This window comes from Carlito syrichta, unplaced genomic scaffold (genome assembly GCF_000164805.1).
Source record: "Carlito syrichta isolate Samal-C Ts95f unplaced genomic scaffold, Tarsius_syrichta-2.0.1 Scaffold309778, whole genome shotgun sequence".
Taxonomy (NCBI): Eukaryota; Metazoa; Chordata; class Mammalia; order Primates; family Tarsiidae; genus Carlito; species Carlito syrichta.
The window spans coordinates 289868-344668 of NW_007253874.1; the positions used below are offsets into that span (position 1 = coordinate 289868).

At 46.6% G+C, this 54801-nt stretch overlaps 1 protein-coding gene across 1 annotated transcript; it reads left to right on the top strand.

Annotated features, from left to right (window-relative positions):
* The first annotated feature begins 3568 nt into the window (after nucleotides 1-3568).
* On the top strand, nucleotides 3569-45361 carry LEXM (lymphocyte expansion molecule). The gene is made up of 11 exons (XM_008067812.2): nucleotides 3569-3646; nucleotides 4039-4469; nucleotides 5178-5265; nucleotides 5683-5847; nucleotides 6040-6162; nucleotides 10120-10257; nucleotides 10405-10548; nucleotides 12419-12580; nucleotides 13671-13796; nucleotides 15840-15973; nucleotides 45289-45361. Exons 1-11 carry the CDS (start codon nucleotides 3569-3571, stop codon nucleotides 45359-45361), a joined length of 1662 nt encoding a protein of 553 aa, XP_008066003.2.
* The last annotated feature ends 9440 nt before the right edge of the window (nucleotides 45362-54801 follow it).

Below are 54801 nucleotides of genomic sequence, written 5' to 3' on the forward strand. Positions count from 1 at the left end.
GCGGGACGCGAGGGGCAGCGCGCAGAGGACCAGGGCGCGGCCGCCTCCGGTCCCGGGGCGCCTTCCGCCGGTGGGTGGACCCGGGGAGCGTCCTGTGGGTGCTTCCGCTTTCGCTGCTCAGCGGCTTTCAGATACTGACATTGCCCAGCCAGGTGTGCCAGAAAAACAGGTGCGTTGCCAAATACGGGGCGCGTCGGCCCGGTGCCAGGCCAGAGGCATGTTTTTACTCCCTGCTCAGCAGAAGAGGATACTGAGGCTCCGAGGAGGGCACAGACTTGTCCAGGTCACAGAACCGGGGCGTGCCCAAGTAGACCTGGAACCTCAGTTTGCTGAAGGTCAGGCAGGTCCTTTCTGCATGGGTGCTGCTGGGCCCTCTCTGTGTGAGCTAAGAGTCGGGACTGGCCCTGCCAGCTGTGGAAGCCACCCTCACTCCTGTCGCTGTCCCACCCTCTCCGTAGTCCCTCAGTGCCTTCCTCTGACTGGAGCTTATCACCCTCTCCTCACTTCCTTTGGTCATTATTTATTCAGCTTTCCACTTGAGATTTCTCTGCATCCTCTCTGCTCAGCACTGGGCCTCTGTGGAAGGACTATGGGCTCTATGTGCTGGTTCCAAGCCTGTGTCTCCAACTCTAATAAAGTGTGATCTGCCACACTTTGTACTTTGCTCCTCTGTGGCATGAGGATGACATTCCCTCTCCCAGGGGCAGGGAAGATACCACAGGTAAACCTGATAAATGTCAGCTCCAATTCTCCCATCTCATCCTGCACTCCACCTGTGACCCGCATTCTTGGTCTGGCCAGTGTTCCAGGACTGGAATGGTCCCCTAACCTCTGGCCTGGAGGCTGGGTGCGTGCTCCCTGCGGCAGGGCTGCAAGTCCTCCCATGCTTGGGCTTTGTGATGGGTCTGGATTTGGCAGTGCCTCCGGCTCCTCGTTCCACCTGGGCCTGGGCTCCTGCTGTTCCTCTGGCTCCCTCCTGTCGAAAAAAAGACCGAAGATTTTCACAGGAGGAAGTATACAGCCAATGAGTAAACTTGGAAAAAGATATTTGACTTCAGCAAATAAAAAAATGTAAATTAAAACAATATTCTGGTACCATTTTTCACCTGTCAATTTTTGAATATAACATTTCATAATTTTGAATAAAATTTGTTACAATAAATTGCTGGTGATTGCAAGATGAAGTTGTTCTCGCATCTGCTTGAGAATATCAGGGATGGATTCCCGGGGTGTTTGGCTTCTTAAAAAACGATTGCGGCAACACACACTTAACAAAAAATTTGCCAATTTAGCCATTTTCAAGCGTACGGTTCAGTGGCATCGAGTACATTTCCATTGTGCAGCCAGCCCCACCTTCTATCGCCAGATCTTTTTCATCTCCCTACGCTGAAGCTCTGAACCCATGAAACTCAGTTCCCCATGCCCCTCCTGCCCCAGCCCCTGGCAACCACCATTCTTCTCTGCGTCTCTGTGAATCTACTCTAGGCCCCTCACGTAAGTGGACTCACACGCTATTGGATCTTTTGTGTCTGGCTTATTCCACTTAGCACACTGTTTTCAAGGTTCATCCATGTTGTAGCATGTGTCAGAACTTCCCCCCCTTTTCCTGACTGAATGATATCCCATTGTATGGATAGGCCACATCTTGTTTATCCGTTTATCTGTCGATGTGCACATGTGTTGCCTCTACCGTTTGGCTGTCGTGAAGCAATATGAGTGTACAAATATGTTTGAGTTCCTTTCATTCCTCTGGGTATATACCCAGAAGTGGAATTGCTGGGTCATGTGGTGATTCTATGTTTAATTCATTGAGAAACCACCATTCATTCACTTTCCACAGCAGCTAGATCGTTTTTCCCACCAGCAACGCACAGGTTTCTAATTTCTCTACATCTTTGCTAACAAGTGTTATTTTCTTTTTTCCTTCTTTCTTTCTTTTCCCTTCTTCTGCTCCCCTCCCCATAATAGCCATTGTAATGGATGGGTTTGGTTTTGAACTGACTCTGAAATGAATAGAGTTGGGGGGGTGAATAGCTTGGTGGGATGGGGGGGTATATCAGCAACAGGAAAGGAGTCAAGAAGCCAGAGGTTCGCCAGTGCAGAGTAGCCCCATGTGCCTGGAGCTGACAGGGTGTGGGGGCAGAGATGGCAGGAGATAAGGGCTGGAGGCAGCAGCCCCATCGCAGAGGCCTGAATCCAGGATGAGAAGCTTGACTTGATGCCATTGACATGACAGATGGCTCTCGAGTCTGGATGGGTTAGAAACTCTTGCAACCAGGGAGCACTCAAGCACTGTTTGCGTCCCAAATTTGCTGTGTGACCCTACGTCTCACTGGATGTGACCAGGGGGAGTTATTCTGCCTGTCCGAGCCTTCGTTGCCTCTTGTGTACACTGAGGGCAGAAGGGGGTGCAGTAGTACCTACAAGAGGGAATGAGTGAGTTGTTATGATAAGCAGCCGTGATGGGGAAGATTTGGGCTGACCGGGGCAGGCAGCCTTGCTGCAGAGCCGACTTATTCGGCCTATTCTGGCCTGCCTGGCAGCCAGGACACCCAGCCCAATGGACCTTGGCTTTTATCCTCTGCTCACACCTCCATAAGTCCCAGAGCCAAGGGACTCAGGCCAGAAGAGAAGCAGCAATGCAGCAGTAGACAGGTCTGGACCACCCTAAGAAGTCCTGAACAGGCCCAGGGTTGGTCGAAGGGTTGCCCAGGTGCACAGGCCTCAATAGTGTACACATCCATACCTCACTGACACCTCAGAACAGTTCCTCCGGGAAGCTACAAAGTCCATGTCACAGATGAGGAGACTGTAGCTTGGCGAGGGTAACTTGCCCAGGGCGACCAGTTAGGAAGTGACAGAGCCAGGAGACTCGGACTCTGAAGATTTATGTGTTACTGGAAAGTTGGACTAGATTGATGTATTCATTCACTTGTCATTCAACAGGTATTTCCTGAGCATTTACTATGTGCCAGGTACACAGTCTCTATCCTCAGGCCTCTGGGTGGTCTCAAGGGCTGGGAATGACCCCTTATTGAGCTCCTGTTGTGTGCCAAGAGTGTTACCTAAATCAGCTCATTAATCCTCACAACAGTCTGGGGAGACAGAGATTAGTTTCATTTTACAGGTAAGAAACTGAGACTCAGAGAGGAAGTGACTTGCTTGAGGTCTTACTGCTGGAAAGGGGCTGAGTCCATTCTTAGAATGACCCAGGCTGTCTGTTCTATGCATGTTCCCGAGGCCCTATACCTCTGACCATCAGCTCAGTCGTGCAGTGTGGACACTCTGCCAGCTGTGGCCACGTGCCCGGTAGGCCTGAAGCCCGAGTCCAGCTTTTGGCTGTACTGGAGGCCACACTTCTTATTTAAACACCATCTTGGAAAGTCAGAAGGGCAGCAGGTGGACCCTGGAAGGGAACCCCTGTGCCTACGGTCCAGTTTCACCATGGGCTGGATGCGGGGGCTCGAGGACATCCTGCCTCTCTCTGGCTTCGATCTTGTCCCCGTGGAACGAGGCGTGGCTCTCTGCCTCGTCTTTGCCTGAGGCCCTTGGGAGGATCACAGCCATCATGGGGAATATTAGACAATCTCATAGCATGTCCATGGGGCACTGGTGGGAAGTGAGAGCTGACCGTGCCCCGTTGGGGGTACTTACCCTCCATTCCTTTCTTCACCTGGCAAGTCGTCCGCATGCTTCAATGTCAGGTTTGGAATTCTCTTCTTCAGGAAGCCTCCCCTTGACCTAGCGACCCTCGGGCTGGGTCCGAGGACTCCTTCACAGACCTGGCCACACTGGGTGGCCAGTTTCCCCTACTCTTCTCAGGGCAGGGACCCCATCTGGGTCCCAAGCACTCTGCACAGTGTCTGCCCGGAGTGGGTGTCAGGGTGTCTGGGGGACTCCTGTCGGTGCTTGCAGCCTTACCCTGTCTTCTATGCTCTGGCGCTCCTCGGCCCTCCCCCGTTCTCTTCCTCCCCTCTCCACAGTGGAGAAGGAGCTGGACGCCCTTCGCCCGAGTCATGCCCTCTCTGTGGGCCTCAGTTTCCCAATCAGCCACAAGGCGAACATTACGAGGAACTTTCCGAGCCTGGGCTCTCCCAGGGCGCTGGGTTGAAGCAAGACATTGGCAACAGTTCCTCAACAGATGACTCTAAACTCTGCCAAATGGCATCCATATTAAACACCAAGATGGGCCGTTTAATCAGCAGGGACCTGGGAAGGCTCTGCGGCGAGTTAGCATTGAAAACGTGCGCCGAGGAGGGAGGAAGTCAGGGGAGGCCGCGGCACGCCTGGCCACGTGGGCGAGGGCGCGGCCCCCGGCTTCCGGCGAATCACAAGGCCCGGGTTGCCGTGGCAGCGGCGGGGGCAGGCGACAGGGTGGAAGCCAGGCTCCCGCAGGACCTCGCGCCTGGCGCCGGCGCCATGTCCATCAAGTGGTTCACCGGGGCGCCCTTCGGGGTGCAGAGCCACAGGTGGGGCCCGTCTGCATCCACCGCCCAGGGCGACCCCTGCGCCCCCAGCCAGTCTGGGGAGAGAGGGTCCGCCTGCCTACCCGGAGCCTGGGGGCAGAGGCGGGAGCCATCGGAGGGGCCAGGCGGGGAGGGGGGCTGGGCTTTCTCTTCCCTCTCACACTCCCGACTCTTCCATGCTCAGAGTTCTTCTACCATCCGTCGTAAGTTCTTTAAAACCACTTCAAGAGCACCTAACACGTGCCAGGTTGAGAGAGGCCACATGGCCTGGCCGGTAGTAGGTCACTCAGCTAAAAAGTCTGGGTAGGATTTCAGCCCAGGTGTGTCTCTTCCATTCATTCATTCCGTCTCTCTCACTAAATGCCAGGCACAGCAAAACCTTGTACTCATGGAGTTGGCACTCTTGTGGAGGAGGGGCGGTGGATGGACAATACACAAACAAACCAAAAATATACATCATGTTGGGTAGTGATAAAGAGCAATGGAGAAAAATGAAGCTGAGAGAGGGAGCTGGAGAGTGGGTGGGGTGAGTAGGGGCGGGGGCAGCCCTGGAATCTTCAAAGTCACCGCCACCTGGCTGCTTTTCCTTCATGGCCTGCTCCAAAGTCGCCTGTCCTGGGAAGCCAACCCCCACATGCCCCAGAACTGCCAGAGCGGGCAGGAATCGGGTGCCAGGCATTGGGCTCTCACGGGACCTCCATCCCTCCCTAGGTTTGACGTCTCCGCCGTTTATCCAAACCAGAAGAAGTCCAGCACCTTCACGGAGGCCCCATACTCTCAGCGCCATTCTGTGCAGCTGGTGAGTTTGCGGCAGCTTCCCTGCCTCCTCCCACGTGTCTGGCCACTGCCCTCTGAGTTGCCTACCACGGGGGATGGGCTGAGCTGGGCAGGCCCCAGGCACAGAGCTTTCCCAGAGCTGAGGCTTCCAGTGTGTTTGATAAATGCAGGACTGTAGGCTCCCAGCTCCTGCACCGACTGGCTGCAGACTCTGAGCAAGCTATTAAACCCCCCCGAAGCTTGAGGGGGCAGTGACGGAGGATGTCATGATTGCACCTTGAGTGCTGAGCCAGCTGGTACCAACCTCGGTGCTGGGGGTAAGGGCCACAGAGGGGCATTGCCACCCCTCCCGGGTCAGGGTGGCAACTTGGCGAGGACCTGCTCTGTGGGTGGCCTGGGTGGGTGTGGATGGCACAGCTCTGACTGTGCTCCGACTCAGTCCCATATAGGGCCTGGGACCTACAGCTCCAGCGAGTCCTGTTTCAGCAAGAAGAAGCTGAAGAAGGAGATGGGCACAGGCTGGGCCAAGGCCCAGGAGGCCACCCGGCTGACCCAGCTGCCGCACTTCCAGTACCAGGCCATCATGAAAGAGAAGCGACTGCAGGTGAGGCCCACGCCTCTCCCACCTGTGCCAGGACTTCCTGTCTGTTGTGGCTGCTCCGGTGTGGCTTTAGCATCCTCCCAGGGCCGGATAGAGCCCATTCGTGAAGGCACAACACCATCCCCTGGGGCTTCTCCCTGAGTGAACGTTCCCAGGTTTAAAATTGTCTTCTTCTGCTCTCTCCTCTTGGCACAGGAGCAAAAGCTGGGGCCCGGCTGCTACAACTTCAAAGACTTCTTAGAGCAGCTGCAGAAGAAGCCATGTAGCACCCGGGGGATGCTCAGCTCTGGGGAGATTCGCTTCCGAGGACTCATTGGGGTAGGTGTTCTCAGTGTGGAGTAGTGTCCCTTGCCCCCTCGCCTTCTGTCTGCAGACCACGCTGCCCAGGTAATGCCGGAAACACCCTTCCTGGTACCTGTCTCCTCCCCAGGCATGACCAAGTCCTCCACTGGGGCCCCACAGCCTCTCAGCTGTCCAGTGTCACAGTCTTGAGCCCTTGGAACATCCACAGTCACTGTGATCCTACTGCTTTTCCTTTGTGGCCGACTCCAAAGTCACCTCCCCTGAGAAACCAGTGCCTCCATTCCCCCAAACGACCCCAGGCCTTGGGATTCCAGCAGTGACAAAGACAAGGTCCTTGCTCTCATGAAGCAGGTGTCCTAGTGATAGAAACAATAGTCAAAAGAAGGAAATACATATATAATCGAGGTTATGAGCCTTCTAATAATCTGTGGTAGAACCTTCCAGGCAGTGGGAACAGCAAAGCCCTGAGGTGGGAACACGCTGGTCTAGCCAGACCAGCAGGCAGGAGGACAGTGTGGCTGGAGGGGTCTGGGCGAGGGCGATAGGCGAGGGGGTGGAGGAATGAACGGCTGGGTCATGAGGACCTTGCAGCCAGGCCAGGTGCCAGGCATTGGGCTCTCACGGGACCTCCATCCCTCCCTAGGTTTGACTCAGGGACGGGTCTGGTTCATCTCTGGGTCCTGAGCAAAGAGTCTGGCATATTTTAGGTGCTCAGCAAATTCATTCACCTATTAATATATATCTGTCTATCCAGCCAGCCTAGAATAACAAGCACCTACCAAGTGGCATGTGCTGTCCTGGGCCTTGGGGACCCAGCAGTGACAAAGACAAGGTCCTTGTTCTGAAGTGGCAGATGTCCTAGTGGTGGAAACAATAGTAAAAAGAAGGAACCACACATATGATCAGGACTGTGAGCACAAATGAAACGGAAAGGGATAGACAGGGGTGGCAGTGCGATTTATGAGAGTCGTCAGGGGAGGCCTCTGGGAGGAGGTGACATATAGGCAAAGCCTGCAGGTTGCGAGCAGTGGAACCTGGCGGTATCTGGTGGAGCATTCTAGGCGATGGGAACAGCAAAGGCTAAGGCCCTGAGGTGGGGACACACTTGTTGAGTTGGACCAGCAGGCAGGAGGCTAGTGTGGCCGGAGGGGCCTCAGAGGCGAGAAGCAGAGGAGTGAACCACCGGGTCATGAGGACCTTGCGGCCAAGGTGGAGCCTTCAAGGTCCTTCCTGTTGCGGTTGAAGGACAGTGAAGGGCATGACAGGGGCAGGCCCTGATCATCATTTTTAGAGGAGCGCCCTGCTTGTGAGTGTTCAGGGTTGAGAAGTGGCATCCAGGCAGGAGGTGACGGTGGTGAGAGGTGGGCTGGAAGTATTATGAGCATCCCACGTGGGGAAGACGGAGGGAGGCTCAGCTCAGTAAGGGTCGCCTTACTAAGTGGAGCCAGGAGTCTCCCTTCCTAAGGGAGCCAGGCTGCCGCTTGCCGAGTGCCCCTCCTCCCCTTGGCCTTGAACTCTCTGCACTCTGTTGTCCTGCTCCCAGCTCCTCAACTGCGCCGCCCTCTTTCAACTGGGGCTTTTTTCCTGCTGTTCCCTCTGCTGGGAATGCCCTTCCATGCTCGCTCACTCGGGCACTCCTCCTTATCCCGCAGCTCTCAGCTTCCAGAAGCCTTCCTGATCCCCACCAGGTGACAGCTTCCTTCCCAGGAGTCCCTACTGTGGCTGCATGTGTAGTGGACAGCAGTCCCCGAGGGTGGATGCAGCTGCTGGTTCATTTACTGCTGCACCCTGAGGTCCTTGCAGAGCTGGGGCACAGGCATGTGACGGGTCTTTGTGGACTGAATAGGTGTGTGCGCCCTACTAAGTACCAGGTGCTCCAGAACATTCTCTCTCGTTCTTTGCAGCCACTTCAGATGAGGCCCTGGAGGTGCCACTGCTCAGTTGGCAGTGGGCAGGCTGGGATCCCAACACAGGCGTGTCCCACCCCAAAGCCAGGGCCTTTCTCCCATGCCTTGCCACCGTGAAACCTTCTATGAGGCTGGAGACCCCGCCTGACACATCCAGGGACAAGCAGACGCACCTTCGGGTGCAGAAGCTGCAACTGTAACTTAGGGAGAGGAGAAGCCCAGAGGCATCTAAAAATGAGCCATTACCTCCAAATCCTAAGTGATAATAGGGGACGCTTAGCATGTTCTAGTTGATTGAATCTTCACAACAGCCCTATGAAGTAGCCACCATCATTATGTCCATTCTAGAGAGTACAGGGGTTTAGTAACCAACTGCCCCTTGTCACAGAGCTACCAAGTGGCAGAGGGAGGATTTGGGTCCCAGGTGTCCAGCATTCACCACCGCCCTTCACGGTGGACTTGGCTTCTTTAGTGCTAGGGCTTTGTCCCTTGACTCTCTGGGGAGGGCAGGGTCAATGTGGGATCTCAGCCCAGCTGACAGCAGAGGGATTGCAGGAAGAAGTCTGACACTGTCGGTCTCCTTCCTGCCTTTACTTCTTCTACCTGGGGGACCTTCCGCCTTCCCCACGAGGTCTTTGGGGGTCCTTCTCCTTCTTCAAAGTTCAGTTAGAAAACAGTTTTACCAGGGATGATTCCTTCATTCTCACGGTCTCCCCGCCCCCACAATTATTCCTGCTTGAGTCCCCAAAGCTCTGATGACATAATATTCTAGATAAAATCATGAGCTTTCACATCAGACTGGGGTGGTACTAAGCCTCAGAACCTGAAGATTTTAAGAAGAAACGAGGTTACGTTGACTGAGTGCCCAGCACTAGGCTTGGCACCAGCCACGGGCTCCAGAAGCAGGGTCTCTGTCACCCCTTGTTAGAGCCCTCATTTCTCTCTCCCAGGACCTGTGCTCACTGCACCACTCGAGTGCCTGCCACAGTGCCTGGCAAACAGTTGAGGCTCAGAATGGTCATGGGTTTTAGAGTTGGAACCCTTGTGCTGCCCCTTGCTGGTGGTGGGACCTTAGACACCAGTTTGCCTCTCTGAGACTCAGTTTCCCCATCTGTTAATTGTGGATGGTGCTGACTTGATCTCAGTGGGTTACTGCCAGGAACAAGATGCTAAGGCTTGTGGTGTCCCTAACACACAGCACAGGGACCCAGAAAACCTTGGGGGTTTTCTCCAGAACATACCCAGGAGCCTTGGAAATTGCTGCATCGTCCTGTTCCTCTGGGGCAAACAGATCTGCCCACAGTGGCCTGACTTCCCAGCAGAGATCCCTGCTTTCTCCACCCACGCTGCTGCCCCCGGGTCCGGTTTCACGGCGGGAGGTGGGCATGGCTGAGCCATCTGTGGAGCGGCAGCGACCTCGCGTGGCCAAGAGGTGCGGAGCAGCAACAGAGTCCTGCTGTGGACCACGAGGTTCAGGAGGCCTGCGGTCGCTCAGCTAGGAAGCAGCAGAGTCAGGATCTGAACCCAGGACTGCAGGTCCTTCCATGTGGCAGTCCTGGTCACAGCACAGCGAGAAAGCCCTTCCCGAGATGCAGGGCTGAGACGCAAGGGTGGAAAGGGTGGATCTGCCAAGGTCGCCGAAGCAGGCAGCTGTCTGACAGGGGAAGGAAGGCTTCATTCCCAGGAGGAATGGTGTTTGAGCTGGCTTTGCAGGATTGGTAGAATTTTCCAGGGCAAAGAGGGCAAGAGGGGCACTCCAGATTATGGCTTGAGCAAGCAAGGGAAGGAGGTTGGCAGGATGGCATGTGCTTGGGGAGCCCCAGAGAGCCACGCTGGCCAAAGGTGACATGCAGGGAGGAAACAGCAAGATGTAACATGGACAGTCCAGTGGGGCTCTGCTGTAGAGGCTGAACTTGAAGGCGAAGGTGTGAGCTGTGGTGGAGCCTCACGGGTGGCAGCGTTGTGTGTTGGTGGGGTGGGTCATACCCGGGCACATTCCCGTGCCTGGGATAGCACAGGGAGTGGGGCTGATGGCCTTTACGCCCCACCTCACCCTGCCCCACAGAACTACTATCCGGGCCCTGGAAATTATGGGGAGAAGGGCAACCCGTACACGAAGTCAGAGAAGAATGCCTGGAACCGGGCCCACTCCGAGGGCCTCATGTGCAGAATGACCAACAAGCCACCCCCACGGGCTCATCAGGTATCCCCCCATCCCTGGCCAGGCTTGCCCGCTTTCCCGTCCTGGAGGGAGACTCCCAGGGCAGATGGGGAAACCGAGACCCGAGAGAGCGATGGACCTGCTTCAGCGGCTCTCCCTACGGGCCTTGTCCCCTCTGCTGTGCTCTAGGGGAGTGGTCTGGGGCCTGGCACGTACTCCTTCAAAAGTGGCATCGAAACCTACCTGGCACGATCCATCGGCACTCGCGGCCCCTATGACATTTTTTCTGGTGACCGAAGCAAGCCTCTGCCTTACGGACACTACTCGGTGCAGGTGGGTAGGCAGGGGGGTTGTGGGTGTGCACAGGCGAGCAGGATGCAGCCCCAGGAGCAGCGCCCTATGTGCCAGGTGCTACCGAGGCTCTTCCCCCCCACCTCACCCTCACTACCAGGGCCTCATGCAGCTCCCTGTATTAGATGCGGAAACTGAGGCTGGCCACGTGGCTGGTAAGGAGCAGGGCTGGGATTTGAACCCAGGGACATCCATCTGACTTCACTGCCAGTTCTTTCCTCTGTACCGGCATGCCCTGCCCAGGGGGTGCAGATGGCCTACCATGCCAAGGCTAGGCAGGGTCATATGGCCCCCGCAACCTCAATGGCACAAGGCTGGGTGTCCTACTGTTTGGGAAACAATTGACGGTCGTCATAGACCTGGCTGGGCTAGTGTCTGTTAACAAGGCTGAGAACTGGAGGGCTGGGAGGGGAAACTGAGGCAGAATTTCAGCTGGGCAGTCTCCTTTCCTGCCTCCAGCAAGTTCCTGTCATGTGATCTCATAGCACGCTGAGCTTTGCTTCCTTCATGCTCATAACAATTGGAATTAAGTAAGCATTTGTCTAATTACCTGTTTGTTTTGGCCCCACTATGCATTCACTCAGTGTGTGCGATTAGGCCAGGTAGCCAGGTACAGGGAAACAAGCCCTTATGGAACTTCATTCTAATGGGAAGAGAAACACAATTGTGATGCGTGCTATGGCAAAAGCCTCTGGAGAGCGGAGAGCAGGGAGGGTGGTGATTAGTGTGGAAAGATTTGGGGACCAGTGGGTGGGCGGCCACTAAACCCTCCCACCTGGCTGTTCCCTGGGACCTCCCAGACCTCCCCATGACCAACTACTAAAGCAGCCTTGCCGCACAGCGTGGGCCTCGGGACCAGCACCCAGGCCACACTGTTCGTTTTTGTTTGTTTCATGACTTTTTTTTTTTTGAGTTGGAGTCTCACTCTGTCGCCCAGACTGGAGTGCAGTGGCCGCTCCCAGCCACTGCAACCTCGACCTGCTGGGCTCCGGTGATCCTTCCGCCTCAGCCTTCCAAGTAGCTGGAATTACAGGCATGTGCTACCACGCCCGGCTGATTTCATAGACTTTTTTTAAAAAAAAGCAGTTTCGGGTTCACAGCAAAATTGAGTGGAAAGTACAGAGAGTTCCCATAGACTCCCCCAACACACACAGTCTGCCCTGTGATCAGCATCCCACCCCAGACCGGCCCATTTGTTACAGGGAGTGAACCTACATCACACTCCATCCTCACCCCAAGTTTATGGTGTACACTGGGGCTCACTCTTTTTTTTTTCTGAGTTGGAGTTTCACTCTGTGGCCCAGGCTGGAGCGCAGTGGCACAGTTGGGCTCAGGTGATCCTTCTGCCTAGGCCTCCTGAGTATAGCCAGGACTGCAGGTGTATACCACCACACCTGGCCTTTGTAAAGATATCTCACTGTGTTACCTGGGCTGGTTTTGAACTCCCAGGCACAAGCAAACCTCCCGCCTTGGCTTCCCAAAGGACTGCAACTACAGGCATATGCCACCGCACCCAACCAGATTTAACTATTTGAAATACTACTCACGATTAAAACATTGCCTGACTCAATAAACGGCCAAAAAATGAATGAAAGAAGGAGGAAACGGATGGAGACAAGCTGGGCTGGAGGGTGTGGCACGTGGGGGTTGCCACAGACTAACCCCGCCCCTGGCCTGTGGGTGGGGGAAGGCCGTCTGTTTCCACCGCCCAGGTCTGGCCTGGATGTCTGCACAGCGGTGAGTGACACCACCTTGTTGTTGGTACTCGCTTTTCTCCAGCTGCAGAGAAGGGTTGAGAAAGGGACCTCTTGGTTTTCCTGACAGAAGAGATCTCTCTTTTTCTTTTTCTCAGAAAAAAAAGCCCAGGGAACTGATGAATTTCAAGAGTTTTGTGGAAGAACTCAACTCACATCACAATAAGAAGCACGGGGTTTTTTCGAAAGTTCCCCGCAACCCCAGAGTCCCCACGGAGCGGATTTACTGGGCCACCCTTAGCCAGTGCCCCCGAACACTGGTCAGCATGCTCTCCTGGCCTCTATCTCTCTCTGTCTCTCTCGGAGGGTGGCTCTCCCGCGGGGGCTATGGGCGGGAGTGGGGGTGGCCATTTTAAGGGGAGAAGCTGTCTTTGGGATACCGACCCAGTTTCCAATTCTGGCCTTGCACTGTGGGTTGCTTTGGGTGAGACCCTCTCAGGACCTTGGTTTATACTCCTGTCCTCATTATGAAGATGGCGAGGTGATCATGAGAATCAGGTGAGGCTCTGTGCTCAGAGCCTCCAGTGTGGTACCTGGCACCCAGGAAGTGCCAGCCAGTGCTGACCTCTATCCTGCATCCCCCCGCCCCCAGGGCCCTGGAGAGCGGGTAGGGGAAACTAGAGCAGGGCAGGCCCCTTCTGGGCCCTTCTCTCTCCTGCACTCACTCCCCTCACAAGACGCAGCCATCTCTAGTGTAGGACAGTCAAGTTCTTGGGTTTTGTGTGCTTGGCCAGGGTGTCCACCCTCAGAGGGTCTGGCCCCCTGCTCCATCCAGGGAGGTAGGTAGTGGGCTGTGCCCCCTGTCAAGGCAGTCCTCTGGGAGGGGGAGCCACCAGCAGGGTCTGGAGGGACACAAGGCCCTCCAAGCAGGGTCTACCCCAGGGGGCATGGGTGGGAGTGGTGTCTGGGAAAGAAGACTACCAACATCTCCTGAGTGCCTGCTGGATACTGTCCAGCCCCCCTGAGGGAGGAGTTATCATTTGCATCCCACAAAAGGAAACCAAAGCCCAGATCTGGGAAGGGATTTGCCCAGGCTCCCCTCAGCAAAGGCAGAAGGGGCTAGGACTGAACTCACCTCATCTGGCTCTGAGGCTTCCGCTCCCCACACTGGGATCTAGACCATCTCTCTGGCCCCTGCCAGACCATGAAGACCCTTGAGCACCTGAAAACAGGCATCAGGCTGGTGGGCGGGGGCTAGAGGGCGGGGGCATGGGTCATGAGGGCCCCTTTGCTGCGAGGTGGCTGGGTACCTCCCCTCTGGCCCAGCTGCCAGGAGCCCTCACCTGCCCTAGCCCCAGGCTGACCACACCAGGGTCTCTCCAGGTTTCGGCCTTGTTTCCTCACCCCTAGGCCACTTCTGGCCCAAGCTTGTGGCTTCCACAAGAGAAGGAATGCAAGCACATCAACCAGCCCCCGTTCCTGCTGTCTTCCAAGCGCTCAGGCACGAAGGCCTGTCAGATGGTTATGGGAAGCTGGGTGAGTGGTTCGGGGGTGGTGGGCAGGGAGCGCTCTCCTGCTCTACAGACACCCCCGCTGCTGTCTTATTATTCCAAGGCATTGGTTCTCAAACTCCAGCGGGTGTTAGCATCACCCGGAGGGCTTGTTAAGACAGGAGCTCTTGGCCCCATGCCAGAGCTTCTGAGACTCTGGGGCGGGACTGGGGAGTCTGCGTTTCTAACAGGTTCTCAGATCACGCAGGTGGTGCAGTTCCAGGGACCACTCTCTGAGAACCAGGGAGCCAAGAGGCGTCACACCGCAGCCACCCTGTTCTCTCGTTTTCCCAGAGAAACACCCCCTTTCTTTCTCTCTTTGTGTTTGTCTTGGGGCCTCAGGGACAGCTGGCCCATTTCTCTTCCCCGACTAATCCCGTCTGGGTCCTTCCTCTCCCGTTCACTTCCCAGAGGCAGCCATCTTCCCAGAGGCAGCCATCTCCCATGGGTGATGTAATCTTCGGTTTGTGGTCTCGTGAAACAGTCAGGTTTCCGTGTGTTGGTTGGGTGCAGGCCTCTTGAATTTACACAACCTTCGGTGCTGATCTCACTCTGCTTGTCACTCCACCTGCCCTCGGGTTATAACGGCACCATTTGCACTTAAAATAGTCTAATAGTCATGCCGAAAGTGAACAGCTCCCGGATCCTAAGTGAACAGCTCCCGGAATTGTCACAAAATGGCCTCACCCACGTGCCCACCCCCCAGAGCATTTAAAAGCTCATTCATAGGAGCCCCTGGTCATCCCCGCCCTCATCAGGTAGCCCCTGTTCTAACTTGCAGTAGCTCAGGCTGGTTTTGCCTGCTTTTTTAGGTTTCCTCCTGGTGTCCCTGGGTATGTCTTGCTAGTAGCTTACCTGCCTTCCCATTGTGCTGCCCCTGCCACCCATCCCCCATCCCAGACTGGGGTGTTTCTTCCTCTGGGGAGCGTGCCAGCCACCCCATCTTCATACCATTGCCCCCCGCACCCCACCAGGTGATGGCAAGGTCCTCAGTGTGCTCACTGATTCTTGTGGGGACCAGCTGGTCAGTCCCCCACATCTTTCCCTTTCTCCCCTCTAGCCTGCACCCCTGCAGGGGAGAACGTCTTCACTCAGGCATCCCAAGTATTAATAAAAAGTTGAGGCTAGAGCCAAATGACCATTCTGCTGTGACAGGGCCATCCACTCCCAAGTGGGAAGGGCTGATGTGAGTCGGGGTTCCAGTGCCTCAACTGGCCCTGCCCCTCAGGGCGGGAAGCCCCTGGGTGTATACTCGCCCCCCAGTCTGGGAGACTCATGAAACAGACTTCTCCCTCGCGGGAGGCAAGTTCTGTTTAATACGAGACTAGTTTCTGGGTCCTAACATGCCCTCATCTCACCTCTTGGCATTGTTTCTCTGCAGATGGCTGCATTCCAGTCCTGCCTTTATTCTGCCCTGGGTCACCCTGGGCTGGCTACTTTTCCTTTCTGAACCTCTGTTGGCACTTCTGGTGTCTGCGACCCAGATAACTGGGTGGGATACTGTGTTCCTTTTCAAGGGCTGCCCTAAAAGCAACTTCAGACTAATGGCTTAAAGCAACCTAAATGGGATCTCACACAGATCTGGAGGCTAGGGGTTTGAAAGCAAGGGGTCTGAGGTTTCTGCTCCCTCTGCAACCGGCCAGGGAGCTTCCTTCCTTGCCTCTTTGCAGCTCCCGGTGGAAGCAGCCGTCCTTGGCATTCTTTGATTTGTAGATGCATGACCCTAATCTCTGTGTCCATTGTGGGGCTGTCTTCTTTGTGTGTCTCTTACCGGACACCAGTCATATTGGATTAAGGGCCCACCTTACAGCAGTATCACCTCGTCTTAACTCTAATCATATCTACAACAACCCTAATTCCAAATAAGGTCACATTCTGAGGCACTGGGGTTAGGACATCAGCATATCTTTTGAGGGGACACAATTCATCTCATAACAGATGGAGTAAGGATTCTGGGGGGAGGGGAGGAGGCCAAGATCAAGTCTCCCAGATGGGCTTGCTAATGTCCCACCATGCTCTCCCTGTGCAGAACCCGGTCGGGGTGGGCCGCTACCTCAACACCTGGCTGATGGAGACCAAGGACAGACGGCAGCGATATCGGTCCCTGTTCCTGGATGGGTCCAAACGCTACCTCTCGGACCTGACCCGCGACATGCTCATGCAGTGAGTGCAACTGGCGGGGGCGAGGACAGGGAAGTGCTTCCTCTGGGGATGGGCTGGGGGTTTCCCCTGCTTGGCTCCCATGGGAACACAGCGGCTCCCCCAAATGCCACCCAGACAGCAGAGGTAGTGGAGAGAGGTTCAGGTTCAGAAGTTGGCTCTCTCACTCACTGGCTGTGTGAAGTGGGGCGTGCTGCTTAACCTCTCTGAGTCTTAGTTCCTTCAGCTGTCAAAAGAGCAGACGGCTGAGAAGACCCAGATGAAATGGCCCGTTTAAAAGCTCTTCTTGCTGACCGGGCTTGGTGGCTCAACCTGTAATTCCAGCACTTTGGGAGGCCGAGGCTAGTGGATTGCCTGAGTCCGCGGGTTTGAGACCAGCCCGGGCAACTTGGTGAGACCTCGTCTCTACAATAAATCAAAAATTAGCCGGGCGTGGTGGCGCGTGCCTGTAGTTCCGGCTAATTGGAAGGCTGAGGCGGAAGGATTGCCAGAGCCCAGCAGGATGAGGCTGTGGTGGCTGGGAGCGTGCCACTGCACTCCAGTCTGGGCGATAGAGTGAGACTCCAACTCAAAAAAAAAAGCTCTTGCTAAGGAAAAGGTACTCAATTGACACTAAATCCTCTACCCCCAACCCACATGGGTTGGGCTCTGCCCTAAGTGTCTTCACCACATGGGATCTCAGTTTCTCAGTGTTCATACTGGGATTGGTAAAACTCATTGCAGAAAGTTGTGAGGCCGGAGAAGGAAAAGGTGCACGAAAATACTGTGGAAAATTATAAAACAGCTGTGAGGGTTAGCTGCTGGCCTATTTTATTGACCTGAGAGGCCATCCGTTGCGACATACTCTCAATTTCAGAAATGTTAAAATGTGAATAAACATGCACTTTGGAACTGAGCATTTTGTTTTTTGGAGATTATGGTGAGGGCATGAAGACCAGATTCTGGGGACCCGATGACTCAGGGAAAACCAGCTTTTAAATGTCATTTTTATAAAATGTTTTATTTTTATCCAGATAGTCCTGTGTCTTCCTTCTCCTTAATTTACTTGCAGCTGGGCTCGGTGGCTCAGCCTGTAATCCCACGCCTTTGGGAGGCCAAGGCGAGTGGATTGCCTGAGCCCGCGGGTTCGAGACCTGCCTCGGCAGTGAGACCTCATCTCTACAATAAATCAAAAAATCAGCCGGGCGTGGTAGCGCATGCCTGTAATTCCAGCTACTTGGAAGGCTGAGGCGGAAGGATCGCCGGAGCACAGCAGGTCGAGGCTGCGGTGGCCGGGAGCGGCCACTGCACTCCAGTCTGGGCGACAGAGTGAGACTCCAATTCAAAACAAAAACAAAAACAAAAAAAACTTACTTGCTTGCTTGGTGGATTCCCAAAAAAGGGCAACAGATAGGTGAGGTTTCCAGTTGACTCATGCCTGAAAATCTTTTTTTTTTTTTTCCTCTTGCACGTCTGATCAATGGTTTGGTTGAAAAGAGATTCTAGGTCGGCAACCGTTTTCCCTCGGCATTGTGAAGGTCTTGATCCCCAGGCTCCGAGCTTCAAGCGTCTGAGACTGTTCTGGTTTTCTGTCCTGTGTACGTGCACTGCAGTTTCCTTCCTGGAAGCTCTCAGGACCTTTCTCTTTGTTCCTGGGGTTCTGGGGGGTCTTGGTGTGGGTCTCTTGTTATCCGTTGCACTGGGTGTGTCCTGGGTTCCTTCCATCTGCAGCCTCGATGCCTTCTATTCTAGGAAAATCTTTGGAGTTTTTGTCCTTAACGATTTCCTCTCCTCTGCGTTCTCCCCTCTCCCTTTCAAGAATCTCTTTCAGATGAATGGTAGATTTCCCGGTTTGGTACTCTAGTTTTCTTACTTTTTTTTTCTTTCTTATTTTCCATTTCTATCTTTTCTGTTCTACTTTCTGGTATAATGTTCTTGTCCTGATCTACCCTACTATTGTCTTTTAAGATTTTGGCTATCGTATTTTTTAGTTTCTAAGAGCTCTTTTGTGTTGTGAATTGCCCTGTTTTGTTTTGTTTTTTTCTTGCTGTAACAACCGGCTCTGTGTCATGTATGCAGTATGTTCTTTTATCTAGGACTATCAATTACAGTCTTCCTTAAGGTCTTTTGCCCCTGTATTGCTTCCAGTTTTTCCAAGTTTCTTTTATTCTTTCACTTGTTTGTTAATTTTTAGTTTTACTTTTTTTTTGAGTTTGGCGTCTCACTCTGTCGCCCAGACTGGAGTGCAGTGGCCGCTCCTGGCCACCACAGCCTCGACCTACTGGGCTCCGACGATCCTTCCGCCTCAGCCTTCCGAGTGGCTGGAACTACAGGTGTGCGCTACCACACCTGGCTGATTTTTTGATTTCTTGTAGAGATGAGGTCTCGCCAAGTTGCCCAGGCGGGTCTCGAACCCGCGGGCTTAGGCAATTCACTCACCTCAGCCTCCCAAAGCGCAGGATTACAAGCTGAGCCACCGAGCCCAGCTTAGTTTTACTTTTAAACAGGAAAGCTATTTTTAGTTTTAAAGAGGAAAGCCGTAAAAAATGCTGTGAATCTGGGTGGGACCTGCCAGTCGGTGGCTTTGCTAGGAGTGATCAGCTGGGGATCTGGTCTTTCCCTTGGGAGACCCTCCAATGCCAGTGTCCCCAGGTGTTTTCTCTGGGACCATTCAGCTTCTCTAGAAAAATGGCCAGTTGCAATGACTCATGCCTGAAATTCCAGCACTTTGGGAGACTAAGGAGGATTGCTTGAAGCCAGGAGTTCAAGACCAGCCTGGGCAACATAGTGAGACCCTGTCTCTACAACAAATAAAATAAAAAGAATCCTTCATCCTGGGTGGGTTAAATGTGGTTGCTGGTGATTAGGGAAAGGAGACTGGGCTGTCTTATTCAGTCTATGCACTTCCTCCTACTCCCTGTCTACTCACTGTGGGGTCTGTTGCTCTGCGTTCCACCGTGCCCCCCCCCATCTGGACGTCTCCACAAACCAACCCTCCAGTCTCCTGCCGGCTGGGCGAGGAGTCGGTGGGAGGTTGTGTCTGGCTCTCCCTCTTGTTTTCAGCCATCGGTCTTGTGCTATTCCTGGGCCTTGCTGAAGTTCTTTGGCAGAGGTTGGCAAGGTTCTCTTGGCTTCCCCTGCTGCAAGCAGTTTGCTGTTCTGCCTTCTCAGCTCTGCTAATGGCTCCTTGTACTGTTTGTGTCCCTAAAACATGCTAACATCCCTTGTCCCCTGATTCCTCTGCTCCCTTTCTTCCTTGTATCTATTTTTTATTGACATATAATGATTATACATATTTATGGGGCATATGCTATATTTTGATGCCTGCATACAATGTTTAATGATCAAGTCAGGGTGTTTAGGATATCCATCGCCTCAAACATGTATCATTTATTTGTGCTGGGAACATTTTCAAATCTTCTAGCTATTTTGAAATATGCAATAAATTATTGTTAACTATAGTCTTCCTACTATGCTATCAAACACTAGAACCTTTTCTTACTCTCTGTGTGTTTATACCCATGAACCAACCTCTCTTCATCTTACCCCCTCCCCTCTTCCCAGCCTCTAGATAACCATTATTCTATTCTACCTCCATGGGATCAACTTTTTTTGCTCCCACATGTTAGTGAGAACGTGCGATAGTTGTCTTTCTGTGCCTGGCTTAATTCACTTAACATAGTAACCTCCAGTTCCATCCATGTTGCTGCAGATGACAGGATTTCATTCTTTTTTTGTGGCTGGATAGTTTTCCATTGTGTATGTGTATTATATTATATCAGTTCATCCATTGATAGACACTTAGGTTGATTTCCTGTTTCATGTCTGGGTTATTGTAAATAGTGCTGCAATAAACATGGAGGGGCAGGTAATCCTTTGATATACTGATTTCCTTTCCTTTGGATAAATATCTATTAGTGGAATTGTTGGAGCATAGGGTAGTTCTATTTTTACTTAAAAAAGAAATTTCCATACTCTTTTCCATAATGGCTTACCAATTTACATTCTTACCAACAGTATAAATGTTCCCTTTTCTCCACATCCTGGCCAGCATACTTTTTTTTTGTCTTTTTGATAATAGCCATCCTAACTGGACTGAGATGATATCACATTGGAGCTTTGATTTGCACTTTCCTGATGATTAGTGATGTTGAACATTTTTTCATCTGCTTATTGAGCATCTGTGTGTCTTATTTTGAGAAATGTTAACTCATGTCCTTTGCCCACTTTTTTTTTTGAGTTGAGTCTCACTCTGTCACCTAGACTGGAGTGCAGTGGCCGCTCCCGGCCACAGCAGCCTCGACCTGCTGGGCTCCGGCGATCCTTCTGCCTCATCCTTCCAAGTAGCCAGAATTACAGGCATGAGCTACCACGCCCGGCTGATTTTTTGGTTTATTGTAGAGATGAGGTCACGCTGCCCAGGCAGGTCTCGAACCCGCAGGCTCAGGCAATCCACTCACCTCAGCCTCCCAAAGGCGCAGGATTACAGGCTGAGCCACCGAGCCTAGCTCTTTGCCCACTTTTTAATGAGATTACTTGTTTCTTTGCTGTTGAGTTAATTTCCTTGAATGTTGTGGATATTAGTTCCTTGTCTGAGCAATAGTTTACAAATATTTTCTCCTATTCTACAGGCTGTCTCTTTACTCTGTTGATTGTTTCTTTTGCTGTGCTGAAGCTTTTTAGTATAATAGTCCCAATTGTCTATTTTTGTTTTTGTTGACTGTGCTTTTGAAGTATTAATCATAAAATCTCAGACCAATATCCTCAAGAATTTCCCCTGTATGTTTGTCTAGTAGTTTTATAATTTTGGGTTTTACGTTTAAGACTTTAATCTATCTTGAGTTGATTTTGTATATGGTAAGAGAGAGGAGTCTAGTTTAAGTCTTCTGCATATGAATATACAGCGCCATTTTCCCAGCACCATTTTTTGAAGAGACTGCCCTTTCCTCAATTTATGTTTTTGGCACCTGTGTCAGAAATCAGTAGGATGCAAATCTGTACATTTATTTCTGGGTTCTCTATTCTGTTCCTTTGGTCTATGTGTCTATTTTTATACCAATAATATGCTGTTTTGGCTATAGCTTTGTAGTATATTTTAAAGTCAGGTAATGTGATGTCTCCAGCTTTGTTCTTTTTGATCACTATTGCTTTGGCTCTTCAGAGTCTTTTGTGGTTCCATACAAAGTTTAGGATTGTTTTTTCTATTCTTGTAAAGAATGTCCTTGGTATTTTGATAGAGATTGCATTGAATTTGTAAATTGCCTTGGATACTATAGTCATTTTAGCAATATCAACTCTTCCTATATCTGGACATTGGATGTCTTTTCATTTGTTTGTGTCCTCTTTAATTTCTTTCATCAGTGTTTTGTAGCTTTCATTGTAGAGGTCTTTCACCTCCTTGGTTAAATTTATTTCTAGATATAATTTTTTGTAGTTATGGTAAATGGGATTGTTTCTTGATTTTTTTCCAGCTAGTTTGTTATAGGTATATAGAAATGCTACTGATTTTTGTAAGTCAATTTTTATTCTGCAACTTTACTGAATTCATTCATCAGTTCTCAGAGTTTTTTGGTGGAGTCTTCAGGTTTTCTATATATAAAATCATGTTGTCTGCAAAGAGGAATAATTTTTCCAATTTGGATGCCTCTTATTTCTTTTTCTTGCCTGATTTCTTACTTGAACTTCCAGTACTATGTTGAATGAGACCAATGAAAGTGGACATTTTGTCTTGTTTAATTCTTAGAAGTAAGGATTTCAGCTTTTCCCCATTCAGTATGTTGTTAGCTGTAGATTTGCCGTATGTGGCCTCTATTATGTTGAGATATGTTCCTTCTTTTATTATTCCTTCCCTCTATTATGTTGAGATATGTGCCTAATTTATTGAGTTTTTATTATGAAGCAATGTTGAATTTTATCAAATGTTTTTGTTCATCTATTGAGATGATCATGTGGTCTTTGTCCTCCATTCTGTTGATGTGATGTTTCATGTTTATTGATTTGCATATGTTGAACCATCCTTACATCCCTGGGATAAATCTAACTTGATCATGTTGTATTATCTTTTTGAGGTGTTGCTGGATTTAGTTTGCTTGTATTTTAAGTATTTTGCGTCTATGCTCATCACGGATATTGACCTTCAGTTTTCTTTTTGTTGTTGTTGTTGTGTCCTTGTCTGGTTTTAATATCAGGATAATTCTGGCCTCATAGAATGAGTTAAGAAGAATTCCCTCCTCTTTAATATTTTGGAACAGCTTGAGAAGAATTGGTGTTAGTTTTTCTTCGAAAGTTTGGTAGGATCCAGCAGTAAAGCCATCTGGTCCTGGGCTTTTCTTTGTTGGGAGACATTTTGCTACAGATTTAATCTTATTACTCATTATTGGTCTGTTCAGATTTTCTATTTTTGTCTTCTACTTTTGACAGTTTAACTAGAATATGTCTTGGAGAAGACATATTTTGGTCATATCTATTTGGAGTTCTCTGAGTTTCCTGTATCTGAATGCCTATATCTCTTACAAGACTTGGGAAGTTTTCAGCTATTATTTCATAAATAGGTTTTCTTTCTTCTTTGTTTTTAGAGTCTTTCCCTGTCACACAGGCTGAAGTAAAGTGTCACAATCATAGCTCACTGCAGCCTCAAACTCCTGGGCTCAAGGGGATCCTTTTACCTCAACCTCCTGAGTATTTAGGACTACAGATGCATGCCACCAAGCCCAGCTAATTTAAATTGTTTTTGAGAGAGAGAGATGAGGTCTTACTGTGTCACTCAGGATGGTCTCAAACTCCTAGCTTCAAGTGATCTTCCTACCTTGGCCTCCCAAAGTGCTGGGATTATAGGTGTGAGCCACCGCACCCAGCCTAAATAGATTTTCTATACCTTTGCCTGTCTCTTCTCTTCCTGGAATTCCCCAAATTAAAATATCTTTTGCTTTATGATGTTCCATATGTCATGTAGGGTATGTCATGTAGGCTTTATCCATTTTTTCTTTCTTTTTTAAATTTATTTTTGTCTGAGTTATTTCAAAAGACCTGTTTTCAAGTTCAGAAACTCTTCTGCTTGACCTAGTGTATTGTTGAAGCTCTTGATTGTATTTTCATTTCATCTGTTGAATTATTCAGTTCCAAGATTTCTGGTTTTTGTTTTGTTTTTAAATAATATCTATCTCTTTGTGGAATCTCATTCAGACTATGAATTGTTTCTCTGATTTCTTTGTATTGTTTATTTGTATTATCTTGTATCTCACTCAGTGTCTTTAATATCATTATTTTGAATTTTTCTCAGGCATTTCTTAGGTTTCCTTTTCTTGGGGATCTGTAACTAGAGAATTATGGTGTACTTTTGGAGGTGTTGTGTTTCCTTGCTTTTTCATGTTTTTTGTGTCGTTACACTGATTTGTGTGCATCTGCTGCAACAGTCAATTCTTTCAACTTTATGGCAGGCTTTTGTAGGGAATGACTTTTTTCTGTAGTTGTATTTATAGTGTTGGTTGAGTAGGATGCTTTGACTTTGCTTCTGGGTGAATTCAGTAGTGTAGCCTCTGTATGATTTATTTGGCTATAACTGGTGTCAGTGATGTCTTGGAGTTTCTTAGTGGCTTTATCCCTTTTTTTGTTGTTAGTGGAGGCGATGTCAAGACTTTGTTGGGGATGGGGACACAAGCCCTGAGTCAGTTCCTGGGCACCAGTGATGAGTGACAGTGGCAGTGAGCTGGGTGTGTCATTCCTTGAGCCCCTAGTCAGCATTCATGGGTGCTGGTGGAAGTGGGTCTGAGTGGGATGGTCCTCATGCTTCCATGTGGCATGTTTGGGTGCTGGTGTTGGCAGTGCTTGGCCCCTGGGTGGTGTATGTGGTATCAGTGGTGGCAGTAGTGGCAGTGGGCTAATCCTCCAGCCCCTGAGTGTTGTATGTGGGCACCACTGGTGGCAGGGGTGGGCAAGAGGAACTGGTCCCCAGCCTGGCTACAGGGCAGGCATATCTTCAAGCCCTCCTGTGGTGCACATAGGTGCTGGCAGTAGCAGGTAGACTGGCTGGATTCCCAACCCTTGGTGGCAGGTTTGGGCACCAGGAGTTTGGGTGGGTGCATTCGGATGGCGTGCAGGTAAGCTGGTTGTCAGGCTCCCCGAAGCCACAGGCAGGTGCATGACAGCTCCACCACTGGAGGAGGCGGGATTGGTATCAGTGACAGCAGTTCCAGGTGGGAAGCACATGTTTGGGTTTGCTTTGTCCTGACAATAGCTTACCTAGGGCAATGCGCTGCCTGCTTGTCAGGGTGTAGGCCACTGCCTGGGATAGGGTGCTGGGAACCTGGCTGTCCTGCCGGGCCCAGCCAGCACTGTGACAATTCAGCACTCTGAATGGACATGAGGGGTGTCTGTAGGGCTCCGGGGATGTGGAGACATGGGGCCGTAGGGCCCCAGGTCAGGATGTGGTCTGGTGGGGACTAGGCTTTCAAAATGGCGCCGGGTGCAGCTGCTTGGGCCTCAGGGGGTGTGTGGGACCCAGTGCAGACTCCTTCTCTGGAATGATGTCACTGCATGGACTCCAGGCAGCTTCCTTTGCGTTTCAGGGTCCGCAAGGCCTGAAGTCTTCCCTGTGGGTAGGATTGCAAGAGTCTGCGGGGGGAATGTGGACCACCAAGGGCCTCTTGCTTTCTTTTTCCCCACATTGGGAAGTTCTTCCTGGCTCCGAGATGACCCTGGCCAGGCCAGCTGCTCACTTCCTTCTCCTCCTGTGCCTCAAAGCTTCCCTGTTGAATTCTAGTGTTCTCTCTTAGATGCTCTGTTTAACGTGTGGTTATCTGCTCGCTGTTTTGTCCTTCTTTATGGAAGAGGCATGTGCTAGGCACCTCTAGTCATCCATTTTGAAGCCCCCTCCTTGTTTGTCTATTTTTTTGAGTCAGGGTCTCACTTTGCCACTCAGGCTGGAGTGCTGTGGCATGATCACAGCTTGCTGCAGCCTTGGCCTCCTGGGCTCAGGCAATCCTTCCGCCTCAGCCTTCCAAATAGCTGAGAATACAGGTGCATGCCAACACACCTGGCTCATTTATATATATATTTTTGGAGTTGGAGTCTCACTCTGTCACCCAGGCTGGAGTGCAGCCACCCCAGTGTCGACCCGCTGGACTCTGGCAATCCTTCTGCTTCAGCCTTCTAAGTGGCCAGAACTATAGGCATGCACTGCCATGCCCGGCTAATTTTTTATTTATTGTAGAGACAAGGTCTCACCAAGTTGCCTGGTCCTGAACCCGTGGGCTCAGGCAATCCACTTGCCTTGACCTCCCAAAGTGCTGGGATTACAGGCTGAGCCACTAAGCCTGGCCCCATTTTTAAATTTTGTATAGAGACGAAGTCTCACTGTATTGCCTAGGCTGGTCTTGAACTCCTGGGCTCAAGCAGTCTTCCTGTCTCGGCTTCCCAAAGTGCTGGGATTACAGGCATGAGTCACTGCACCCAGCCTTGTTTGTCTATTTTTTAAAAAAATGTCTTTATACTTTTAGTGGACTACAGATGGAAGTAGAGACAAATACATGTATTTATTGGTCTTGTTTAATGGCGAATCATATGTAATACTTTTTGGGTGCAAAAGCATTTTCTTCCCCTTTCCAGCCAAGGTGGTTAGCCTTATTTTATGGGTGTTGAACCAGGACCAGAGAGGGTAGCAACTTGCCCAAAGTCACACAGCTGGTGAGTGACAGAACTGGCACAAGAATCCAGTCCTTCCCTTTCCAGAGCTGTGTCCTTTCCACATGCCAACACTCATGTGAGGAGTGGGGGGTGCTAGGAAAAGCGCCATGTCTGATTCCTGCAGGACCACTCCTTCCAGCTACCCTCTCAGCAAAGCCTTGCCTGAGATATGCTGTTGGCTTTGTGAAGGGCTCTAGGGAAGGGAAGGATGCCCCATCCCCAGTGGGCCCTCCCTCTCGTGTCAGTATTCTTCACCATGGTTAACACATCCAACACTCAGGTCTGTGAGAATGAGAGGATTTCCCTTGTGACCTGGCTTGGAATTCTATGTATGCCATTTAGCTGTGGGACCTGGGCAACTTGGAAAAGACTTTCCTCATCTGAAAAATGAGGGTAAATGAATAACCACGTCAGAGTCTGTTATGAGGACTAGGTGAGATGATGCATGTGAATGTTCTCTGCCCCGCGGATGCTGTTTTGTAGGTACATTGCAGATGCTAGCTTTCTCTTCACTTAGCAGCTGCTTGTGCTTTTTCAGAATTCTGTTTAACTTATTTATATGAGGAACGTGTTCTTTGCAGAGGATTAAAATGCACATCATCTAGAAGAGAAATTACAATGACTTCAATCACCCTCTGTTTCCAAAGACCCAAGAAAAATCCTCTAGTAAGATTGCGGGAGTCCAGCTCCTGCCGGGTTCAGGGTAGCCCAAAGGTGGAGATGGCGTCGGTGACTATGAGAATGAGAGAAAGAGGGAAAGAGAGAGAGAGAGATAGAGAGAGAGAAGAGAGAGAGAGAGAGAGAGAGAGAAAGAGAGAGAGAGAGAGAGAGAGAGACTTGGACAACTGCTTAGATTTGAGCAGAAGACCTTTATTGAGTGTCAACAGTGGGCTTTTATACTCATATGTCTTTCACATGAACACAAAACCAGGTGTGTGAGGGGCGTTCCCCACCCACCAAAGTTCTTTCAGGTATGAGGAAGAAAATCCCATAAGAGAATCCATGAGAATCCTTTTCATCCTAAGCTAACTTATACTAATACCAAGTTAAACAATTCTATAGAAACTTAAGTACTTACTTACAACCTAAAGTGGTCCATCCCGAAATATTTGGAATGTGGCCCAGTCCAAAGTTTACAGTGGGCTACCTGCAGGTAACTAGTCGCATTATTTCAACAAAATGGCTGTCTTTTAAAACTATATTCTACAATTTACGCCTTATTCAACTTCAATAAATCCTAAGATCACGACCCAGAAGCCTGTGACCAATACTAGGGCTCTTAGATGTGACCCAAGTTTGAATTATATGTTGTGTGAAAGCCAGAACTGCAGTTTGTGGAAGAATGGGAACAATGAACTTCTAAAGTTAGCTTGTGTTCATCCTGGTCTCAGAGTTTTTATGTTTTGAGCTCATAGGAGCTTAATCTGGTTAGTGCTGAGTAGAAAGGGGGAGGAAATGGGGTCAATAGCTCCCGAACGCATCCTAGTGGTCTCGGGGTCAACGGCCCTTCCTGATCCCTAATGCTCAGTGGGTTGCATGGCCGGCTCCCAACATCTCCCCCTTTTTAATTTTTTTAGCACGAAACCATGAAACTCCCTGTAGAGCTGACTCTTCTTTAGCACTCTGAAGATGATTGGGAGTAAACACAGCAATAAAAGAATCACTGCTCCGCAAATGCCCACATTGATGAGTATAGACATTAAAGGTTTTTGGTTAGCAAATGATGAGCTAATCAATTCAGTGGAATCTCTTGATGTAACTTAGTAAGGTCTATTCTCAGGTCTGAATAGTTCCAAATTCCAAGTTCCTTTGTCTCAAGTATGGACAGATTTAAACTCAGAGTGACATTAGAGAGCAATTTTATTTTTAAAGGTCACAAGTTCTTGTCCTACTGCTAAACTGCTTCCTTCAAAGCATTAACCTTACTTTCTAACCTCTGGTCTATGATTTTCTGAGTAGCCATGGCAAAAGAAACATTTTTAGACAGCCGATCAGCAAACGTAGCTGTATGAACTTTCTTAGATAATGCTATAACTGAAACTGTTACAGAAGTAGCTATTAAAGCTATAATTCCAAAAATCTTTTCTGTCTTTCTGAAAGGGAATTAACCTCATACAGTGTTTGTAAACCATATTCATCGTATCAGCGAGATGACAATTGTACTGGAACCATTAAGTAAGGAATAACAAATCCCTTATAAGAAGCATCAGTTAAACAATTAGTTAATACACTTGTTTATAAGACAAATTATAAACATCATTTTGATGTTTTATGGTCAATGTTAACACTGAAGGTACCCATTCATTAATATGCCATCTAGCAGATAAGGTCATAGATCAAAGCCCCAGTCACTAATAGTTTTTCACGGGGTAAAAAATAGTCCACTTTAGAGTCATAAATATAGTCTCTCCATATTGGATATCCGGAATCTCATTAAATGATCAGTCAGTCCTTCTCAGTGTTGTTAAAAACAAATGGGAGGTGAACAAGAGCTTCCTTCATAAGAAAAATTATTGTTTATAGCATGTTTAGTTTGAGCATCAGGACCCCCCATTAACTGGGGAGAGTCAGTAAACACATTGATAACTTCATTATCCCAAGTAACTTGCTGAAATTTTGGAGGATTTGGCATATAAGTCCCATAAGTTTTGTTAACATCAGTTAATGCATAAGCTGGGTTGGCTTGAGACATTATAAGAGCTATCATGGCCAAAAATAAAGTTACTGGACTAATAGGAACATGTTGTGAGGTTACCATATCTCCTGCTTCTTCTGCCAGGAATTCTATTTGCTCCCATGTTGGTAATTGGGAATGACGGACTCTGAAGATGTTGTTGTCTTGAATGGGATAATCTGAGATGAAAGTTTTTGTTCTGCAATGAAAGCTCTCTCATCTGGTGTGTCAGTGTTTCTCCTTCCTCTGGCTGGCAGCATGAATGGTGCAATTCTTGTTCAGCTGAGTGTTGCAAATTCTGTTCAGCATGTAATGATGCTTCCCTATGCAAAGAAAACAGCCCCTCTTCTTTAGTGGTTGGTAGGCATTGCTCCACATCTATTCCTTTGAGTTGACAGGATCTATGCCACGGTCTCAGCCTTTGGGTTAGCGGGGGCATTTCGTATAAATCAATCAGGAATCCAAACAGGAGTTGACTCATCCTGTGGGAATATGCAAGCATAACCTCTCCCACTGGTTAATAATATATCAGGCTCTCTCCATTGGCCTGTGAGAAGATCCTTCCATAGGTTTAACATTTCCTTTTGTGTTCCAGTGTCTAGCCATAGCTGAATTGCCTGAAGAATACAAATTTAAATGGTTTATAACAATTAAAGCATAATTTAAAACATGATGAGGAAAACTATACTTAAACTCCCCTTCTTGTAATTTATGTATTTGATTTTTTAGTTTGATGGGCTCTTTTAACTATGGCTTGACCCTGTGGGTTATAAAGAATTTTTGTAGAATGAGAACAAAACTGTTGAAAAGATTTTGATGTATATGTAGGATCGTTGTCAGTCTTAAGTTGTTTTGTCATACCTAGTTGTGAGAAACAAAAAAATAAATGTTGTACCATGTCCTTGTAAGCTTTTCCAGTTCTTGTTGAGGCCAAAATAACATGAGAAAACGTATCCACAGTAACATGTACATAAGAGATATATGAGTTATATCCATTTGTCATAACACATTAGGTTTTAATCCTCGTGAATTAATTTTTGTTGGAACATTAACAAAAATAGGACATGTTGGACAATTCTTAATAATCTGTCTTGTTTTTCTAGGTATCTGAAATTTATAACGTAAAGCAGTGGCATTTTGATGATGAATATTATGAGACAGTTAAGTTTGAGTAACTGCCTCTGTCTCCAAAGTTGCATAAATGGCAGGTTTAGTTAAATTGTCAGCCAACCAATTGATTACCCTCATGCAGAGGTCCCAGAAGGCTAGAATGAGATCTGACATGGCCAACGAAAAATTGCTGTTTTTTTTTTTTTTTTAACACAAATCAATTGTTGTAGTTGTATAAGCAATTCCAAAATTGTGGTTTTACTAACAGGAATAGTTGCTGTCTCAATATGAGGAAACAGTCCTTGAACATAACGAGAATCAGTATATAAGTTAAATCTCTTGTCTTTTAGAGCAGTAAAGGCATATAAGATGACTCTTAATTTTGTTTTTTGTGATGAAGTCTCTGAAGTATTTAAAACATGAGGTTTGTCATTAATTACTGCCACTGCTTTACCATAGAAGAACCATTAGTAAAAACCAATACTGCTCTCTCGAGGGGAACTAAGGAACATGTATGAGGAATAATTATAGAATTACATTTCACAAACTGCAACAATGGATTTCTAGGTAAATGAAACAAAATTTGTCTTCTAAAATCAACTAAAGCCACTTAGCAATTATCATTAGTTTGTAACAAGGTTTGAAACTGAGTTTTTTCATATGGGATGATGATATTATCCACATCTTTTTCAAACAATTTCACACTTTTCTGACTTTCTTTGATTATTAGCAAAGCTATTAAGTATGGACAAGATGTTAAAACTTTTTTAGAGGTAACGGGTAAATGTAGCCACTCCATAGCTCTTTCCTGCCACAAGCACCCTGTTGGGGTATGAAAAGTAGCCAACACAATTTTCATGGCAAATCATAATTTACTCTTTTTACCCTTTGGGACTTAATGGCCTTTTTCATGAGAGTTAAGGCCTGTTTTGTCTCGGGTATTAAGACTCTTTTAGAAGTGGGGGAGGGATCTCCCTGCAGTATATTGAAAAGAGGCTTTAAATCTGCAGTAGTAATATGTAAATAAGGTCTCCAAGCTAAGTAAAGGGCGAGAGTATAGGCAAAAATTATTAAGCAAATGATGATGAAAAAAGTTACTGCCCCAAAAAACAATGTTGGAAAAGTGAAAGTTTTGTAAATTGTATGTATTCATTTAAATTATCTATAGTTGTACTTTAACAAAGTTTGAAGAAAGAAAAATTGAAAACATTAGAGACATGTAGTTAGGTTGTAGCTTAAACTGAGAATTTAAAACAAGTAAACATTGGCAAGAGAAAACAGTTTTTTTTGTTTTTATCATAGGTCTGATATACTTTTACAACAGTTGATATGCTAGAGGGTGAAGCCCAGGTTGTTTAATTTTTGTTGTTGTTGGATAGTAATCTTTGTGTCTGGAAGGAGATTTTAAAGTTTAGCAATTTGGCAGTGCTGTTAGTGAAATTAATTTACTTGGCCTTTAGGCAATTTAGAAGGGGTGGGGTAGGTGTGGTTTCTGGAGCTTGTTTTTTATCTCACCCTAGAGAGACTGAATCAAGAACTTGAAGAGTTTAAGTACCAAAGTTTTTAAAAGCATGTTATAACACAAAATCACAGTAGTTATTGTAAAAGTTATTTATTTAGCTAAAATGATAGTCCAAAGATTTTGAAAAGAAAAAAAAAATCTCGTTTTTTGTAACAAAGACCCCTGGGGAGGAAAAAAAACCCCAAAAACTCATTCTTTTGTAACAAAGACAGTGGGGGAGGGCTAATTGAATTTTGTCTCTTTTTCCCCCACTCTGTTGTTTAAAGAAGAAAATTCTTTTGGAGACTGTTAATTAAGAAGATCATGTTTTGGCCTTCGAGTAGAATATGGGCCTAGCATTAGTGTACTTGATATTAATAAATTTATAGAACCTTTTTTGTAGCCTCGAGTATTTACAGAATTTCTTTCACCTTTTTTTTTATTAACTTTTACCTACCATGTTTGACATATTTATACCATTTTTTGAACCTTTTATTTTTGTTTTATACTTTCCTTAAATAACCAGAACAAAAATGTACCATGTAAAATTCTTTTTTATACAATTATTTCTCTTTTCTTTATTCTTTTTTTTACCAAAAACATACCTCATACCAACAACCTTTTTTATACTTTTTCTAACCTCAGAGCTTTAACCAAAGCAGTAAATTTATATGCAGTGGAAGGATTTAGATAAGGTTTAACGTAGAACTATTAGGGAAATTTAAAACTAAACAAAAGGCACCCAAAAGGCGCAGTGGTGAGGGCAAAGAATAATATGAGTATTAATTTTGTTTAGAAGGTCCCTTTTCAATAATGAAGTTAAACACTTTGGCATAACAAGGAGGGAATGTTGAAATATTTTATCTCCCAGAACACATGGAAGTAACAGCATAGTGAGGGGCCTAGATAAAATGCCATGCCGCCCCCACAACTGAAAGGGGTGAAGGAAGGAGTGGACCGAGAAATTTAAGCAGAGCTGAACATGCGACTTTTGCCAAAGCGGCAGACAAAAATTGAAACGCTTCCTGCTTATGTTTGTCGTCCTGTATTTTTTTCTCCTCCTGTTAAAAACTTTAAAGGCCATGTCCAATAGTTACAGTTGAGGGATTTGTGGGCCCTTTTCTAATTTTTGGAGTTTGCGCCAGTGTTGACAGAGATAAAATACATAGCCAAAAGAACTTGTCCCTCCAGAGAGTTTAAATTAATATTAGTAAACTGCTGCAATGTCTCAGAGAGGTGACTTGGAAACATTGTTGGATTTTCATTTGGTTTTTGCAAAACCTCTTTTACATTGTCACCCTTTTTTAGTTAGTTAACAGGATTCATTTATATGATTTCTTTATTTTTATCTGGGAAGAAGGTTGATATAGTCTCAGTTTAGATATAACTTGAGAGAAATTTATCATAAGAAAACAACAAAAGAATTTTTAGCATCCTTTTGTCCCAGCCACCCCTTTGAGAAGAGAATGGGCTTTCCAAGTACATGTGGGGGTGAGGGGGGGTGAGAAGTCTGGAGGCTGGGGTTAGGTACCATGGCCTTTGGCACCCGCCCCTTTTCTGAGGGTAAAAGAGAAAGACTGAAGGTCAGGGCTAGGCACCATGGCTGTAGACGCCAGCCCTTTCTTCCCAGATAAAGGTAGAGGGAACAGATTACAAGAAACAGGAGTAGTAGGGAAAGCAGGAATTGGAGTTTGTAGGAGGTATAGGAGAGGACAAAGGAGGTGAAAACCTTTTTTATTTTGTTTATGTTTTTAGAAAACCCAGAATTTGCCTTGAACACTTGCAATTTATATTTTAAAGGAGAATATCAAAACAGACAAATAACTAATAAAGTTAACTCTTGGGTTAAATGCCAAAAAAAAACTGTGTTGTGGGATGCAATTTTGAAAGCACTCTTACCATTGGAAAGCATGATCCTCCTGAATTAAGTAAGAGGGCATAGTTTTAATGACTACCCTATTATGTTTTAGTCTTTTAAACTTTAAATGGTGACATATACCCTGGAGGGTTTCGTTGAAATGTAGATTTTGATACAGTGGGTCTGATTCAGTGAACCCAGGCTATGTACAAAGGATCAGAAATGAGACTGTTTCTGACCTTTTAATATTTTTAACAATTTCCCAGGTGATGCCCAAGCTGTTGATCTGTTAAACCACATATTTAATAACAAGGTTCTAATAGATAATGTGATAAGATAATTTATTTTAAGTGAAATGTTTTAAGATAAACTGTCAATTGTATTTTTCCTATGACAATGGCTATAAAGATTTCCCCTATTAATAATTGCTTTAATAAACAACCTTGAAACATCTAACCTTTTAGTCTGCACTATGCAAAATGTGGCTCATGCAGTGATTTCTTGGCAGATGAGGTAAATTATGTTTAAGTTACATTTTTTTAAATTAAAAGTTCCTTTTTTTATGACTCAATTCACTTGTGGGCTTAAAAGTAAAAGAAGCTATGTTTTCTAGTGCTTGCCATATTAGATTTTAGCCATGCCCTAGAGTTATAAAATTGTTTTCTCATCAATTCATCCTCCATGGCACTAACATTACTTATTTTGGCTGAGGATTTAAGGGTATATATTTAAAATAAAATGATAGAACTACAGTCTTTAGACAGCATAAATTCTTCCATGGCAATATTTAGAATCTGTAGGCTTTTATACTCAGTTTGAAAGTTTTTCCACTGATTTTTTTCATGCTCATTAATCCTCTTTGTTCTCAGTTTCCTCCCTGCCTTAATCAATTGATATACTGTAAAAAGTTGTGGATAAGGTAAAATTGTAATTTAAATACACTTAAAATAAGTTTCTATTTAATTTTATAATGAATTATATGTAAAAAAATTTCTTTATGAGTTATTATCTCCAAATACCTGTCAACATATTTTTCAAGTTTTTTCTCATTAATTTAAAGCAGAATACATCTGTATTTTCACTTTATACATAACTCTAAGTATTTCTGTTTTGTTTATTTTTTTATGACAATTATAGACCAGGTTTTAACTGCTGTTGCACCAAATCTTTTGTTGCCTTAGGTTTCTTAGATGGTATAGGCCATTGTTTTACCCAAAACTGGCTTATTGTCCTTAAGAACAATGGCCTATAGGATAAATTTGACCTATCTTACTTTCTTATAATTTTTTTCATTCCCAGGGGATAACATCGCCTGGGAAGGAACAGGGGTTGATGGGGGAGTTTTTTTTTTTTACCTGGTTTCTCTTTTAATTTTGTGGGTAACCAGGGGCACTGTTCTTGCACCAAATGAAAAAACGAGCCAATTGTGCAGAGGAAACTTTAATTCCTCTTTTAGTAAATATATGTATCAGAATACTTATGAACAGCTCTCTTTCTTTAGACTCACTCTGGCCTATGATTCTATCATGGTTCTTCAACTGCTCACCCATTCTAGCTCTGCCTGTCTCTACAGAGGGGTCCATGGCACCCTGGCTGAGGTCCTATCCATCCCGAAAAAGAAAAAGAAAGCTTACCTTGAGGCCCCATGTTGGGCGCCACTTGCGGAAGTCCAGCTCCTGGCGGGTTCAGCATACCCCAAAGGTGGAGACGGCGTTGGCGATTGTAAGAATGAGAGAAAGAGGAAAAGAGAGAGAAAAAGCGGGGGGGGGGGGCTTGGACAACTGCTTAGATTTGAGCAGAAGACCTTTATTGAGTGTCAACAGTGGGCTTTTATACTCATATGTCTTTCATGTGAACACAAAGCCAGGTGTGTGAGGGGCATCCCCCACCCACCAGTTGTTCTTTCAGGTATGAGAAAAAAATCCCATAACAAAATCCATGACTGCCTATAAACCCTTTTCATCCTAAGCTAATTTATACTAATACCAAGTTAAACAATTCTATAGAAACTTAAGTACTTACAACCTAAAGTGGCCCATCCTGAAATATTTGGAATGTGGCCCAGTCCAAAGTTTACAGTGGGCTACCTGCAGGTAACCTAGTCGCATTCTTTCAACAAAATGGCTGTCTTTTAAAACTATATTCTACAATTTACACCTTATTCAACTTCAATAAATCCTAAGATCACAACCCAGAAGCCTGTGACCAATACTAAGGCTCTTAGATGTGACCCGAATTTGAATTATAAGTTGTATAAAAGCCAAAACTGCAGTTTGTGAAAGAATGGGAACAATGAGCTTCTAAAGTTAGCTTGTGTTCATCCTGGTCTCAGAGTTTTTATGTTTTGAGCTTACAGGAGCTTATTCTGATTATAGTACTGGTAGAAAGGGGGAGAAAATGGGGTCAGTAGCTCCCAAATGCATCCTAGTGGTCTCGGGCCCTTCCTGATCCCTAATGCTCAGTGGGCCTCCGTGGCTATCTCCCAATATAAGATGGAGATTTTGGTACAGATGGGGAAAATAGGAGGGCATTTGAGTTCCGAGGGAGGATGGGGGCTTTGAAAGAGAAGGTCAAAAACATTGAATACCTGGAGGTTTCTCAGTGGAGTCAAGAACAAGACCAGGGTGCTTGTATCACTGATGTTATTCAACATTGTTTTGGAGGTTCTAACAAATGCAGTGAACCAGGAAAAATAAGTAAGAAAAGTAAATATTGGTAAAGAAGAGAAAAATCATCACAATTTATAAGGACCTGTGTGCTTGCTAAAAAATACCAAGAGAGTTAATTTTAAAACTGTAAAGCTAAGAAGACAAGTGCAATCAAATGTATAAGCGACTGTTTTCTTCTTCATCTGGTAACACTTATAATTCTTATATTGATGACTCAACGCTTTAATCGAGGAAAAAAATAAGGATCTCATTCTTATTAGCAACACAAATGATAAAATGCATCGGGATAAGCTTAATGAGGTATATTTAAGGCATCAATGAAGAAAAATATACATCTTTACTAACAGATGTTAGGGAATAGAGACAATACCATGTTCATGGATAAGAATACATGATATTGGAAACATATTAAATCTTCCCACTGATGTACATATTTAATGCCAATTTAAATCAAATCCTAAAGATGTTGGTGGGGTGGGACTGGTTAAGTTGATGATGAACTTTGTCTGAAAGAGTAAAATGCATATGAATATTTTAAAAATTAGAATAATCATGAGCCCATTAAAAATATATTGACATATGCATAGAAAACACAATATGAAAGACTAAGCACCAAATTGTTGACCATGATTACCTCTGGAGGGGGGAGAGTTATTAAGTTCTTTCACATTTTACCTTATTTTTTTTAATTTCTGAAATATTTGAATTTTTCAAAATAAATATATATTTTTATAATCAGAAAAAAGTACAAATGGAAAGAGAAGGACAAGAGCTCTTAAGCCAAATGACACAAATTATGAGTTCTCCTCTTCAGCCAATAGTCACCCTTTGTCTTCCAGACCTCAGTTTTCTCATCTTTAAAAAGGGAATAATTTATACCATACAGGGACCTGATGAGACTTATCTAAAGCTTATGAATGCCGCTGATCTGAAGCCAAACAGCAGGTCCCTGTGGGTGTCAGATTGTCAGGCTGGTGCATGATTCTCCCTGGGGTTCAGGTTCACCATTGTCCATGAAGTCCTGACCCAACGTGGGCCTCCTGGCACAGAAGGTAGGTCATGAGGTGTGAAGAAGGATTCCCTTGTACACTCTTTCATTGACTGATTCATTGAAAACCCTGCTGTGTGCATGGTGTGGCTTGGGCACTTCTGAGCTGCTGATTCTTTTCAAGTGACCAGAAATATTCTGTCATTCACTTACTGAAATGCTCATTTTTTAATTTTAATTTCTCAGAGTTTTTCTGTTTTGCTTTCAGAATGTTCCTTTTAATAACAACATACTCTTAGTTCACGAAAGCAATACTTTCTCATCTTTTGAAGATACTGAGATAAATTTGCCTGACATAGTCTCCCTTTGCCCCCCCTTTTTTTCCCTGGATGTTTGTTTTGGCCTCAATTTCCACTTTGAGACATTTTCTCAAATGTCTGGTAATCCTTGGCTGTGCACTCCTACCCAACTGAAAATCCTCCTGAAGACTCTGAGGCACTTATTGATTATGGACCTCACCACAGGGTCATCTGGCTAGGTATTTTCACTGGGGGCACTTCCAATGTCAGTATTGTTAGATCTTTCCTCTTGGCTTTTGTCAGAGCAAGCTTCTCTGTGGGATGTAAGCCCAGCTGCCTGAGCTCTAGAATCTAAGTGGAGGGGAAGAGGCTGCAGTTTTCAATATGTAGTATTTAAACTTTCATTTAATCTCCTGTTTTAAATGTGGTGCTCGTGATGCCTGGTGTCCCTGGTGCCATCCCAAGAGAACCTCTCTGTTTCCAGAAGAATAAATCTCTAATTTTCTACCAGACTGAATGAAGGGCCCTCAACTGACTGCAGACACTGGGGGGAGAAAAACTGACATTATACAGACTTTCAATCAATATCCCTGTTTTTTATTTCACCTTCATCCCACTTCAGAGGTATCTGATGTTGCCAAACGCTCAGACTTTTGAAATGGGGGAATCCTTTTTTTTTTTTGAGTTGGAGTCTCACTCCATCGCCCAGACTGGAGTGCAGTGGCCGCTCCCGGCCACCGCAGCCTCAACCTGCTGGGCTCCGGCGATCCTTCCGCCTCAGCCTTCCGAGTAGCTGGAATTACAGGCATGCGCTACCATGCCCGGCTGATTTTTTGATTTATTGTAGAGATGAGGTCTCACTGCCCAGGTGGGTCTCAAACCCCGGGCTCAGGCAATCCACTCACCTCAGCCTCCCAAAGGCGTGGGATTACAGGCTGAGCCACTGAGCCCAGCTGGAAATTCTTAACTTAATCCTCTACAACTTGGGGTTTCGCTCTCTTGGGTCTGCCAAGCTAGTTACTATTCTTCCATCTGCATTTAAACTTCCAAAATATTTTTTCTTCCTGCTTTTCCTATTCTTTATGTCCTTGCAGGTATATGCTTTAACATTTTGATTCTGTCTACTCTTGTTTTGGTGAGGTTTCAGGAGGGAGAGAGGTTAATGTATTCATTTAATCCATGGCAAGTGTGGTGACATTTCTGTGTTTCAAAGGTAAAATTAAAATCTTGCTAGTACCACATCTAAGAAGACAGCGAACCTGCAACCTAAATCAAAGACAATCACGCATATTTGGGGCTTTGCATCTGAAACATGAATGATAGAAAACAAAGCTTATAGAGTTCTCAAGAAAAAGAATTGGGACCTGTAGTCTTCTGTGTAACCAAATTATTGTTCATGTGCAGAAACCTGAGATATTCATAAATATTTAATATAGATCAAATTGTTTTCTGAAAATATTACTGAATGATATACTCCAGTTCAATAAAAAGCATATTAGCATGGGAAGTGCAAGAAAGAAAAGACATAATATGTAGAGATGTACCTGGCTATCATATTCCAGACAGATGCAGCTAACAGTAAAAAGGAAAAGTGATTGTATAAATACCAAGCAACATAGAATTCAAGGCCAAAATATTAAGTGGGATAAAGATGAGCATTTAGACATGATAAACAATAAAATCCATGAAGAAGTTATAATAACTATGAACCTTTACACACCCGGAACCCTGTACTTTGCAGGAAGACAAACTTCCACAATCATAATGGGAATTCTTACTAGACCTGTCTGAGAATTTGACAGAAATGGGTATATATGTAATTATTTGGAGGATTTAAATTGATGTATTTTACTCCCCATCATTTTCAGATACTCAGGGAACATTTATAAAAATTGATCCTCTAAGAAAATCTCATTAAAGATGTAACTTAGGTCAGGTGTGGTGGCTCATGGCTGTGATTCCAGCACTTTGGGAGGCCCAGGCAGGAGGATCGCTTGAGTTCAAGAATTTGAGATCAACCTAGGCAACATAACGCGACCTTGTCTCTACCAAAAAAAAAAAAAAATCAGGAGGCTGAGGCAGGAGGATTGCTTGAGACCAGGAGGTCGAGGCTGTGGTGAGCTGTGATTGTGCCACTACACTCCAGCCTGGGACAGAGTGAGAACCCGACTCAAAAAAAAAAAAAAAAAGCGTGCAATGAATGTCTATTAAGTGATGAATCAGTGCATTAATTAATGAAATGGGCCCCAGGGCCTGATACCTCCATGAAAGGAACACATGAGAAACTTGTAGTGCGATTCGGCAGTTTATTTTTCCTCTTAATTTTTTTTTACCTGACATTTCATTTTGAAAATTTTCTAACATATAGCAAAGTTGAAAGGACTTTACAGCATACCCAGCACTTAGGTGATATAGATTAAGTATCCCTTATCCGAAATGCTTGGGACCAGCTGTGTTTCGGATTTGGGATTTTTTTGGATTTGGGCCTTGTTACAGATACATAATGAGATAACTTGGGGATGGTACCCAAGTCTACACATGAAATCAATTTATTTCATATATAACTTATACACACAATCTGAAGGTAATCTTATGCAACATTTTAAATAATTTGATGCCTGGAGCAAAATTTTGATTGACATGAGGTCAGACGTGGAATTTTCCACTTGTGGCATCATATTGGTGCCTGGAAATTTCCAGATTTTGGAGTATTTTGGATTTTCAGAGGAGGGGAGGCCAACCAGTTTTACACTTCTTGCTTTGTGATATATCTTTCTCCCTATCTATTCCTCTGCCCATCTATTAATCATTGTTTATTTTTGATAATGTTCAGAGGAAATGGCAGGCATGAGCACATTGCCTTCTAAATACTTCAGTGTGCATACTGTGTTTTCAGTATTTCAAACTTAAAAACCATATTCCTTGTCCAGAAATTTGAAATTGGAATCATAAATGTCTATTCTCTATAATAACACTAATACATTCTTGTATTCTTGGAGTGTGTTTAAAATGGACGTATGCATTCTATGCCGTGAATTTCAAGGGTAGAGATGACACTAAGTGTTTTCCAGTTGAGACAATTGAAGTTGGGAGAGGGAAATGATTTCCCGAAGTCTCTATTCACAAATGGCAATGGTGCATGCATTCCTTAAAAATCAGCTGCGCACCTATTGTGTGCCAGGCTCCTAGACATGGCAGAAGAGAACCAGAACAGCAGTTGGTTCTTCCTGGAAATGGTGCTTACCCCACTCCCTGCAGCTACAAGGAAGCACCAGAGGAGAGGTGAGGGCATATGGGACCCAGGACTTCTCTATGTCCAGAACACTTTCTCCACTTTTTATCCTGAGCTTTCTGAAGGTGAGGGCAGGAGGGAAGGCTCCTTGGACCCAAGAAGGCTGAGGCAGAGCCGGCCTTCACCACAACCCATCTTCCTGCCTTCAACCCACCCACCCTCATCCCATCGCTTTCCTCTCGCCTCCTGGCCACGTGTGCATGTTGCTTGGTGAGAGATCTGGAAGTCTGGACAAGAAGGAAGGACTCGGGAAGCTCAGCACGTGGAGTCCCCCTCTGAATGTCACTGTGCAACACGGAAGTCAGGCGGTTGCCCCTGAGACAGCATGGCGCCGGGGAAAGAGGGCTTAGCTCTGAGGGAAGGCAGCCAGCAGAGGAAGCCATTTTTTTTCCTTTGCTCCCCCCCCCACCCCCGCTTGCCTCCTCCTCTCTCTCTCTCCTTCATCTTTTCATTTTCTTCTATTTTTCCTCCTTTAATTTTTGGTGGGAGTAGAGACTTGAACATAGTTCTGGGCTAATGGTGAAGGGAAAAGGAAAGAGTCTGTGGTGAGGTGAGAACATGCTCCTTGTGCGGGCTGGAGGTGATCACTCCCAGGACAGGGAGAAATACTGGCTTTGGATGGGTGAGGGTTGGGGGAGGAGAGGGGAGCGTTAATGCTCCAGTTACATTTGGTGGATATTTGCTAAGGGCCAGACCTCAGGAGGTCCCAGGCCAATAGGGCAGAGGGTAGGGACTGATTTAGCAAGAAGTACGGGATGTAGAGCTCAGGCAGATGTGTGGGAGTGTGGCGTGCAGAGGGAGAAGCGCCCACGTCCACCTGGAAAGCTGGTGTGGGAGATGGAGGGCATTCCAGGCAGCCAGCATGGGCTTGGGGGCTGCAGGAGCCTGGACTATTGAGGGGCAACTGAGCAGCAGAGATGGGGCACAGGTGGATGAGGAGTGGGGGGATAAGCAGCCTTGTTGTAGGAGTTTGGCATTTTTGCCAACACATCCCTGAAAATCAAGTAGCCCCTGAGCTTTCTTTGAAGTCCAGTTGACCCAGGAGGAAACCTTTGGGAAGGGCCACTTGGACGATGTAACATTAGGGTGGGACTCACCTTTGCCTCATGTCTGAATTACCTGTTGCTCAGGCATGGAGACCTTGAGGGGTATTGAGATACAGTAGACCCTAAAGCACGAGTCTGAATTGGGGAAGGAGACACGTTCTGTCGCGTGCAAGCGTGTGCCATTGATAAGTCGTGTGACCTTCCTGAAGCACCCCTTGCTCCCAGATGGCCTTAGCATTTATGGCCCACGTCGCGGTGAGTAGCCTGAACTCTGCTCTATCCATGTGGTCTTCTTGAGGGCCTCGTTCAGATCAGCCTGGACTTTTCAACATGAAGTGACTTGTGGGGCTCTGACAAGTTCGACAAGTTCGTGGGCTTCAGGACAAGATGCAGATTGAAGTGTCTCCTTTTCTGTCTCCCAGCTGTTTGACCCCGGGCTACTAAGCAAGGCTGTCTTCTCTCAGCTGTAGAATGGGAATAATGGAGCCTGTCTCATAGGTCAGGAACCAAGTAGAAGGAAGACTCGCCATCCTACTCCTTCCCCACAGCCCGGCATCTCTTAGCAGGGTGCTGCTGGTGTTTTTGAGTGGGGTATCTCTTCCTAGTGCCAGACTCTCCTGGTAGTGGTGGGATGTTTTGCCCTCCTGGTGTCTGCCCACTGGCAGAAGATTCGTGGGCAGCCCCAAAACCCTTCTGCACATTTTCATTGTCCCCTAGGGAGGCGAATACCACCCCCAGCTTGGCTGATTCAATTCAAGGTACATTTATTGAGTGCCAACGGTGTGCAAGGAAACATGCTGGGATTGCCCTGAAGGGGGCTGTTGTGTAATGGTGGAAGGAACAGTGGCCTGGGAGGCAGAAAAACAGACCTTCCGCCCCGGCCTCATTTCATCTCTTTCTGCTTTGAGTCTATACCTTACTGGACACCAATGTTTAAGGCCACGGCTGTTTTTCCAGTTTACTGCAGTTGAGGATATAGCATACTGGGGAGGGATAGAGAAAGTAACATGGGAGTTCAGAGGAGGGAAAGATTACATCCAATTTGGAGATTCAAGAAAGGCTGCTCGGAAGAAGTGGCGTTTGAGCTGGCTCTCAAAAACTGGGTAAGAGTTGGGCTAGGAAGAGCAGTAACAGATATTAATGAAAGGTTGACTGTGAGGGAGTGTATATTCAGGGCAACTTGAATCTGTGATCCTGAGAAAAAACACATTAAATAAACAAACATAAAAAGGTTGACTGTGGCCAGGCACTCAGCTATGTATAAACATCATCTCTTAAGGGCCTCAGATAGCCCCATAAGGAATTATTATTTTCTTTATTGTACAGGTGAGGAAGCTGATTAAGTTTCCTAGGGCCACAGTGAGCTGCTGACTGTATCAGTTTGCTATTGCTGCGTAACAAACCACTCCAAAACTCAGTGGCTTCAAATGATAGCCATTTGCTATTGTTCATGACTCTAAGGGTTGGCTGGGAGGTTGGCTGGTCTAGGATGGTCTTGGAGGGAACTACTCAACTCTTCCATGTGGCCTCCCAACCTTCTGCACTGTAGCTCAGGCTTGTTCCCATGGAGGAGGTGGGTTTGAGAGAGGAAATTTGCAAGGTTTTTTGCAGCCTGGGCTCAGAATGCCTCACCATTACATCTGCCACATACTGTTGGCCAAAGCATGTCCCAGATTCAAGGGGTGGGAAACTAGATGCTACCTCTTGATGGAATAACTGCAAATTCATATTGCAAAGGGCACTGATGCAAGAAGGCATGGAGGCTTGGACCATTTTTGCTCTGTCTAGTATAATAACAGAGCAGGACTGGATCTCTGGTCCAGTTGGCTCCAAGCTGTGCTCCTTCTGATTTTTCTAGGGAGCAGAAAAGCATTTAAGACAGAGGGAAGAGCATGAGCAAAGGAAAGGAGGTAACAGAGCTTAGGACGTGTCTGGGAAACACTAAATGGCTCATATTGAGCTATGTGTGGTGTGTGTCAAGGAGAGTGGCAGAGAATAAGGCAGGGAGGGGCGGGTCAGGTCAGTCACTGGAGGCCTTGAGTGCACGGTTAAGCCGCTTAGACTTTATCCTGCATGTGAGAAGCTTCGGGGTTTTTTCAAAGTAGAATTTATTATAGTACAACTTACATGCAGTCAAATTCTTGCTTTTTAGGTATGCAGTTCTATCAGTGTTGATAAATGCATACAGTTGTCTAATCACCACAAGCAAGATCCAGAAAATTGCCATCTTCTCACAGAGTTTCCTCATGCCACCTGTAGTCAGGCTACTCCTCCCATCCCAGCCAACTACTGAGATGGTCACCATCCTTATAGTTTTGCCTCTTCCAGACTGTCATGTAAGTGGGATCATCTATATGTAGAATTCTCTGTCTTTTTCTTTCACATGACTCGGTGCTCTTAAGACTCAGCCATGCCGTTGTACAAATCAGTAGTTTGTTTCCTTTTTTTTTTTTTTTTTTTTTGAGTTGGAGTCTCACTGTGTCGTCCATACTAGAGTGCAGTGGCCGCTCCGGCCACCGCAGCCTCAACCTGCTGCGCTCCGGCGATCCTTCCACCTTAGCCTTCCGAGTAGCTGGAACTATAAGCGCCCGCTACCACTCCCGGCTAATTTTTTTGATTTATTGCAGAGATGAGGTCTCGCCTGCTCAGGCGAGTCTCGAACCCATGGGCTCAGGCAATCCACTCATCTCAGCCTCCCAAAGGCATGGGATTTACAGGCTGAGCCACCGAGCCCGGCTAGTTTGTTCCTTTTTATTGCTGAGTTATATTGCATTGTGCCAATGTGCTGCGATTTGCTTGTCCATTCCCAAGTTGAGGGACATTCGGACTGTTTCCAGATTGAGGAATTTTTAATAAAGCTGCCATCAACAGTTACATTCAAGTCTTCATGCAGGCGAATGTTTTCATTTCTCTTGGGTAAATACTAGGAGTAAATTGCTAGGTCATTTGGTAAGTATAGGTATGCTTTTATAAGAAACTGCCAAACTATTTTGAAATGGCGGCACTACAGCAACGTGTGAGGGGTCTAATGGCTCCATATCTTTGCCAGCACTTGGGATTGTCAGGGATTTTTGTTTGTTTGTTTGTTTTCTAATTGTATCCATTTTAATAGTGTATTTCATTATGGCTTGGATTTGTATTTCTTTAATGACAAGATGTTGAGAATCTTTTCATTTGCTTCCTTTTCTTATTTGGTGAAGTGTTTTAGAATCTTTTGCACATTTGAAAAAATGGATTGTTTTCTTAGATTAAGCTTTGGGTGTGTTTTAGATATTCTAGGCATTAGTCCCTTATCAAATACATGTTTTGCAAATCGTTGCTTCCAGACATCCAGAAGGATTTTAATGGGAAAGTAAGTCTTGTGTTTGAAAAAAAACTTAGGGCATTATGGGTGAGAAGTATAGAGACCAGAAAACTGTCTTAACCATCTGGACGAGAGATGAGGCACCAGGCCGGGCTGGGCAGTGGCATGGGGAGGAGTGGAGCGGCAAAAAGCATGGAGACCCATTGGATGGTAGGAAAGACCCCTCATCCCCCAGTGAGCCCTCCCTCCCCCTTCCTTCCTTCGACTCATATTTGTGAAGCACAGGCCGTGGTCTAGGCATAAGGGAAGGACCAGTGAGAAAATCAAAGGCCTGTTTTCATGGGGTTCTCACCTTGGTGGGAAGACAGACAATGAGCACATGCATAAAGTGTAAACCCAGTGGCTGGCATGTGCTATTAGACACATAGTGACAGGCTCTTATGGCAGTGCCATCTTGCAGAGGGCTCACGGTGGGAAGCAGAGTCCTCAGGGGTTCCACTCCTAGGAAGGAATCAGTAGGGGAACAGGGCTTGTGTTCTGGCCCTGACTCTGGCCTTCAGGTGGCCTCAGGTAAGTTCCCTCCTCTCTCTGGCCCTTGGTCTCTCTCAGGGTTGTGCTACATAATCTTTCAGACACTGTGGTTTTCTTTTTTACATAAAATTCTCACAAACCAACTTGGGTGCGCTACTGGGCTGAACTAGGTGCACATTGGAGGGATCTCTTCATTAGCATCAGGCCATTTTGTTGGGACGGGTTAGAGGTCATTCATTTTGGCCGCTCACCCAATGTAGGATCCCCTGTGAGGCACAACCAGCAGGTACCTGTTCATCCCCTGTGGGTGACCTTCCAGGTCTGGGGAGCCCGCTTCCTTCCAAGGGACCACTTCCATTTTTTTCTTTATCTCTGTCTTTTTAAAGGGAAAGGATCACACCATTTACTAAGGGAAAGTGCCGTCCAACTGTGGATTACAATTCAGATCCTACTCCCTAAAGCCACATGCGAAGGACAGCCGGCGGTGACCAAAGCCCTGAAGACAAATCTGGGATGGGAGCATGGGCTTGGGAATGGGGTATCTTGGAGGAAGGACGCATAAGAATGCCTGGGGGTGGGAAGAGATGTGGTGGGGTCGTCTTTGCTGCAGCTGGACACTGGAAGGTCATAAAGTCTGCTGAGACAGATGGGGCCAGATATCTTTTGCTACAGGAGATCACTTATCCTGATAATGCCAATGAACATGGGGGCCAGACAGCAGATGGACTGAAGGGGTAGAATGTGGCCAATGCTCTTGAAATCCCTTCTATTCTAAAGCCAGAGTGCTTGGCTCCCTGTTCATTAAAGTCCAGAAAGAGGTGGGAGAGTGTGGTGCATGTTATACGGCAATTCTACGACCCTTGGGACACCCCGTCTGCATCCCAGGATACTTCTGGAAGCCCAGCAGGGCCTCACATTATAAGGAGATTGCTGACCTTTAGGCAGTGCCCAGCCATGGGGAACCTTGGCTCCACGCTTGAGCCAGCCTGTGTCTCATCCAAAGGTGGGTCCATGGAGGCTGGCAAAAGACATCCTGGGTTTCTTCCCTCACTGTTTTATGCCAGTGAGAGGTTGGGTGGAATGGGGGACGTGGGTTGACCCTAGAGGAGACTGGGACAGCACAGCCTTAATGATAAAAGATACTTCAAGCACATTCTTCAGAGCGTGAGGTCTTACAGAAAGCGGCTCCTCTCTCACTCGTGTCAAGACGACTGTTTTGGAGGAAGTGAAACTATCTTTATTCACAGACAACACGATCATCTACGTTAAAAGTCCTACTGAATCTTCAAAAGAGCTACTGGATCTAAGCAGTCAGTTTAGCAAGGTTTCCGGATTTAAGGTAAATATACCCAAGCCAATAATTCCTGTGTACTAGCAACACACAATCAAAAATTGAATTTTTAAAAGTTTTTCTTAAGAGACAGCATCTTGCTGTGTCAGCTAGGTTAGATTACAGTGGTACTATCATAGCTCACTGCAGCCTCGAACTCCTGGACTCAAGTAATCCTCCCACCTCAGCTTCCCAAGTAACTGGAACTATAGGTACATGTCACCACACCTGGCTAATTAAAAAAATTTTTTTTGGTAGAGATATGGTCTTGCTGTGTTTCCCAGGCTGGTCTTGAACTCCTAGCCTGAAGTGAGCCTCCTGCTTCAGTCTCCCAAAACACTGGAATCATAGTTATGAGTCACCATGCTTGGCCAAAATATTTGTTCTTTTAAAAATACTATTTTTTTAATTTTATTTTTTGAGTCGGGGTCTCACTCTGTTGCCCAGGCTGTAGTACAGTGGTACAATCATGGTTCACCACAGCCTTGACCTCCTGGGCTCAGGCAATCCTTCTTCTTCAGTCTCCCAAGTAGCCGGGACTACAGGTGTGTGCCACCACACCCAGCTAATTATTTTGTTGTTGTTGTTGATATTTTGTAGAGATGAGGTCTCACTATGTTACCAAGGCCGGTTTCGAACTCCTTGGCTAAAGCAGTCCTCCCTCCTCTGCCTCCCAATGTGCTGGTATTACAGGCGTGAGCCACAGCTCCTGGACAAGATACTATTAAGAGAAAAGACAAGGCATAGACTGACAGAAAATATTTGTACATCATGTATCTGATAGAATACTCATATCTAGAATACATGTATGTGAATTCATATGTATCTCAATAATAGAAACGACGAAATACAAAGATGCACAAAAGATATAAACAAACACTTTTCCAAGATATATGGATGGCAAATAAGCACATGAAAAGAAACTCAATATCATTAGTCATTAAGGAAATGCAAATTAAAGCCACAGTGAGATACCACCACCCACCGGTTAGGACAGCTAAAATTTAAAAGACCAGGCCGGGTGTGGTGGCTCAAGCCTGTAATTCCAGCCCTTTGGGCGGCTGAGGCGAGAGGATTGCCTTAGCTCAGGGGTTCGAGACCAGCCTGGGCAACTTGGTGAGACCTTGTCTCTACAATAAATAAAAAAAATTAGCCAGGCGTGATAGCACACGTCTATAGTTCCAGCTACTTGGAAGGCTGAGGCGGAAGAATCACCTGAACCCAGCAGGTTGACGCTGGGGTGGCCATGAGTGTGCCACTGCACTCCAGCCTGGACGATGGAGTGAGACTCTGACTCAAAAAAAAAATTTCAAAAGACTGACCATACCAAGTGTGGGTGAGGGTGTGGCGTGCTCACCTAGTGCTGGTGGAATGCCAAAGGAAAACAGTTGAGCAAGACAGACATTTAATCATAAACCTACTGTGTGCCCCAGCATCTCTTACTTTACAAGAAGAAACGAAAGCCCAGAGGAGAAACATGTTTCCCTACCTGATAGAATGGGACTTTTCTTGGCTGTTTGAGGGTCTCATCAATATCTGAGGGTGATGGTTCTGACCATTGTGAACGCTGTGCATTGCCTTCTTTAGCTTTTGACCTTGAGTTCGCGACATCTCAGGGTCCAGCAGCCAGGCCAGATGAGAGGGAACTCTGAGAAGCACCCCCTTGTCCAAAGCTCTGGTCCTTGAACGCCATCACCATGGACTGCTTGATACCTTCCCTGGATCTAAGCAAGCCCAGCTCCTCTTTATGGCTCCTCCTTGGCCCTTTGGCCCTTCTCCAAATTGACCCTTGGATCTTCTCCTTCTCAGGCACAGTTCACATATATTCCAGGGTTCAGTTGATTTCACTCCCTCTTCCTGGACCTGCAGCAGCATTAGCCAGAAAATAGGTGTTCAAGAAAAATGAGAGTGGATGAACAACGGGGGTGGAGGGTGATCACAGAGATGCAGAAAGTTCAGAAGCCTGAGAGGCAGATGTGCTGAGGCCAGGCACAGGGCATGGGAGCCATGGGTCCTGCTAGGCTTAAATGTGGGGCGTTGTCAGGAGAGCTGTCTGCTAAGTAGTGTGCTGGTCAACATTTATGAGGCCTGACAAGTTTGTGAACTTGCCACCCCGCACTTATGTTGGCAGGACTTTGCAAACAAGTCAGTAAGGTCTCATAACCTTGGTCTATCAGTGTCTCACAGCTGTGTTCTTGTCAATGGGGGGCAGTGTCTTGCTGAGTGGCATTCATTATTGTTGTTGCACGTTTCTGTGTGCCATCGCAAGAATGTTGGGGCTTGAATTAGACCAGTGAACAAACATTACATTTCTTGTTAAACTTGGCAAGAGCGGAAGTGAGCATATTAGTTCAAGTTTATGGGGATAATGCCAAGAAGAAAACGACAGTGAACAAATGGATTAAATGTTTTTCTGAGGGGAGAGAAAGCATCACTGATGAAGAGAAGTCAGGACTGCCAGTAACAAGCGGCACTGATTAAAACATTGCCAACATTCATTGAATTGTGCATCAAAATCATCAGCTGACTGTGAGAAACATAGCAGACCAAATAAACATCAATAGAGAAGCAGGATAATCTTCACTGAAAATCTTGGCGTGAGAAACATGTGTGCAAAAATGGTCCTGAAGGAGCTCTTGCAACACGACAATGCACCAGCTCACACAGCACTGTCTGTGAAGGAGTTTTTAGCTAGTAAACAAATAACAGCATTGGAACACCTGACCTACTCACCTGATCTGGCCCCAGTGACTTTTTTCTTTACACAAAGACAGAGGAAATATTGAAAGGAAGACATTTTGATGACATTCAGGACATCAAGGGTAATACTACAACAGCTCTGATGGTCATTCCCTAAAGAGTTCAAAAATTGCTTTGATGTGTGGTCTTAGGTGCTGGCCTGGTGCATAGCTTCCTGAGAATACTTCAGAGGTGATTGTTGTAATATTCAGCACTGAGGTATGTAGCACTTTTTCTAGGGTGAGTTTGTGAACTTAATTGCCATTCTCAGTAATACCTGGCTCTTACCACAAAATAAAATACAAAACGCACCTATGATAGTTAATTTTGTATGTCAACTTGACTGGGCCGTAGAGTGCCCAGGCATTTGACCAATCATGATTTTGGTTGTGTCTGTGAGGTTGTTTTCGGATGAGATTAATATTTGAATTGGTAGACTGAGTAAAGCAGATTGCCCTCCCTAAGGTGGGTGGGCCTCATGGAATCCGTTGAAGACCTGGATAGAACAAAAATTGATGAAGAGGAAACACCTCCTGCCTGAGTGCTTAAGCTGGGACATCAGTCTTTCCTGCCTTCAGACTTGAACTGAAAAATTGGCTCTTCTTGGGTCTTGAACCTGCCGGCTTTTGGACTGGAACTTACACCATTGGCTCTCCTGGTGGTCTAGCTTGCTGACTGTAGGTTGTGGGATTCAGTCTTCATAATCACATGAGCCAATATTTTATAATAGGTCTCTCTCTGTATCTCCCTGTGTGGGTCTGTGTCTCACTCTATATATATACAGAAAGTGCCAAAAAAGGTATACACATTAAGAAAGGAAAAAACGGTATTAAAATTGTATTATTCAATATATACCAATAACAAAAGATGAATACAAGTCATGTTCTGCAATTACAAGAGGTGCTCAAAGTGGTTATTATCAGCGTCCAGACACTTCTGATTATGGAGAACATCTCTTAGAATGTGTGTACATTTTTTGGCACCCTCAGTATACATGAGGGGAGATTCAAAAATTTGGAATTATCTTTTTATTTTTTCGGTTGGCAGGCCCTTTGGAATATAGGCTTCCCCGCTAAGTAAGTGTTCTAGGAACCCATGGGCATCAGTGTACCAGCTAGTGCTGTTGTGAGAGGCTGTGTTGTGGAAGTAATGTCCCAAGTTGTGATAAACAGGTGACTGGTCTTCCACCATGACAATGTACCTGCCCATACCGCACTGAGTGGTCAGCAGTTTTTGACCAAAAAATGACATGACCCCTGTGCTCCACCCTCCATGCTCACCCAATCTTATCCCAAGCAACTTTTTTTTTGTTTCCCTGGATGAAAAAAGTCCTCAAAGGGAAACATTTTGCCGATGTGGAAGAGGTGAAACAAAAAATTATCAGAAGCACTAAAAGGCATCAAAATCGATGAGTTCAAAAACTAGTTTGAGCAGTGGAAAAAGCGTCTCAGTAGGTGTACTGCATCAAACAGAGAGTGCCCTGAAGGTGACTGAAATTTAAACATGTAAGAATAAATACACAATTTTTAATAAACAAATCCCAGGGTTTTTTGGGTCCCCCCCTTGTACGCAAATATTTACCTTTGAGTTCCGATTGCCTATAGTATTCAGCACTGTTACGTGCTGTGCAGGCTTGCAGCCTAGAGGCAATAGGCTATTCCATACAGCCCAGGTGTGTGGTAGGCTATCTCATTCAGGCTTGTGTAAATATGCTCTATGATGTTTACACAACGAAATAGCCTAATGATGTATTTCTCAGAACATATCCCCATTGTGAAGCATCTTCTATTGCTTGTTTCTCTGGAGAACCCCAACTAATACAATACCAGAACAAAACAAGTCCTGATTTATAGTGTTTGCTAGTGCCTGTGGTGTAAATTCTCCCGCCACGGGTGATTTCAGGCTGCCAGTGCCACTGAACATGGATGTGGAGGGTGTGCATGACGGCTCTTGCTAGCTGGCCCAAGGCAGCCCCCATATGCCATTGACTCCCCTCCCACATACACCATTCTCACTCCTCCCTCGGAGAAGTCAGATTTCAAGTTTGCGGGTGGGGATACTGGAAGTTCCAAGTCAGGCATGGGAGTTCTCTTCCACGTTCGGCTTCCATGAGGTCAGGTGGAGAACAGATTGCTTGTTTACCCTCCTGCCACATGTCCAAGGTGGTGAACCAAGCCACGCTTCTCAGGTGGCCCTCTTGCTCCTTCCTTGGCATCCTCTCACAGGTCTTGATGTCAGACCATGGCCTCAAAGTTGTGAAGCCGCTGCTTCTGAGACTCACGCTTGGACCTGGGGGAGGGAGCGCAATGCTGATTGTCCAGTCTAGAGCCTAAGCCCACCTTACTAAGGAGCTCTGGGTGGGGCTCTCAGGAACCAGCCCAGATTGTCAGTAATGGATTAATTGATTGAGACTGGATCTTGCTCTGTCGCCCAGCCTGGAGAGCATGGCTCATAGGTCAAAATTCCTGGGCTCAAGCGTTCCTCCCATCGTAGCCTCCCGAGTAGTTGGGGCTGCAGGTGTGCGCCACCATGCCTGGTTAATTGTTTGAGATGGGAGTCTCGCTGTGCTGCCCAAGCTGGTCTCAAACTCCTGGGCTCAAGCTGTCTTTCTGTCTCCGTCTCCTGAGTAACTGGGATTATAGGTGTCAGCCACCATGCCCAGCTAGGTGCCCCATTTTCTAATCATTCTTTGGATCTGCTCCCTAGGAGGGTTGATGGACAGAGCAAGATTCAGCTATTTCTGGTCCCTTGGCTCCACAACCTTTACATCATCAAAATGCCACTTCCTGTGCTCAATGGAGCATGCCAGGGCGGTCACCTGCAGCGATGAGTGGGCATGCAGGATAAAACCCATGGGTCATCTCAACACGAGGACATAACCGGGAAGCATATTTTTGAAGCACATCTACATTTAACTTGTGCAATGTGTGCATGTGTGCAATTGTTCTTATTTAAGTCACTGCGAGTGGATTCCCCACTGAGCTGAGTTCAGTGCGGTGAGCCTGAAGGGCTACATGCAGGGCTCAGCCATGGGGGGACCTCATGTCGCTCCTCCTGGGTCTGGAGTGACTTATTGACTCAGTTGGTTCAGGCTAAGGCTCTTGGAGCACTTTGGCATAAGACAAGATATGTCTGCATCCCATTTAACTTGTTAATAGCTTTAATATGATTTTGAGGCAAATCATTCTCATCTGTAAGATGGGGATAAAAATGGACCATTTTTGTTGTAAGATGGTGAAGATTAAACGAGATATTGTGTGTCATATGTTACTGAAATGTAAGGTAATTTTTAGGGCTTAAACCACAAAAGCTATTTTAAAAAATAACAATTTCTTCTTTAAAGAGGAGAATACACAAAATTAAATTTGTGAAACTGAACAATTGGAACAGAAATTTTCTAATGGGGTCCTTTCAGATAACTTTAGGATGAGACCCACACATCACACGTGTTTTAAGAAAATGTCCACCATGTATATCTGTACATTTTCATAAAAACCTAATCACTAAAATCATGTATGTGCTCACTTAAGCTTCACAACCCTGTAGCAGTTAGAGTGAGCTAACCTGCTCTCATGAGTAGTTCCAAATGCATAGTGGCTCAATTACAAATGAAGTTTATTTCTTGCTCCCATAACAGCCCAGGGCAGGGTTCAGGTTGATGGGCAGCTCTCCTCCACACAGTGACTCAGGTCAGGGATCCAGGTTCTTTCCAACCCAAGACTCTCCTACCACCTATGACCTGGTTGCCATTCATATCCAGGGAGTGGAAGGGGGAAAGAGCCAGGAGACCTCCAAGGGTTTTACTGCTTCTGTTCATGATCCCGTGAAAAAAAACTCTTAGTAGGACATGCCTGACTGCAAGGGAGGCTGGGAAATGTAGTCTAGCTGTTGTGTACAAAGAAGGGAGGAATGCATTTTATGGTCAGCTAGTGGTTTCCACCAGTTTGTAGATGAGGACGATAGCCTCAACAGGATTAACTAACTGGCTAAGTTTGTTCATCACAACCAAGTGACAAAGTGAGGACTGCACCCGGAGCTCCAGATGACCATGTCTGGTGCCTTAAAAAGCACAACCTCCACCCTGACCTGACCTGAGGCACCATCTCTCACCTGGACTCTTGCAGTGCCTTCTCACTGGTCTACTCTCTGCCGTGCAGATAGAGGGACCCTCTCCACACCTACTCTGATCACCCTGTGACAGTGAGACTTGTTGCTCCCCCTATGTTCTGTTAGCCCTTGTCCATGGGCACACAGGCTCACAGAGGGCAACTGAGCCCAGGCCTCGCTCCACGCCGTGGTCCCCCAGGCAAGAAACAACAAAGACTAGCTTCCAGGCCATACTTTTATTTGAACAGAAGTGGTGGCCCATGGCCACGGAACACATGTTCTAGAGTAGACACAGTGCCTGCGGCTGCAAGAGCCTAATGGGGGAGACTCATGCCTTTCTCCTTGGTCTCCATGATCAAAAAGAAAATAAAAATCACATACATACACAGCCACACCCATCCCACCCCTCCCTTCCCTTTCAGTAATATCCAATTATTCATCCTTCCGGCCAAAGAAACTGGCTGCAATTCTGATTTTACAGAAAACCTTCATGCAGCCAAGAAACTCAGGGCTCTGGAGGGGAGAGGCCTACTCTGTTACTTTCCACATGCACTGCCCCCGGCACCAAGTTTAACTCCACCTGCAACCACGGCGTGGATGGACAGTGATGGGATTGGCTACAAGAAAAAGCTGCAAACTCAGCTTATCATGCTGGGAAGACTGCCTCTTTCCAGGCAGGATTTTCCTGGAGCAACATTACCCTGAGGCTGGCGCCATTCCAAAATACCTTCCCTCCCAAGCCCCAGGTTGTGGGTAAGGTCTGGATTTTGGTCATAGGACGAAGGGTGACAGAGGCTGCTGGCATCTCTGGCCACAGTCCCAGTGGCTTAGGGATGGAGGCTTCACTCAGCTGCTGGATTAACTAGCTCGTGTTAACCATTCACCTACAGCAAGTAGAATCATCAGTTTTGCACGGAGCCAGGAAGCACACGGGCCCACTTTAAGAGCTAATGCCAGAATTCATGTGCTTTGCAAAATAGAGAACGAGGTTCATTTATTTATTTTTCTTCTGCCCCCTCCAGAGGCCAAATGGGTGAGGGTGGTTGCTTTGCTTGCTGAGTGCCACGGATGCGCCCAGCCCTCGCAGGACCGTGCTAAGACATGCCAAGTCTGGGCAGGATGGGAGAGCACCCGCCATTCAAAGCATGACTCTAAGAGGATTCCAGCACCCGGAGCAACGAGACTGCCCCTTCCCTGCAGTCTGGAGATGAGCCTCTCTGAAAATGAGATGGGAGCTGGCCTTGGGGCTGAAGGAAGGACCTTGAACGATGGACCCCCAAGCGGCCACCTGGATCACTCATTTTTTCCTCTGACTTTCAACACAAACGAGGCTCTCCCTGGGTTTTGCGACCACGTGTCTAAGACAGTCAGAAGGGAGGACTTGTTGGTACCGATGTGACAAGAGGAAACAGCAGCTCAGAGGACAAATGACTTGCCACTTTGCACAGCTCGCTGACGAAAGAGCAGGGACAGAAGCCTAGGTCTCCTGACTCACATGTCACAGCCGTGACTGGCTCAGTTCCCTTAAGTGACACAATTCCTTCCCAGATTCTGGGTTCAATTGAGGCTGGACAAGTTCTTAAGATGGAATTGCATAAACCACCAAGTTTTGATAACAAGAGGGGGACAGACTTCGGGAGGCCCCCCCATCCCTCTGCAACGGAAATGGAGCTAACTTTTCTCTGAGCTTAGGATTTGTAAGGCACTGAAATTAACTACAGTG

What these genes read in the sequence shown, in the direction of transcription:
- LEXM (XM_008067812.2), top strand. Translation starts at nt 3,569, where the DNA reads ATGGGGAATATTAGACAATCTCATAGCATGTCCATGGGGCACTGGTGG. An exon ending in TTCGGGGTGCAGAGCCACAG is followed by an intron (nt 4,470 to 5,177) that starts GTGGGGCCCGTC and finishes ATCCCTCCCTAG; the next exon opens with GTTTGACGTCTCCGCCGTTT. An exon ending in ACCCGCGACATGCTCATGCA is followed by an intron (nt 15,974 to 45,288) that starts GTGAGTGCAACT and finishes GTCTTTTTAAAG; the next exon opens with GGAAAGGATCACACCATTTA.